The sequence below is a fragment of the Thunnus maccoyii genome, chromosome 9, assembly GCF_910596095.1.
Source record: "Thunnus maccoyii chromosome 9, fThuMac1.1, whole genome shotgun sequence".
Lineage (NCBI taxonomy): Eukaryota > Metazoa > Chordata > Actinopteri > Scombriformes > Scombridae > Thunnus > Thunnus maccoyii.
In genome coordinates, this window is record NC_056541.1 from 2,052,492 (window position 1) to 2,124,580 (window position 72,089).

A 72,089-nucleotide genomic window follows, 5' to 3' on the forward strand; every position below is an offset into this window, starting at 1 on the left:
TAAACTCAACTGGAGATGTCCCCCTCTTTAAGACTGAAGCTTTCAAAGTGACTCTGAAACAATCACAGATTGACTGTCATTTGGATCTCAACTCTCACAGAAATTTGTCAAAGGTCCATACAGTGCAAGGCTGTCCGTCCCAGTCCAATGACATACTAGGTAATGATCAGAGCAATGCTCTGATTGGTGGCTGGAAGGATGACGCCTTGGATGGAGGTGAAGGAGATGACACACTGATTGGAGGGAATGGAGCTGACATCCTGATTGGTGGCTTGGGAGATGACACTCTTTATGGTGAGGATGGAAATGACACTATGATGGGAAACTCTGGCTGGGACGTCTTCATTCCTGGACCAGGGGCAGATCTAGTGGATGGAGGTCCTGGCAGAGACACCGTTCTGTACCGGGGTGATCATGAGAAGGGTAAAGGGGTTTATGTCAACCTGTTGACTGGACAGGGCCGCTATGCTGATGCTGAGGGGGACGTGTTGAAGGACGTAGAGACTGTGATCGGCACCATCTACTCTGATATCTTGGTGTCTGGTTATGAAAGTTCCCTTCTCAGAGGTTCGGACGGCAACGACATCTTGGTGTCGACTGGTGGAGATTACCTGGTTGGGGGTGATGGAAGTGACATTTATATGTTGGCTTTCCACAATGGCTCAGTCACCATTGACAACTGTGCTAAGGACAATGCTACAGATGTCTTGTATTTAAACTCATACTCAACACCAATATTTGACTGCCAACATTTATCTGGCAGAGTTCTCCTGACTTTCTTTGGACTAAACCAAACTACTGTAAAGATTGCACTGCAAGGCTGGATCAGTGATGAAACTGAATGTGGCCATTTGATGGTGGTTTTCAGAGAGGTGGAGGTGTCAGTGGACCGGCTGCTACAAGAGTGTCAGTTAAGAGAGAAGGAACGGGTTTGGTCATTAGTCATAATTTGTGTTATCTGCATCAGTCTTGCCCTCTTCCACTGTGTTTTCATTATACAAATGTTTAGAAAATCAACTAAAGGGGCACAACAACAAAAGACACAGGAACAAACAGAAACAAATGTTGATGCCGAGTCAGTTTCCATGATGGCTGATTGAATGTAGATTTCTGTGGATGAAATTGTATCTTTGACTCTGGTCTGGGTACACTGCCAAACTGAATTGCCCTTTCGGGATAAATAAAGTTGTCTGAGTCTGAGTCTGAGAATCTCTGAAATTTCATTCCTCACTGGTCATTTAATTTTCATTAATCAATTGCAGTTTTTAATTGTCATTGTTTATGTTACTTTGATCATATGCTAACATAGGATGGAGGAATGGTAAAAGCTCACAGCAGGTCAGAACATTTGATGAATCAAATTGACAAACCTGAGCATGGTGGCTGAACTGGATCACAGAAAATAATAAATCATTTGGATGTTGAAGAATATTTAATTTAACTGTCATAGTTTGGGCACATAAAGATAAGCATAACATTGGACTCATCACTGTTGTTGTAGAAATAAAAGACACAATCTGTGTCTCTGAAGCAACTTTAAAGTGAAGTCTGATGAGGCCAAAGAAATACTTCTGACACCACTAAATGTACTTGGGAAAATTGGTCTTTGATATTTAGGTAAATTTCACCCAAGGTAAACATATCATTATTACCCCAATTATCCATTATCACTGTTGTTTGGGTGACATAACATCTAGGACCCTACTCATGTATTGGGCCATGTGCCTATTCATCTTAGCCGCTATGATGCCTGACAGGAGCTTCCATGTTGTACAAAGGCAGGTTATTGGCAAGTAGTTGGATGGGATCGTACCCTTCTGGGGGTCCTTCATGATCAGGACTGTCTGCCCTTGGGTCAAGTCCTGATGGGTGGGTCCTATCCATCAGCAGTTGGTTCATTTGTGCTGCCAGGCATTCATGGAGTGTAGTTAGTTTCTTTAGCCAGTAGGTGTGGATCATGTCCGGGCCCGGCACTGTCCAGCTCTTCATACCTGACACTCATTCTTGGATGTCTGCCATTGTAATGGTTACTGGATCTTGTTCTGGGAGATTGCTGTGGTCTGCTCTTAGATCCACTAGCCACTGGGCATTGGTGTTATGTGATGCCTCCTTCTCCCATATGCTCTTCCAGTATTGTACAGTCTCAGCCCTGGGTGGATCTGTTCTCATGTTATTACCTTGCCACTGAGAGTACACTTTGGATGGTTCGGTGGAGAATATCCTATTTATTCTCCTGGCTTCTGCTTCTCCTGTGTATCTCTTTAGGTGGGTAGCCTTGGCAGTCTCCAGTGCCTCAGGTATAGACAGTTTGTTGTACTTCCTAGGTATCCCTTTCGTCCCTGCACCTCTGTAGCTCTGAGAGTTGACTAACTTCTCTCTGTGTTGCCTTGATCTTGGCCTCCAGCCTCCTTCTCCATGGAGGGTAATGCTCTTTTTGGCTTATGGTGTTCATCTTGTAGCCAAGCATCTCTAGGATCACTGTTGCTGTGGCATATATCAGCTGATTGGTCTCAGTTATGGTCCTAGTAGGGATAGCACATAGTGCTGCATTCATATCCTCTAGCAGACTTTCAGAGGGTACTTTGTCACTTAGCCTTGGTAATCAGCTACGGGGGTGCCGGGTGTCCAGCTTAGTCATGATAGTCATTCTTAGGTCAGTCGCCCTTGTGTTAAGGTTGTAAGGGCTTGTTGGGGCTTGGTACCCAATGTTGGAGTGTGGGGAGGATGATGATGTCTCTCCTCTGACCTGTCGTCCTGGCTCTCCCTTGCCATAGCATGTTCATTGTATCTCATCAATCTCTAGTTGTGATAGCAGTTGTTGTTTGTGGATGTTGGAACACTGAGCTAGTAGTTGTTTCTTTGTCAGCTTAGATGTTGGGTTTCGAAGCATCCATATATCCCACAACCTCTGCATGTAGCCCCTCTCATCGGGGTTACTTGTATAGTAGCATTCCAACAGATCCCTATTCTCTGCCCTACTCCATCTATGTCTTGTTCCAGTAGCCCATTTCTCATCATGGTGTCCTGGTTCCCCAACACCTGACGTGGACCTTGTTGACCCGGGTGTCGTTCAAGCCGGTATGACTCTCGAATTTACGGTTTCACTCGTACTGATGTAGGCCAGCAGCATCAAGGACCTTGCCTAAGGGTCCACACTGGATATGTGTTACCCCGCCCTGGTCGGGTTTTGACTTTGGCACAGGAGGTCGGGATTTGAACCCCCGACACCCCCAATATATATATATATATATATATATATATATATATATATATATATATATATATTAGGGATGTGCCCGAATACAAATACATTATTCGGCAAAGCACAAATAGTGGGTTTTATACGAATATTTGTTTCATACAAATGTTTTAAAAATTATTTGTTGGGAGTGTTCCCGAGAGATAAAGCTGAGCTACTGACACATGCAAAGTGATTCAAAGGGACTCTCCATAACCTGTTGTTCCCCTTCTCCTTTCCACAAAGTTAGGTTGTAAAAAATAGACAATAAATGAAAAGTGCAAAGCAATAATTGCCTTTGAAGTTCCTCCCTACATGTTACATGGTATGCTGTGTCTGTGTTATGGGTGTATAAATAGGTAGAGGTCTGTCTACAAAGAGGCGATGAGTTTTGTAGACTCCAGTTTAGTTTTTGGACTTTTTCTCTAATCTTTGATTTTTGCTGAAATATTGGATCATTTGAACATTTATTGAAATGAAAGCATGTGAGAAGTTTAGAGGGAAAAATCACTATTTGGTGGAGCTGTTAACAACTCATAGACATGTGAAATGTGACCCCGACTACACACTGCTTTTTGTAAGACGTCAAAAGCCAAAAAGGTTGGAAACCACTGGTTTCATCTTTAACAATGTGTTGTATTTTAAAAGCTTGTTCCTCAAAAGTACCTCAAAATTGTACTTAAGTACAGTACTTGAGTAAATGTACTTAGTTACTTTGCATCACTGCCTGTTTCAAAGTCTGGAAATATGTGATTGTGCTGCCCAAGTGGGCAAAAAGTAGATTGAGTTGTTGAAGGAGGAGGACTGAACACAGACTTGTTTGTTTAATCAATTTCTTCTTTATTTAAACAGCATTGTGCTGAACCAAAGTTTTGACTTATGCCTTCATGAAGGACCAAACAGGTTGAGTTGAAAACTACTGTTTATACATTTCCAAACATCACACAAGGCATCTTATAGGACAATCACATCATTTGGTAATCAAGCCATCTTCTGTGTCACCTGCATTGCCACCTGTGTTTGCTTTACTCATTATAATGGCACCATCTTAAGTTAATATACATCAATCCAGCCAAAAGAACGAACCAAAACTCAAATTCCAGTATAATTTCCAAAAGTCAAACTCTTCATACTGTCCATATGGAGAGTGTGTTTAATTTATGTATCCAGAATGCTTCACATTTCAAAAGCAATAGATCCAGATTGCCACCTCGCTTATTGTAAAGCACTAATACACTAGAAATTGTGTTTGACAAAAAAGTAAATTGAATCAATTATCTTTTTAGTCTTAGAGATATTTTGGTTCGTCTCATATGGAATTTTCCAGTTTATAAAATATCTTTATCAAAGGATATAAAAATAGCTTTGTTTAGGTAGATTACAATGAAAACATTAATTAAATTGTTTGAACCACAGAAATCACATGCATATTCAGTTTAAACATTTCCAAAACATAATTTACCAGATATATTTTAGAAAATATTTAAGAGGCCCTTTCAACATATTCATATGATGTACTATTATAATATTTGTCAGATTTTTTCTTTTTTAAACTGGGTGAACTTTAATGTTGAAATTCATTTCTAATTGTTATGTATTGATCTCTAAGTAATTCACTTTTAAACCACAAAGAAAAAGCACTTGTAAGTAAAATTGTGCAAGAAACAGAATTTACAGACTTTTTTTCTACTTTTTTCTTACTTTATTGTATTTTTTGCATGTATACTTTTAACTGAGAGTTTTACATTTCTTTAAATTATTAATAGATATTTCCATCAGTGTTTTCAACCATATAAGTCTGAACTGTAGACATGGTGGACCCTACAACTTGTTCTTTTTACTTTTATTGTTTTAGGCAAGAAAACTGTTGAAATCCTTTTAGCACAAATGTTTTAAAGCGGATTTTTGTTCTGATCATTTTAAAGCATACTTGACTAAAACACAGAGCAGATACAGTATGTTTGTCATATCTGTCATCAGGTCAAAAATCTCAGTTGAGTAAAATATGTATAATGTATATAATTGTAATAAAAGGGTAAGATTTGATATTTTCGGTTTGGTGTTAAACGTCAAGAGTTGTTGTATTTTTATCAGTCACACAGTCAGGTAGTTGAAACAGTATTTATTGACTGCTATTCACTGGATGTAAAAATACTTAATTACAAGTAAAAATCCTGTGTTTAAAATCCCATAAATGTATAGAAGTATTACTACCAAAATTTACTTAAAGCAGTAAAGTAAAAGAGTACTAATTTTGCAGAAAATCGGTCTGTGAGTGATATATTAAAATGCTGCTTATACACTGAATCGCCAGCATTAATAGTGTACTTTGTTAAATTTATTTAATATATCAGTCACAGCCCAATTTTCTGTAAAATTTGTACTTTTAGCTTACTCTAGTACTTTAAGTAAATGTAGCTGGTAATACTTGTATATTTTTACCTACTGTAAGTAGGATTAATGCAGGATTTTACCTGTAATTCAGTATTTTTACATTGTAGTACTGATACTTTTACTAAAGGGTCTGAGTACTTCTTCCACCACTGCAGGTCACAGAATCTGAAGGGTCACCAGATGCGGTGTAACACTTGTTGACAGTGAATATTATCATCGTGCTTCAGTTTCCTTGAACTTGTAGTTTCAGGTTTTGGTGAAATGAAAGTGAAAGCGGCCTCCTGCAGTCAGACTCTCCGCTGCTTTCAGTCGGTCGGTATTTGGACCGGACGGCGGAATGATGGAGGAGTATCTGTGTCCTCCGGTGACCGTGGAGGGCGACTGGACTCCGGCTCAGACCAGAACCCTGAAGAACAAACTGCAGCTTTACTTCGGGAGCAAGAAGAAGTCAAACGGAGGAGACTGCCGGGTGGAGCTGGATGACGGAGCTCCGACAGCCGCAGTTTACTTCAGATCAGAGGAGGGTGAGTCTCTGCGGAAACCTGCAGCTTTAGAAGCTGCCAGTTTCTCACTGAAATCTCATTTTAATACTTTATAAAGTCGTAAAGATTCAAATAGTCCAAAAAAAGAAAGTGACACCGAGTTTGGTCCGTCCGAAACTGTGTTCAACTTATTTGATAAAAGCATAAACAAATATACAATTCAGCCCGGAAGTATTTATACAATATGATAAGTTAATGTTAAGGCCATCAGTTTTAATTGTTTCTCCTTCTATTCTGAGCCTCATCGACCGTTACTATGGAGACGAAGAAAGTCCACTTTGTGTTACGCTACAAAACTTTTATTTACTAATATATATGCTGTTTACTTTTAATTACTGAATTTTTGTGTGCAGCTGGTTCATTGAGTACCCCCACCCCATTCACACACACACACACACACACACACACACTTGATATATTCAGTAGATATATCTTTTTATGACCCTATTTTACAACCCTACTTTGCACACTGGAAGAACTGCAACTGTTGTGCTGATTTGTATCAAGCTGCAAAAAATATTAGTTTTTTTCCTAGAATTTGAAGCTGTAAATACTGAATTGAGTGTACACTGAGGAGTTTAAGGGGATGGTTAACACATTTGTCTAATCAGATATTAAATATCTAATTGTAAAAATGGGTGAAATTTTTTCCTTTCTGCTGTCACCAAGTGCTTCTCATGGAGGAATGTTGGGTCTTTGTAAATTAAAGAGTACGGTTCAGACCTGCTCTATGTGAAAAGTGCCCTGAGATAACTTTTGTTTTGATTTGGCGTTTTTATAAAAATTGAAATTGAAATGAATTGAATTGAATTTTTTTCCCCATATCTGACAGCGTCCCCTGTTGTTGACTATATTCACATGATAGCTGAGGTCAGGAGCTCTCTATAACAGTTGGTCCCATGTCTGAAGCCCCTTTTGTTGCTAAATTATAAGCCTTCAAACATGCACCGAGGTCAAGGTTCAAAGGTCAGTATTTCAAAGTAGAATCTTCATACTGACATATATTACTCTCCAGGTTAAGACCTTTTAATTTTCTCATTTCATTGACGCAAGCCATCCCAGGCACAGTTTCACAGAGCACTTTGAAGGCCCAATATATAAAACAGAGCTTACTGTTAGTTGCTTTTTCTTTTTAGCGGAAATAGTGACCAAAATCACCTTCAGATATTACAATACTGCTGACAATCTACTACATGACTACAGGCTTGGGTAGTACAGGGCTGAAAAGGCCAAACGGTTCTCATTTCCAGGTCATCAAATCCCAACGCATGCATAGATAACTATTCACACAACCCTGGTAAGGGTTCAACATCTGTTGGGATATTTGTTCTGACACAACTGTTTAATGTGATTTCAGTGAGACAACGAGTCCTCGCAAAGGAAAACCATGAAATCATCCTGGAGAATAAAACTATCAAGTTACGGCTGGTTTCTGCATCAGTAAGTAGAGTTTAGATTAACAGGAAGGTTTGAAGAAGTTTGTGTATCATTTTAACTTTCAACATGTTGGAGTCAGATTAAAGGACACGTTAAAACATCAGTCAGGTGTCCATAGTAACAGTGAAAGAGGTTTTCCTCACTGTAATCATTCCTCCTGTTCATTCTGACTGTGAAGGCAGCAGGAAGTTGGACTTTAGCACTCTGTTCTTCTTCTGCTGTTGCTGTTTGTGTGTTTTGGAGGCTACAGGCTGACAGGGTGTTGCTCCTCTGTGCTACAGTCATAACCTGACTGACTGGCACAGCAGCCTGCTGCACAGATTAATGATTAACTAATGATGACGATAATATTTCATTCTGAGGTTTACGAGACCATAAAAACATCCAGGTGATAACATGCAGGATGTCACAGGAAAAGTATCATCTTAAAACTCTGTTGAAACAGCACCAACAGTCAGGAAACAGAATATTCACCACTGAAACTAACTGCAGGAGCCTGAAGTTAAACATTAATGTAGTGAGCAGCAGTAAAGATGTCATGTGCAGGTTGACTCTTTATATATCAGATAATTTATGAGTTCAGATATCAAACACTTTGCTGAACACAGAAACTACCTGATGTTCCTTTTGTTTCTTTGCACATTTTATTTGTGCAAATGTGATTTAATTCTCAAGGGTGTAAAACCTTCAGCAACAGATTTTGCTTTTTTATGTTGAATAAATTCAAATGAGTGGATGGCAAAATGTGTAAAATTTAAAGGACCATTCCTGTGTTTTGGCTCTTTTAGCCCATTACAGATGAAGGGTTGAGGGTTTAATTCCCTCAAGTTCTTCATCGGGTTCATTATAAATGTTTTGATAATCGATTCATCATCATGAAGTCATTTTTAAAACAAACATTCCAGAAACTTTCTGGTTCCAGCTTCTCCAATGTGAAGATTTGCTGCTTTTCTTTCTTTTACATCATTGTAAACTGAATATTTTTGGGTTTTCATGACATTTTGTGGACAAAACAATGAAACAATCAAAAAATAATCTGCAGATGAATCAATCATGAAAATAATATTAGACATATTTTGGGATTTGCCTGAAGCTTGATCATATACCTTGATCATTGAATGGTGAAGACACCATTCAATGATGAGATATTGTTGTATATGTATTCTTTAACTTTTTGAAATGTTTTTATTTCATCTTCTTCTTTATAATGTGTTGTATGCTGACTGTGAAATTACTTCTCTGACACTTTTCTCTTCTTCATGTCTGTAAGTACTGAAGGTGAAACTGCGGCAGAAGTTGCTGCTTTGTTTGAATTCACACTGAGACATCCGAGCTAAACTCTTTACATCTTGAATAGTTTACAGTCTGCATGTAAAATAGATTTTTAGACTTTTTTCTCTGCCATCGTTTCATTCTGTGCGATTAAAACTTTGTTTTTGTTTTTCCTCCTCAGAGTCCGAAGAACAGTGACGACGTCTCAGGTAAAACTCTGCTGCTTTGGTTTTATGGTCACAGTTTCCTTTTTTAATGTCATATTAATTTACTCTCATCAAATATTGATATGTGTAATCCTGCTTTCATTTAATATGGTTGACAAGCTCTTTGAAAGGGATTAAAAGGAGAAACTTAACATTTTTCCCATATTACAGCAGAAAAAATAGGTTTTAAACAATGAAATAAAATGTTTTCTATTGACTTTGGTTTGAAATGAGATATTTTATGAGCACGTTGATGTTTTATTTCTGCTGTGGACGTTCTTGTGTTTCATCATGTTCATGTGTGCAGATAAACAATGAAAACTGGACAAACCTGATTCTCTCGACTCTTAGATTCATCGACAGATTCAAAGACTCAGAAGTCAGAAGTTGAACCTGGAAATGGAGCTTCTGCCGAGAACAAAGAGGGTAAAAACAGACTGTGTTTATATAAAAAATACACAGTAAAACTACAGGAAGTTTACACTGAAAATGTCATATTTTTAAAATTCAGTTATTATTTTATGTGTTGGTAAAGTCCTGCTAATTTCTGAGGAATTTAACCAAAAAATTCTTATCACATGATCCATGTTCTTGGTTTTTGTGGAGCTTTCAGCCACATCTCATGGCCTTCATCAGCAGATGCAGTTTGCTCAGTGGAAGTTATAAAGTAATCTGTAACCATGAACAGTGTCAAGCTCAGTTTCCTATAAATTTCTTGAAAGAACTTCATGTATTTTATTTAATGTTTTATTGTCTTGTTCAAATATCAAATTTTATTTATTAATTTTAATTAATTTATTATGTATTCATTTTTGTTTTGGCTTAATTTTGTTTTTAATCCTGTTTTGTATAAAACTGTGGGCTGCAATTCTATAGATATAAAGTTAATATTATTAATAATTTGGCACAATTATATGTAAGGCAGAGCTCAATTGGTCCACTTCCAATTAACTAATTAGTCAGTGTAACCTACAAGTCCTTTAGTCAGTGTACTGCAGGTCAGCTGAAAATGTGAAAATGTGCAATTGAGTTTCAATAAATTGTAATAAATTCAAAATATATACATATTTACTTGGTTTTAAGTAGAGAAGTTTTTTCAAGTAAATCAACAACTGCTTTTAAACTCAACACAACTAAACTCAAATAACTTTCTCAGAACTTTCGCCATTATTAATATCAAATTATGTAGATTGTATTGTTCTTTGGAGGAAATTATTAGGAAATAACCAGGTAAATATACTGTTAACAAGTTTTTAAATATGATGGTAGAGAAGGCAGATGATGCAGGTTTTTATTTTTCTCCTCTCAGGTTCAGAGTCCGTTCAGAGCGTTGCGGTGGTGTTGGACAACGTCTCAGACAAAATGTCCAGAGATCTGCTGTCGATGCTGGTGGAGAACATCTCAGGGTTGGACGAGAGCAGCTACAGTCTGGAGATCATCTGGGAGACCAACCAAGCCGTGGTCACCTTCAGCAGCCCTGCAGGTAGGAAACAGTCACCAAGACCAGGTTTTCATCAGGTTTCTTTTGAGTCTTTAACACCCTCTCCTGTAGACTTGAAATGTGGCTGTAAAATCTTTATAGTTTTGTCCTTTATTGTCAACAACTCTCAAAACTTCGAAATATAATGAACTTTATTTACAAAGTGACTTTTTGTACAATTTTGAAAAACTTAAAACAACAGTTAATCCAGACTGGATACTCTGGACTGGATTTGATACATTTATGAACCATTTATAGACTATTTCCTGTCAAATACTCCCAGTATTCTTCTCTCAGTAGAGGAACATGCCAGGGTTGTCCATTATCACCACGTCTGTTCGCTACCACCATTAGAAATCACTTTCAAAGCATAGAACTGCATTCCTGTTGAAGTGGATACAAACATTTTAATAACTTTTAGTATCTTGGGGTTGAAATAGCACTAAATGTTACAGCTGTGTTTGAAAATGTTTGTATTTTTGGATGACAATATCGATCTGTCGGTCCATCACATCCACCTTCATCTGGGAAGAAAAACCACAGAATTAGAAACAGCCAAATCCATCGAAATATTCAATGTAATTTCCATCAGCCAGCAATGATTGGTCTGCCAGAGAGGGTAGACAGAGCTAACACAACAGACTCACTCTTCAACTCACTTGTGTGTGAGGCAGCACCAGGTGCCAACTGACGACACTGTTTGGGTCTCTGTGAAGTGAGGTTCCAAAACACACCTGCATTTACCACTTATCACCATAGGTGCCGCCAAAGAGAACAAAACAGAGATCTTTGAGATTGTTAATTTAACATGTGTGTCTGTCATTTTGCAGTAAAACTCTTTTAACCTTTCACCTGTTGAGCCTGTTCTAGTCTTAAATGAGTAATCTGGAGTTTTTTGCAGATGTGGAGAAGTTCCTCACTGTGAGTCAGAACAGCCAGAAGCTGGAGAAACACGAACTGACTGCTCGGCCGCTGGAGGCAGCAAAGAGTGTCCGAGTGGAGAGTCTTCCGCCGACTGTGGTTAAAGGTACACAAACTGTTAAAATCAGTGTTTCACCAAAAACTAGCCTTGGATGTGGAGCAGTGGAAGACAAATAGTGGCCACTGGACCAAATCTGGCCCTCCAGAAAATATATTTGGCCCCCTGATGAAAGCTTAAGTTTTCACTTTAATAATTTGCATCAAAACTTTTACATTTATTTTTACAAATCTCCTGTAGGTAACAAAATAAACACAAGGCTCATGTAAATCCCAATCAATATGTTACTTCTATACTGTCCCCACAGCAGGGTTAGTAAAGTACATCTAATAAACCTACCAGGAGTAAAATTCCCATACTGTTTTAATTCCACAACTTTAACCTATTGAACCATACAAAAACAAACAGATGGCAGTTGACCAGAAATGGGGTATTCATGCCAATTTTTTCTAAGGCAACAAAAACAATAAAATGCAATACAGAACATATATTTGTGTATGAGAACATCATGGAGCGACCAGGTACCTGATAAGATGATCAATCACATTGTGTTGCCTCATAAATTTGTCACATTATTCCCTCAGTGCCGCCTTTGGTTTCAGTAATCCAGGTTTTGGAAAGAGTTACAAGTTTTCTACTTGCAGCATTTTTGCTATTGTGGTTAAAAATTCTTTATTTTTAATTCCTTTCCAGACTTGTTGGAGCTGTATTTTGAGAAGAATTGGAGTTTGCCGGATCATATCATCATGATCCCGGATGAACAGGCTGCCATTGTCACGTTCAATGATCCTAAAGGTTTTATATTTAGCTTTACTACTGATATACTGATGACTCACTGTTATTTGTTAAAGTGTATTCTAACTTATAAATGTTTAGAAGTAATAAGTCTAATGAAACTGGACTTATTTGGACTTGAAGATGCTGGCAAGCTCCGAGACGTCTTTAAGACCAAACAAAGAGACATATACTATTTGGCCAAAAGTATGTGGACACCCAAACATTCCATTGTGCAGGCCAGTCAACTTCTTCCACACCAAACTGGGAAAAGCAATTCTTTATGGAGCTTGCTTTGTGTACGGGGACATTGTATTTATTTCTTTCCTGTTTCAACATGACAAACTGTTGACACAAAGTTGGAAGAACACTTCTGTCTGAAATATCAGATTTTGTAGAATTAAGGTTTTCTTTCATTGGAACCAAACCAGGAAAAAATCCCCAGATATTAAGTTGACAAACATTAGGGCAAGGATGTCCACATAGTTTTGGCCTTTTAGTACATCCTATGACCTGGATGAATCTTAAACTTAAAACAAAATCAATATTATTTAAATACCTTGTAGCTACAACCACTTACCTGAGTTTTTTTTTTTCTCTATTCCCTGTATTGCTGCAGTTGTTGAAAGCATTTGCATAAAAGAAGACTATGTGATGCGATCCATCCCTGTGAAGGTGTATCCTTACTATGAGTCCCTGGGCACCGCCTTGTACGGCAAAGAACGACCAACATGGAAAATGCCCGAGCCCTTCACAGAGTGTGTTCACCACGCTGTCTGGAAATTCCTCCTAATGAAGAATCTTATAAAAAGCATCAATGAACAGATGCGTCCGTACTTCTGCAGTGTGGACTTGGATAACCCTGAGGTGAAACTCAGCCCTCTCCCGAGTTTTTTGAGGCAGAAAGATCTGACTGCCGAACACGTGGATAACTGGATGAGTACTGCCCAAAAAGCCTTCCGTCAGCAAATGGCTCAGTACACGGCCTTCGAATGTCCAATGAACGCACCTGCGTGGGAAACTGCAGAGAATGATGTACGCTCCTTTGTCAGGGAAGATGCCATCCTGGTGCTGGATGCATCCAGGGAGATTTTGACTGTGGCTGGCCAGGCTGACAATATAAAACAAATCAGGGCTCCTGTGGAGAGCATCGTTCTCAAAGCCATGAATCAGATTGAACAGTGCACAAATGGTGTTTCTGAGGTAATGAATTTGTCCCCTGCAATGTTCTACATCCTTTTTCTTCCAGTAGAGGTAGTTTACAGTCTGCATGTAAAACACGTTTAGACTTTTTTTCTCTGCCATCGTTTTATTCTGTGTGAATAAAACTTTGTTTTTGTTTTTCCTCCTCAGAGCCCGACAAACAGTGATGATGTCTCAGGTAAAAATCTGTCTGCTGCTCTGGTTTTTATGGTCACAGTGTCCTTTTTTAACAACGTTATATTGATTTACTCTCATCAAATACTGATGTGTGCGATCCTGCTATCATTGAATATGGTTGACAAGCTCTTCAAAAGGGATTAAAACATGAATAAAGTTATAAAGTAATCTGTAACCATGTACTGTGTCAAGCTCAGTTTCTTGCAAATTTCTGGAAAGAACTTCATGTATTTCATTCAATTGAATTTATTGCATTGTTCAAGTGTCAAATTTTATTTATTAATTATTTTTGTTTTGGCTGAATTTTGTTTTTAATCCTGTTGTGTATATAACTTTGGGCTGCATCTTTGCATGAACAGTGCTATGGATATAAATTTAATATTATTAATAATTTGGCACCATTATATATAAGGCACAGCTCGATTGGTCCACTCCCAATCAACTAATTACACAGTGTAACCTACAAGTCCTTAAGTCAGTGTACAGCAAGTGAACTGAAAATGCAAAAATGTGCCATGGAGTTCTTTGATAATAAATTAATAAATACATATTTACTTGGGTTTAAGTAGAGAAGTTTTTTCAAGTAAATCAACAACTGCTTTAAAACTCAACACAACTAAACTCGAACAACTGTTTAAGAATTTTCTCCATAATAGATAACAAATTATATGGATTATATTGTTCTTTGTGGGAAAGTCTTAGGAAATAACCTGTGAAATATACTGTTACCATAGACTGTAAGAAATATGGACGTAGCCATCCATTGGTTTTGAGGCAGTTTTGAAGCTCAAAGTGGGCGGCTCCATCTGTCACCATCTTGGCAGTTCCTGACTCTGCCTCAATCCCAGCTAATCCAAAATGGGCAAAGAGGTGAAGCTGAGGCGGGCCGAATGAATTATGCAAAACTTTATAGCTTAATCAAATTTAAATGTGTGAGTTATAAAAAATTCACCCCTGTACAGTTGTTTTAAAAGGGGAAACTGGCTATAGAACTAATTTCTGCAGAAAAATTGGGCAGTTTAAAATGGGGATCTATGGGGATTGACTTGCTTTTGGAGCCAGCCTCAAGTGGCCATTCGAGGAACTGCAGTTTTTTGCACTTTGCATTGGCTTCATTATTTAGCCCCAGAGGTTTCTGCTTGACTCTGACCCAATTTTTCTTGGTAATTTTGCATTGACTTGTTCATCCAAATTTTCCTTTTTTAATGTTCAAACAAATGCAGATGAATTCCTTTAATGAAAATAATGGTAGAGAAGGCAGATGATGCAGGTTTTTATTTTTCTCCTCTCAGGTTCAGAGTCCGTTCAGAGCGTTGCGGTGGTGTTGAACAACGTCTCAGACAAAATGTCCAGAGATCTGCTGTCGATGCTGGTGGAGAACATCTCAGGGTTGGACGAGAGCAGCTACAGTCTGGAGATCATCTGGGAGACCAACCAAGCCGTGGTCACCTTCAGCAGCCCTGCAGGTAGGAAACAGTCACCAAGACCAGGTTTTCATCAGGTTTCTTTTGAGTCTTTAACACCCTCTCCTGTAGATTTGAAATGTGGCTGTAAAATCTTTATAGTTTTGTCCTTTATTGTCAACCACTCTCCAAACTTCGAAACATAATGAACTTTATTTACAAAGTGACTTTTTGTACAATTTTGAAAAACTTAAAACAACAGTTAATCCAGACTGGATACTCTGGACTGGATTTGATACATTTATGAACCATTTATAGACTATTTCCTGTCAAATACTCCCAGTATTCTTCTCTCAGTAGAGGAACACGCCAGGGTTGTCCATTATCACCACGTCTGTTCGCTACCACCATTAGAAATCACTTTCAAAGCATAGAACTGCATTCCTGTTGAAGTGGATACAAACATTTTAATAACTTTTAGTATCTTGGGGTTGAAATAGCACTAAATGTTACAGCTGTGTTTGAAAATGTTTGTTTTTTTGGATGGCAATAACGATCTGTCGGTCCATCACATCCACCTTCATCTGGGAAGAAAAACCACAGAATTAGAAACAGCCAAATCCATCGAAATATTCAATGTAATTTCCATCAGCCAGCAATGATTGGTCTGCCAGAGAGGGTAGACAGAGCTAACACAACAGACTCACTCTTCAACTCACTTGTGTGTGAGGCAGCACCAGGTGCCAACTGCCAACTGACGACACTGTTTGGGTCTCTGTGAAGTGAGGTTCCAAAACACACCTGCATTTACCACTTATCACCATAGGTGCCGCTAAAGAGAACAAAACAGAGATCTTTGAGATTGTTAATTTAACATGTGTGTCTGTCATTTTGCAGTAAAACTCTTTTAACCTTTCACCCGTTGAGCCTGTTCCAGTCTTAAATGAGTAATCTGGAGTTTTTTGCAGATGTGGAGAAGTTCCTCACTGTGAGTCAGAACAGCCAGAAGCTGGAGAAACACGAACTGACCGCTCGGCCGCTGGAGGCAGCAAAGAGTGTCCGAGTGGAGAGTCTTCCGCCGACTGTGGTTAAAGGTACACAAACTGTTAAAATCAGTGTTTCACCAAAAACTAGCCTTGGATGTGGAGCAGTGGAAGACAAATAGTGGCCACTGGACCAAATCTGGCCCTCCAGAAAATATATTTGGCCTCCTGATGAAAGTTTAAGTATTCACTTTAATAATTTACATTTATTTTTACAAATCTACTGTAGGTAACAAAATAAACACAACGCTCATGTAAATCCCAATCAATATGTTACTTCTATACTGTCCCCACAGCAGGGTTAGTAAAGTACATCTAATAAACCTACCAGGAATAAAATTCCCATACTGTTTTAATTCCACAACTTTAACCTATTCAACCATAACAGATTTATATTTCACACAAACAAACAGATGGCAGTTGACCAGAAATGGGGTATTCATGCCAATTTTTTCTAAGGCAACAAAAACAATAAAATGCAATACAGAACATATATTTGTGTATGAGAACATCATGGAGCGACCAGGTACCTGATAAGATAATCAATCACATTGTGTTGCTTCATAAATTTGTCACATTATTCCCTCAGTGCAGCCTTTGGTTTCAGGTATCCAGGTTTTGGAAAGAGTTACAAGTTTTCTACTTGCAGCATTTTTGCTATTGTGGTTATTGTGGCTCTCAACCCAACCAGTCAAAGCAGATGGCCGCCCACCAAGAGCCGGGTTCTGCTTGAGGTTTCTACCCGTTAAAGGGGGGTTTTTCCTTACCGCTGTCGCCAAGTGCTGCTCATGGGGGAATCGTTTGGTCTCTGTAAATTAAAGAGTACGGTCTTGACCTGCTCTATGTGAAAAGTGCCTTGAGATGACTTTTGTTGTGATATGGCGCTATATAAATAAAAATTGATTGATTGAATTGATAAATTTGTCACATTATTCCCTCAGTGCAGCCTTTATTTTCAGTAATCCAGGTTTTGGAAACAGTTACAGGTTTTCTACTTGCAGCATTTTTGCTATTGTGGTTAAAAATTCTTTATTTCTAATTCCTTTCCAGACTTGTTGGAGCTGTATTTTGAGAAGAATTGGAGATTGCCGGATCATATCACCATGATCCCAGATGAACAGGCTGCCATTGTCACGTTCAATGATCCTAAAGGTTTTATATTTAGCTTTACTACTGATATACTGATGACTCACTGTTATTTGTTAAAGTGTATTTTAACTTTTAAATATTTAGAAGTAATAAGTCTAATGAAACTGGACTTATTTGGACTTGAAGATGCTGGCAAGCTCCGAGATGTCTTTAAGACCAAACAACAAGACATATACTATTTTGCCAAAAGTATGTGGACACCCAAACATTCCATTGTGCAGGCCAGTCAACTTCTTCCACACCAAACTGGGAAAAGCAATTCTTTATGGAGCTGGCTTTGTGTACGAGGACATTGTATTTATTTCTTTCCTCTTTCAACATGACAAACTGTTGACACAAAGTTGGAAGAACACTTTTGTCTGAAATATCAGATTTTGTAGAATTAAGGTTTTCTTTCATTGGAACCAAACCAGGAAAAAAATCCCCAGATATTAAGTTGACAAACATTAGGGCAAGGATGTCCACATAGTTTTGGCCTTTTAGTACATCCTATGACCTGGATGAATCTTAAACTTAAAACAAAATCAATATTATTTAAATACCTTGTAGCTACAACCACTTACCTGAGTTTTTTTTTTCTCTATTCCCTGTATTGCTGCAGTTGTTGAAAGCATTTGCATAAAAGAAGACTATGTGATGCGATCCATCCCTGTGAAGGTGTATCCTTACTATGAGTCCCTGGGCACCGCCTTGTACGGCAAAGAACGACCAACATGGAAAATGCCCGAGCCCTTCACAGAGTGTGTTCACCACGCTGTCTGGAAATTCCTCCTAATGAAGAATCTTATAAAAAGCATCAATGAACAGATGCGTCCGTACTTCTGCAGTGTGGACTTGGATAACCCTGAGGTGAAACTCAGCCCTCTCCCAAGTTTTTTGAGGCAGAAAGATCTGACTGCCGAACACGTGGATAACTGGATGAGTACTGCCCAAAAAGCCTTCCGTCAGCAAATGGCTCACTACACAGCCTTTGAATGTCCAGCGAACACACCTGCGTGGAAAGCTGTGGAGAAAGAAGTACGCTCAGTTGTCAGGGAAGATGCTGCCTTGGTGCTGGATACATCCAGGGGGACTTTGACTGTGGCTGGCCAGGCTGACAATATAAAACAAATCAGGGCTCCTGTGGAGAGCATCGTTCTTAAAGCCATGAATCAGATTGAACAGCGCACAAATTCTGTTTCTGAGGTAATGAATTTGTCCCCTGCAGTGTTCTACATCCTGAAGCAGGACGGGTTGCAGAAAGCAGCACTGGACATTTCCCCTGAGATGAGCCTCTCTTACACTGATGACACCCACAAGTTAACCATTTCAGGACTCCCTGCAGAAGTTTTCAAGACAAAATCATGGATCTTAGAGAGGAATGTGCGTATGAGTAAAAAGCAGCTCGATATCCCCCCACGTCTTCTAGACTTTCTCAGGACAGTTGATCCCATGGACATGTCCCAGGATATGTTCACATCCCAAGGCATCAGTGCCATCTACAGCGTTGAGAGCAAAGGGGTTTTCCTGTTGGGGAGTTCTGACCGTGCCCTTGATGACGCAGAGAGTAAGATAAAGATGGCTTTGTCTTTTGACACTCTAGATGTGGAAGACCACGGAGTTCTGAAACTCCACAACTGGGTGGACCTGAACCAAAAGTTGTTAGACATCTACAACTCCTCAAAGAAAAGAACAGTGGACATTCAGCTCCACCCAGAGAGAAGAGATAAAGTAACAGTGGCAGGCTTCCGGAATCCAGTGAAAGAAGTCAGCCGCAGTCTGAAAGAATTCATCGTGAACTACTCACAAGTTCAAGAAACCTTTCGTGTCGAGTCCTTTGCTGTTGTTCTTTTTATGGAAAAGAAAAAATCACAAGATTGCTCCAATATTGCCAAAGATAATGATGTAACATTCCATTATGATTCAGAGAGGCCACGAATTATCATTGCTGGGGCTCGTCTTCACGTCCAGAAAGCCAAATCCTGCTTTAAGGAACTGACCAGTGCTCTCTTCACTGACAACTTCATCGTGGACAAGCCTGGAGCTAAGAAATATTTCCAGTCTCAAGGAAGCCTGTTCCTGTCTACATTAATGACGGAGTTCAGCTGTATGGTGGTGCTGCGTTCAGAGAATCAAGAGGAAGAGGAAGAAGAGAACTATGATACCGTGAGTGTCCTGGCCACAGCTGTGAACAAAGAGTTCATTGACCTTGAACCTACAATGACAATACCACAGCAGGCAGGCAGAAGAGGCAGAAGGAGTTTGAGGTAAATTAAAGAAGCATTTCTTATTGTAATGAACTTTTACTGTTGATTAGAATTTACTGCAAGAATTTAGAGATGGGTGAATATTTAAGGGAGCAGTGTTAGTTGTTGACGCAGATGAAAAGATGGATATTAGATTCTTCTCTGTGTGTCCAGTTCAGACACAAGTCCAGGGCATGTTTGCCTAGCTTAGCACAAAGAATGACAGCAGGAGGAAACTGCTAGCCCAACAAAGGATGTTGCAGTATCAAATTTTCAAGCTGCAATTATTGTGGGTCAAAATATTACGATACAAACGGTATTATCACAATAATCATTTAAGTTTTCTCAAATCCTACTATTAATCCTGAAATATGATTAAATTACATCATTTATTTTACTCTCTGAATATGATCAATATATTTCAGCTTTGTTGGACTCATAAGAAATAACATCAATAAAAAACAAACAAACTTAAAGTAGATTGTTGTTGTTTTGTGAATCTTTCTTGATTGATTGAGTGCAAGACCTTTGTTGTAAGTTTTATCTGCTGGGTGTTAAACAGTTAAATTAATTTTTAAAAGGCAAAGAATTTTCTTGGCTCAGGCCACTAGTGCTGACTGCTGCTCTACACACCTTCTCCACATCAGAGCCCGGTTCTCTGCTGTGGTTATTCTGTGTCTTTCTGACCAGTAGAAAGCTGCTTCTTTTTGGGTAAACAAAATAAAACTGCTGATAAAGGCAGGAGAGCTGCTCTGTCTTCTGAAAACAACAATAAGTACAACAGTAATGGAATGGTTGGCAGTATTGATACCATCCATTTTTACCTCTGTATATCATAAAAAGGTATACCAGCACACCTCTACCCCCAACGATTCCAACACTGTCTGATTTACATGTTGTATCTTGTTAGTTAACAAGTCTGTTAGGTAGCCACCACTCCATCCAATAGGAATAATTTACTCTGTGTGTTGTGTGTATGTATTGGACCAACAGAAAAAACAACTAACATGCCATTCCTAGTTCCACACTAGCTAGTAAGATAGTTACTCACAATGCTGGCTGGGTTTAGATGACAGTAGAGCTCAAACCTACTGTAGCAACCCACTATTGTAGTCAACAAATAACACCAATACTAACCACTGCTAAAACCTCAATGTCTCCTTTTTACACTTTTATTTCTACACGTGTTCAGAGACAACATGGAAATCAAACAGACTCGTAGTTTACTACGAGTAGACCGTCTGTTTGGTGAGAGAGGAGAAGGAGGAGAAGGAGTTGGATACAGGGGAGGCCTACTGGGTAACAGGGGAGGTCAGAGCCCCAGGGGACATGCTAAGCTTAGAGGGTATGAAAGGTAAGACTCTTCCTCTTCCCCCTTCTTCTTCCTCTTAGTTTTCTTTTGTTTCTCCTTGGATATTTTTCTCTCTTCGGAAGGGTATTCAAGACCAGGTCCAACTTAAATCCTGGTAACAGAGTTGTCTACTAATAGATCATATTTTGTTACAGAATACATGATACTTTATGATCATTAAGGAGGAATTTCATGTTATTCTTAGTCACTGTATATGCTGTATTCAGTTGTACAACTACCATTTTTGAGCTGCATCAAATGCTTTTACTGACTATTTATGTCCCTTTAATAGAATATAAGTAGTACATATATACTACAATATATAGTTATTGTTGGTGGTTCATTAGTTTTTTTGTTTTGTTTGTTTGTTTTGTTCCCCTTTGCCTTGGATTTTATCACTAATGTTTTGTATTATGATGTAATGTTGACTTGTGTGGACCCTAGGAAGAGTAGTTGCTGCCTTGGAAGTGGCTGATGGGGATCCAAATAAATATATAAAATAATGCAAAAGCATTACAAAAATTGTAGCCTGGGGAGTCTGTACTACTTTTTATGAGATTTTTATCTTTTTGAGTAGCATTAAAAAATGAACTTTGCATGCATTACTGATGATAATGTTTGCTGTGATGACATCAGTCCTGTTCTTTGATTGGCTGTAGGCTGATGAGGATTGAGCAGACTAAAGCTCAGGAACGGAAGACTGTTCTCAGGAAGGGAAACATTCAGGACCAGACTGTGAGTACTGACTGACTCTGTGTTGCCTTTTAAAGCATCATCTGAATGCTAAAGGTTTGTATAAACTGTCTGTCACAGTGTATGAATGTGTGCAGCTCATCTGTTAGAGCTCAGTAAACAAGCCATCTTCAGTTGTACAGTTCAGCTGATCCACCAAAGCTGGTACCATAACACGTCCAAGAGGATGCAGACTTTGCTGTGGTTGTTTTACCATCCATCTCTACATTCTCACTCAAAATCTGCTCAAAATCCATGTCATACATTTTTTTTATTTCTATTAATTAACTTAAAAATATAATTGACAGATGATTAAACTGTTTCTTTTAGGGCTGTATCTAACAACAAATGTCATTTTTCCCACTAGTAGGTGAGGAGCAACAGAATTATAGAAATTTATATTAATACAAATTTGGCAAAAATGACACACACTACCAGACTAGAAATGTAATGGTAGATTTGCTAGATTTTCTACTGATAGTTGTTTTGTGAAAAATAACAAAAGTTTTGATAACCGTGAGTCAAAGGACTGTTTGATGTAAATTGGTCACACACATACAATTCTTAACAATTCCACAGCTCTACAGAGCTTTTTAGCTTGTTTTAGCTCCCTGTTTTGGTTGATAAATTGCCTCCAGTGATGTCACTTGAATCACCACAACACCACAATCTTTGACCAAAGTTTTCTACATTTTGAACAGCAAAAGTGTTTTTTGTACACAATATCTGTATTGTTGGAAAAATCACCTGTATTGACATATTTTGGCAATATATTGTTTGTCAGTGTTTCACCAGAGAGTTCAGAGGTGAGACTGGTCCGAGGAACATTCAACATGAAGCACAGGATTTTAACGAGCCACCAGTTTGGCAATCACTGAGAAAATCACAACAGTCCTCAGGTAAAAAGGCTCCATCACCTTTATTTAAACCTTTATCATTATGTGGAATTTTCTGAACAAAAGATAACACAAAACAAACTGTAAATGGAGGTTTGAGAATGTGAAGAGACGAAGTAAGAGACATAACAGAGACCTTAATCTTTGATCGAAGATTTTAGGGACAGAACTGTGAGTTTAAGGGTATAATGTGAAAGATTTGGCCAGAATTTTAGTTTAAAACATTACAAAATTAAAGAAAATTATCAACAGAATGTGAAGAAATAATTTTAGATGTTATGTCAAAGACTTATATGTATTGTATCTAGCTTCAGCCTGTATTGTCTCGTAATACCACTTTGTAACTCAGGGGTAACAGTGAGTCACTGTAATGTCCAGTCTGCCCTCAGTCAAACATGAGAGGAAGAAGTAGTAGCACCGGTAGTAATGGCGGAGCCAGGCTGAAAGCTATTAAAAAAATTCTGTAGGACTATAGATATGTCACTTTATGAAGTTTTAATATTTTTTCAGGCAGGAAAGTAACCATGTAGACTCCCAATATGTGGTCAGCTTATCCATATAACACCTATTTGGAAAGTTGCACCAATGTTGTCGGAGCATCTGGCTGCTGCTGCAGATGGGCAGACATCAGCTGGTCATATCAGCTGATCCGACTTACCAGCTATTTTTAAGCTGGCATGAGCTGTTTGGCATCATAGCACATTGTAGCTGGATCGATACTGAAATATCATCTAAATAAATTAGGTCTCTACTGGATTACTGTGTGGAAAAATGGCAGCAATTAAAGAAAAAAATGATGCTGTGTGGCAGAAAAACTGCAGTTTTACCATTAGTTAGTTCTGTGACATTTTATGATTTATACCTACCCTAGGGGCATGTGTGTAACTATTTAGTTGTTACTCAGAATTATGTTGTAACTTACCTCCATGGTTCAACTGCTTTCTGATCTGTGCGGCTTGTTTGCAATGTACCACTGTCTCTAATGTCTCCGTAGCATTATAATGTCTTGACAACACAATAGCACAGATTCACTGTAAACAGTAAGCTTTACACTATATTCAGTGAGTGACAATGGTGGTGGGGTGGCATGTGTGTATGTGTGTGTGTGTGGGGGGGGGGGGGGGGGGGTGATATGTTTGGATGTTCGGATCAGGTGGCCAATTCTAACACATTACACAATGGTGACTTTAAACTATGAGTTTTTATAGACAGAATGGTGACTTTAATCAATGTTTTGAGCTTTTAGATCACCCATCTCATACTGTGTGCCATTGAGAGCAAAAAAATCAAAAATCTTTCAGTCCAAGCAAACACTACAAAGGATAATTGATTACTCTTGTTTACCCTTGAACCTGCAGAATGAGCTAACCAGTGAATTCACATGGTGTTTTGCTGAAAACCTACAGATACTTCATGTAATACAGTTTGAGATTTTGCTTTTTACTCTCTGTCCTCAAAACTTCTTAAGTTCAGTTTTCAACACTAACATGAGCTGTGTGTGTGTGTGTCAGCATCCTTCGGTCAGGTATCATCACCCTCCCTCGGTGTGTACCGGATGCAGATGGGTCAGCTCACTCTCGAGGTTTCGTCCGGAGACATCACCAAGGAGACCAGTGATGTCATCATCAACTCCTCCAATACGGACTTTACCCTCAAATCAGGTGACTATATAACAAGCTTTTAAAATACAACACATTGTTAAAGACGAAACCAGTGGTTTCCAACCTTTTTGTCTTTTGACGTCTTACAAAAAGCAGTGTGTAGTCGGGGTCACATTTCACATGTCTGTGAGTTGTTAACAGCTCCACCAAATAGTGATTTTTCCCTCTAAACTTCTCACATGCTTTCATTTCAATAAATGTTCAAATGATCCAATATTTCAGCATTTTGTTTTTTCTTCTTTCCTCTATTGGAGGTATTTAACAGTTAACTTTTAGGACATTTTTATGGAAAGGGTGGTACAATTTTGTCCAAATTATAGGAAGAAGTGTAAAAAAGTGTTAAGTGAAGAGTGTTAAGCTGGTTTACCCACTCACAGAAAATACTTAATTTTCACTGTGTAGCCTGTGTGTCAAACGATATATAAGCATATTAGACTCTTTCTTAAAACTTTATAATGACTGCATTTCCCACTACTGCATTACATAACCCTTTCAAAGAAATGGCCTAAGAATTAACAGTAATACACCAGCTACTTTTAGGAAATTATTGAAAAAAAAATCACATTTTCAAGAATCTAATTTATAAGGAAGTTTTGCAACAATTACATATGAAACCACATATAACGAGAGGCACTTACTGTACCAACTAAGTGAAAAGTAGCAGCGCACAGCTCCAAATCTTGAACACTGTATCAGGTGAACGGTTGTGGCAAGGATTAAAACAAACAGAATACCGGCACTCACAGATCACTAGTCTTCTATTTATTGTGGGCAAACACCTTTCAGATAAATGATGATGGCTTTTAGCTGAAACTCGTTCATTTTTGCCCACAATAAATAGAAGACTAGTGATCTGTGAGTTCCATTGATCTTATAATTTGTACCAAATTCAGTAAAATATTTTAAGAATTAACCATTAAATACCAGAAATGGTGAACATGGCCCAAATATGGTTGAGCACTAATGGTAAAGACGCAATTGCTACTGGCTAATCTGGAAGTGAGCCTAAAATGGTCTGGATATGATATGGCGCATATCAATCAATCAATCAATTTTTATTTATATAGCGCCAAACCGCAACAAAAGTCATCTCAGGGCACTTTTCACATAGAGCAGGTCTAGACTGTACTCTTAGATTTAGAGAGACCTAACAATTTCCCCATGAGCAGCACTTGGTGACAGCAGCAAGGAAAAACTCCCCTTTAATGGGTAGAAACCTCAAGCAGAACCCGGCTCTTGGTGGACGCCATCTGCTTTGACCACTAAAAACATATTGAATAAAAAACAATACTTGATTGTTGTTGTTTTTTCAAACATTACTCAACACAACATACTGTTGAGTAACGTTCTGTCACACAGGGAAGTAGTTTACACCTTGTGAATTTAATTCCATCCTATTGTTTTAGACTTGTAACTTTACATTACTGATGACATTTTTTTCCAAATAATACAATCGTTTCTTTCCAGGCAGCCATTGTCCTGTAATATCTGTGAAAATGTACTTGTGGACACTTGAAACTTACAGTAGAGATCCATCAAACTCCACATCACGTCCACATTCACGCTACCTTGAGCTTTTCTCATTCATCTACCCATCTACTGAGGAACACCTTACATTTCAGTGTCGATAAAACTCAAAAGCATCTTTCATTATATATTCCAATAATAATAATATAATATAATATAATAATGCAATATCTTTGTGTTTCTTTTTTCTTTTCTTCATATTTAACTCAGTGACGAGTAATTTTCATTTGAAATTTCCCTTCTGACTTACAGCAGCATCATTTCATGAATCTGTTTCTCTCTTTTTATTTTGTTTAGGAGTGTCCAAGGCGATCTTAGACAGCGCTGGATTACAGGTTGAGCTGGAGTGCTCACAGATCGGTACATACCTGGAAGTTTATCTGTTTATTCACACACTGTTTGCTAGTTTTTCAGCTTCACTCTGTTTCGCATTCACACAATTCAGCCCAGTCTAAACTGGGAGTGTCCCAGTTACTGCAGCGTATTGCTGCCACCATTACAGTTTATATTTTTTTGCTCAGTTTCTTGTTATATCGATAACTTTAACGATATTTTTCATGTTATATGATATGTCATATCAAATTATTCTGTTTTTACAAGAAACTTTCCTAGAACTTTTTGATGTAGTTTGCAGGAATTTAACAGTTAATTTCTGGGACGTTTACAGAAAGGGTGGTGCAATTTGGTACAAATGATTAGAAAGATTAGAAAGAAGTAAGTTGGTTTAGCTGGCCACTCATTTTATTTGGGTTCCTCGTTGTTAATTTGCAAAAATTCTTAATAAATTAAGACTCTTAACAATTCTTTAACTCACAGAAAATTCTTAGTTTGTATTAGTATTGGCATATTAGATTATGTCTTAAAAACAATGAGCGATGAGTATATGGGAAATGAGCACATTTCACATATACTACTAAATTACATAACCCTTTCAAAGAAATGACCAGTTACACAGCAGCTACTTTTAGGAAATTGTTGGAAAAATATTGAAAAAAACTACATATGAAACTACAACTCAACCAACTTAACCTTACCCCTCATTTTTATCACTTGTACAAAACTGCACAACCCTTTCTGTAAAATGTCCTGAAAATGAAGCATTAAATATCTTCAAATTACACTAAATTAAAAGACCTGTAAAATAAAGTGCTAGCAAAATGTCTTGTAGCACGAGAAAGTTTTGTGCATAAGATAAAGTCACATGTTGGTGTAAGAAAAGTTTCTTGTAAAAACTATTGATTTCTTACCCCTTTAAGAACTTTAAGAAGAAGGAAAGGCTCTGTGGTTCATATAAAAAAAACAGATACCAAAACAAATGGTGTCTAGTTATAACAAGAAAATAACATGAAAAATATGATGATACAGCATGAAAAGGATCTCGTTAAAACAAAAAAAGTTTTCTCTTTATAACAACAAACTGAGCAATTATGGTTCTTTTGCCATGGTGGCAACAATACGCTGCTCTGTCCAAATGATACTGCTCTTTAAAGATTTTATTTCAGTGTGACTTTAAGTATCCCTCTGATAGCTTTTTCCTCCCTTAAAGCCTAAAGTTCATCACAAAACTTGAACTTTGAATAGACTAGACCTAGAACCTAGACTAGACCTTCAACTGTTTGTTTCCTCTCTGTAGTGAATTCTCCGGGTTATCAGCCTCGTCCGATGATTGTGACGTCAGCCGGGTTGTTGCCCAGCAAAAACATCATTCACATCGTCGGCCAGACTGATCCTGCAAACATCAAGGAAGTGGTTTACTCAGTGCTGAAGGTCTGCGAGGACAACAAGTTCAGCTCCGTCTCCTTTCCCGCTCTGGGAACAGGTCTGTTCAAACACATTCTACAAATACATAACTTTTATTATTTGAATCTGACATTGAAGCTTTGTTTCACTTTTACTGTGTGTTTTTAAAGAAAACTCTGAAAGGGGCTGAAATAAGACTCAAAGTTTGTGATGTCGTTCAAACATTTCCCTTTTCCTCTTGCTTGTTTCCTCTGTTATTCGTTAATTTTGTTATTTTTATAATTTCACTGGTTCCTTGAGTCTAAAGGCCTTTACACACTGGATGCGATTTTTTAGTGCGATTAATTCGCACATCAATGTATTTTTTCAAACTGTTGTTTGTGTCATTAGTACTTTTACACAGAACGCGAATATTACGAGGCAAAAAAACGACGTGATTTTTTTTCGGACCCAGGTGGATATTTCTGACTTTTCAAACAGCGAATAAAAGCATCAACCAATCACAAAGCGTAATCTGCACAGACAGCTGTTTCTTGCGAAGGCCCATGTGGGGTGTTGAGTATCCTGCTGTGTGTGTTTGAACTTATTTACCGTATCTACATTGATTGATCAGCTCCCAGTCTGTCTGTAAGCACTGAAGGCAGACGGGTAGGTTCACTCACTACGTTGTAAATAAAATAAAGCCAATGAATCAATACATTGATGTATCATGTATCATATGCATCATCACCATGTATTTATAAATACAAACACTGTGGATTTCTTCCCGTGGAGCCGACATGCAAACTGTTTTGGTTCAGTAACTCCCTGCTGTCAGTCAGCCTGGTGAAGGCAGTTTGTCCTCTCAGCTTCTCAGGAGCTGCAGCTGACAGGCGGCTGCTTCTGTGGACGTGAGACGCTGAACACAGGTCAGATATCATCATCATCACTGGAGGATGATGTCAACATCCTCCAGTGATGATGATCTTGTCCTTCTCCTCACTCGACAAGAGAAGAGGAGAGCGTGATATCTGCTCAATCCACAACGGCTCTGACCTGCGTTCAGCGTCTCAGGCCACAGAGGCAGCCGCTGGACAAACTGACCTCACCAGGCTGACGGACAGCAGAACGAGCTGTCACAAATTCCTTCTCAAATTCGTTTTTTCTGTGCTTCTGTCGCAAATTCATATTGCTGCCAGTGTGAATAGTTTTGATGCGAACTATTCACAGGCGATTATTTCGCAATTTCGTGTCATTTATTCATGTCGCTGTGTATGTGTAAAGGCCTTAACTGAGATTTTTTGAGTGTTATTGACAAATTTCTCTGCATTAGAATAGATGGAAGACAAATATGATCTGATGTGCAGGTACAGTAGATTGTGAAGTAGATTCTGTCAGAAAAATCTGAAAAACTCTGAGAAACCTGCTCAAAGTTTGTGTCACAACCACCAACCATTAAAATTCATCAGCCATTAACACTAGCTTCAAAGGACAGAACAGGAACACACTGACTAAATATAACCTTTTCAAATATGTATTAATGTTTTAATACAAAGTAAATTATCATAAAAGGTTTTATGAATAAGCCTTCATATCTGTACATATATTTTCTCTGAAAAAGTCTACTGGACAAGTTTTACTGTGGATATTCATGATTCCCAGAGGATGACTCCTAATGATTTGGTAATTTTGTTGACCCAAAAACTGAACATAAATTCCACTCCAGATTTCCTTTTAAAACATCTGAGCACATTCATGCTCCTTTTTGATTAGGGCTGCGACTAACGATTATTTTCCATCATTGAATAATCTTGAAAATGTTCAGGAAAAAATAAAAAATACCTGTCACAGTTGCAAATGTCGGTAGAGATATTCAGTTTACAATAATTTAAAAGAGAAAAGAAGCAAATACTTTTATACCACATTTCAGAGGCTTCAACCAGCAAATGTTTGCCACTAGAGCTGCAACGATTAGTTGATTAATCGATTAGTCAATTGACGGAAAATTGATGATTGTAGCCATTATTTAAATAAAAAATGCTAAAATTCTCTGGTTTGAGCTTCTTAAATGTGAATATTTTCAAGTTTCTTTAGCTCTGTTTGATAGTTAACTGAATATCTTTGGTTTGTGGACTGTTGGTCGGGACAAAACAAAACGTTTTAGGTTGCATGCTGTGCTTTGCATAATGGTGATGGATATTTTTCTGACATTTTACAGACCAAAGGACAAAACAGTTAATTGAGAAAATAGACAGATTAATCTGTAGTGAAAATAATCATTAGTTCATACATGTCAACATTTAGGTTTCAAAATATGGGAGTTTTTCTCTGCAGGAGCGGGCTGGTGGATGAATTTAAAGACAGTGTTTTACAACGTTTTACCCGAGTTGACAACAACTACACTCGTTACTGTAAATGCAACAAATCTGTCACATGTAAAAAGCCAGTAAGTACTGCTTTGCTTGTAGTGTCCCATCCACCGCCAGTATGTTTTACACAACCACAGTTAAGCCAATAACACGAAAGCTTTCTGTATGGAGCCTAACTGTTTATCTGAGTTTGCCACATATCTTAAAATTTGGCCAATTCTTGTAAACTTAGCTGCTGGCTGAGACAAACCAGCCCTTCCTCACATTTTCAGCAGGAAAACTGAGTGGAGCAGAAGGCTTGAGAGAGCGCAGTGACGAGTGACGCATATCAGACAGGGTCATTTGTGCATACTTACCTCTCCCTCTGGGTTGTGTCGCCAGGTACCACGACACATATCCCACACAGAAACTGAGAAACACCCATTTGATGTGCATCACTGTGAAGTCGGAGATTAATGGGAGAAATTAGCAATTGGGAGCACAGCAGGAGAAAGGGTTAAAAATTGGGAATGTTGGCAGGTATGTTAGTTGCAGCCCTGAATTTTTGTTTGACAAATGACTATCAAAAGTTAACGAAACAATTAGTTTTGTATTGATTGATTATTTGACTAATAGTTTTTAGCACTAGTTTAGCTCTAGCACCACCCTCAGGAGAAACACGTTTCTAGCTCCACTTTTAGTAGAAGAAGAATTAAACCATCAGGATGTTGTTGGTTCATATTGTGGTTAAAAGTTATATAATGTACATGTAGGTATATAATGGACACTGCAGCCTGTAGAGGACACCAACAGAACTTTAAAGACACCACCACCTATACTATACTCTATACTTTTACTGCCAATCTCCTTGTCCAACCTCACATCTTCATCTTCATCAACATCATCATCATTACCCATCCATGTCTACTTGTTAGGTCAGGGAGGGGCCAACCCGTCGGCGGTGGCGGATGCCATGGTCGGCGCAGTGGTGGAGTTTGTGAGGAAGACGTACCCGAGGTTTGTTCAGAGCGTGAAGATCTTGATCTTCCAGACGGCCATGGTGATGGAGTTCCACAAGAGCATGAAGAAGAGACAGGGAGAGGATGTGGAGAAGAAGAGTGTCTTGACCAAGTTAAAAGGTATTTAAATGTTTTTTTACTAATGCATAATGCACAGATACAGGTTCTCACTCACTATATGTCTGCATTTCTTTCCTTTTTACCTGTTCCTTTTGATCAAGATTCATAAAATGTTTTGAAGAATTATTTTGTGATTTCTTAGACATTCAAGGACATTGTGGGGTTTCTTTCTCTCATGTGCAGACGGAAACCAACAATGTGTTAGTTTGTCTCTCACTACTTTCCTCATTCCCAACTCTGTCTGTGGCTCTCAGCCACAAAGCCCATTTGTTCCTACTGAACACGTAAATCTATAAAACTGGCCCACAAATATATAATTTCTAATTTTTTTAAAGTTTTTTAATTTCTAGAAAAGTCTCAATAATTTCCTAATTCAGCTGGCGACTGTAGTTTTCAGTTAACAAACAGGAGGAAATGGTGTGATGTTGATCAGGTGATTTGTTGGGGAATGTACTATCTTGTTCATCTGTGGCTTATGAATGTATTTTTAATAGTTTTTTGGACACAGTGGAGATGTACGGCACCAAGGAATAAGATATAACAGGCTTTGATCCTACAAGCAAATATTGTCCATGTATCTAATTAATTGTTGGTGTTTGTCTTTTCATTGGATTTGTTGATTAAAAGAACAAAACAGAATATAACCAGACCTATCCTTTAAATGTCTTGATAAAGCAGAAACACTCTTTGAGAGATTGCATCTTACAAACATTTGCTGGTGAATCTGTTAGTGTTGGCCCTTTATAATATCATTAATTCATTCAGTTTCATCATTTTTCCAATGCTGAGGTATGAGGAAAATGTAAGACAACAAACTACATTGTTTTATGTTGTTTCAGAAACTGTCACTGCGTTTTTAACAGTATCTTCAGAGGAACGACTCGGCACTGATCGCTTGGTTCTGGAGAAGGAGTTTGAGCCCACAGTGTTTCAGCTGTGTGCTGATAACGCCAAGGTTAACATACATTTATTCAATTTATTTCTTAGCTCTTTGCTTTGAAAGGACTAAAGCTCAGCGATTAACACCTTGTTTAATCCAAGTTCAAACAGAAATGTAAAAACTAGTTATGTGCTTGAACTATTTCTTGTTTGAACATTCTGCGCAGCAGTTTCCTGAAGTCTTGTTGTCACAGTAAGGTTGTCAGGCTTGGTATCATCGTACTGGTGCAAAGATCAAAACCAACCCTGTCTTCACTGACTATACCTGACAAGCAGATGCTGCAGAGAAGTACTGGGCGGATGGATACACTGTTGTTTGTAAAGAAATAGTTTCAGCAACTGTCTATAAAACCACAAATAATACTTTTTACATTTCTGTTTCTGTATGGATTAAACAAAGGAGACCATACATTGCATTCACCAATGAGAAAAAAAATCAGAGGCCTTATCTCATAATTATGACTTCTGTATCTCATAATTATGACTTACTATCTCATAATTACGAGAAAAGATCTTAAAATTATGAGATAAGATTGCATAATTATGACCTTTTATCTGAAAATTACATTGACATTTTTGTCCTTGGTGAATGCAATGCACTTCCATATAGTACATCTGTTGTGCTTCCGTTGTACTGCCTTCATTGAGATTATCAGGATGTATTGATGACTGTTTGAATCGGACACTTCAACCATTTCCCCAACACTGCAGGCTGTGAGTCAGGTTAAGAAAAGAATTGAGGAGCTGATTTTGGCCGAGCAGGCGAAGCGCACCATCATCGACCCGTACATCAGTCAGCTGTCGCAGGCTGACATGGAGGAGCTGAAGGCCCTACAGAGGAATCTGACAGTCAGCATCCGACTGGACAGGAGCCTGGAGGACCAGGAGCCCACCATCCACCTGGAGGGCCTGACCAGGGACGTCATGATCGCTGAGTCTTCAGTGAGGTCAGTCACCAACCAAATGAATTAATGACACACAAAGGACCAAAAACATAAAGTAAAGCTTCAATCCAGAGCACCAAATGCTATTTGTTTAAATGTTGTTTTTTTTTTGCTGAACATCAGAGACATCATCCGGAGGGTGGAGAGGACGGAGAACGAGAGACACAAGGCCTTGCTAGTGAGTGGACTGGTAGAATGGCAGTTTCAGCATCGCAATGGGAAGATGGTGCCATTCGACATTTACACCAACCTCAACCTCGAGAAGGCTCTGGAGAAAAAACAAAAAAATGTTAAAATCAAGATTAACAACCAAATTTACACAGCTGATGTAATGTTTAAAAGAGCTGTTTCAACGAATGGACGTGAACAGTTGGAACTACTTAGAAAAGACCTGAAAGGTGAGTCTTTACATAGTCCTTATTTAACCTGTTTAAATACAAACATGTTCTCATGCACAGAGGTTCATTTTGTAGAAAAAAAATGAAAAATTTATAAGAAAAGTTTCATGAAATCTTAAAGAAGTCAAAAGAAACACCAAAGTACAGTTTACATTTTCTATTACCCTGTCATTTACAAGTGGCTTTTCAAGTGTTAAATGTAAAAAAAAAAAAAAAAAGAAATCATAGTCCATGAAAAAGTAAGAGGAGACACCTATTCTCTAGTTTTAAAAATTTGGACCATTTCATTGGCCAAATTGTTCTTTTGGGATTATTTTTTAGTAAATGTACGTTCTATGGAGGTACATATAATCTGACAGATTAAATTCAACCTCAAAGTAAACACATACAGTAAAAGTTGGACCTGTACTCACTGTCAGTGTCCCAATACAGTGGACATTTGAGTTATGAAGAGTGAGGAGTTGTTTTTGTTCGCCACTTGTTCTGGAAATAAAGTAATTTTTCTCATAGACTATGGGCCTCATACAAGAACATTTTTTTTCTAATGAATATCTGATTTTGCTCTAAGTCAGATTCAACAAACTCTCTATTAACGGCCTGATCTTGTAGTAAATCTGGTTTCAGCCTGATGTCATCTGTTCGTGAGGAAGTGAACGTTCCTGAGATTTCATCATCAGCATCATTGATGCCCCTAAAATTGCCAAATTGCTTAATTGGCAAAAATTTTCCCAAAGAATTTCACACTGCAGAACTTCACATCCTGTTTTCAGAAATCAGCAGACAGAAGCAGAAACACAGAACACATTTAGGAGTATCAGTAGAAGGGGCCCGAAACAATTAGAGAATGTAAATACAGCTGACCTTTGAGGAACTAGGAAATAAATGTAGTTACTATGTTGTTACATTCTAAAACAGTAATAAATAACCATCAAACACTCAAAGATTGTTTATGATGGAAAGAGTTGCTCTTGATTTTCAGCCTCCTTTTCCTCATCTGTATATATTTCTTTTCAATCATTCATTACATCCAACTTAAACATCAGAGTCAGTAAATACAGAGAACAACAAGGACGTGTTAATACTGTGTTTCAAATGCAGACATTTTTTAATCACCATGGGTCTAATTTGCCTAAACTACACGGTTCTTCAGATGTGGTGGAAACACAAACTTTTAGTTCCAAGTTCAGTTCCTCTGGTTCCATATTTGCTGGAACTTTTTGGTCAAAGAGGAGCTTTAGAGTTTCTTTGCTTTTTACAAAGGCTTCCTGCTGGAGTATAAGGCACAGCCTGTTACACTTGTACACTGGGAGTTTATCATTTGGCCAGTTCATTACAGATTGAATATTTGATTTTTCCCATCATTTGGACAACACAATTTAAAACAAATACTCTTCTTCTTATTTTAGCAGATGATGCTGCTCTGCCTTCACATTGGGACGACATGAAAGGCGACCTCATGAAGCTGTTTCCTCTGACTGTGGGATCTAAAGAATACGGCGATGTGGAGAAGGAATTTCAAAAGACCGGCCTTTATGCAAACATCATCAGTGTATGTTCACTCTCCAATAATCTTAACTACGTATTACTCAAGTACTGTACTGAAGTACAGTTTTGAGGTACTTTACTTGAGTATTTCCATGTGATGCTACTTTCTACATTTCAGAGGGAAATATTGTACTTTCTACTCCACTACATTTATTTGACAGCTTTAGTTACTTTTCAGATGAAGATTTGACATAACGGATAATATAACAAGCTTTTAAAATACAACACATTGTTAAAGATGAAACCAGTGGTTTCCAACCTTTTTGGCTTTTGACGTCTTACAAAAAGCAGTGTGTAGTTTGGGTCACATTTCACATGTCTATGAGTTGTTAACAGCTCCACCAAATAGTGATTTTTCCCTCTAAACTTCTCACATGCTTTCATTTCAATAAATGTTCAAATGATCCAATATTTCAGCAAGTAAATGTATATAATATATATATAATATCAGACAGAGGTACCAAACCACTACTTTTAATGCAATACTTTAACTACATCAAGCTCATAATACTTATGTACTTTTACTGTAGTAGGATTTTTCATGCAGGACTTTTGCTTGTAATGGAGTATTTTTACATTGTTGTACTTGTACTTTTACTCCAATAAAGTATCTGAGTACTTCTTCTTCCGCTCCCAGTCCCTCAAATCATCTGTATCTTTACTCCTTTGGCATCATTAGGTGATGTTGGCTTATATTACAGCAATATTATTAGTGTCATTTTAACCCTAAAAGTGATTTTTATACATTCAGACAATTAGAATTTATACTTTCTCTTAAACATTCAAATCACCAGTGTAAATATTTAACTCTAAACTAAAATCACTGGTATAACTCTGACCTTAAAATTGCTAAAATATACATTTTGTTTAGTTTAGATTTTGAATAACAGGAGAGATATTCTGTAACAGACCAGAGCTGGGCTGTTTTTCTATTTAATATTGTAACATCATATGAGATTATATGTTGGTGATGAAATTAATACTGTAATAATTACACACATACATAAAGCATATATATATATACATATTAAAGCATTGAAAATTTACATTGACCAAAATTGTTAAATAGTTTTAATAGACAGAAATGTGGTGAAACTGCAGATTCTCAAATATTTTCAACCTCAGACTTGAGAATATTTAATTGTTGCTCAGGCCTGTATATGGACCTTGAAAGTATTCTGCAACTTAAGAAAACACAAGCAAATAAAGAGAAAATCTTTCACATTTAGAAAACAAACTACAAATGAATAATAATAATAATAACACAAGCAAACTACAGGAAAACTTTCATGCCACCGCAGTGGTAAGAATAATTGTCATTGTGGCTTGAAAATGACTTACTTGTCATGTCTTCATTGTGTCGGCAGATTGAACGGGTACAAAACGAGACACTGTGGCAGAGCTACCAGCTGAAGAAGAAACAACTGGAGGCGAAGAATAATCACAAAAACAACGAGAAGATGCTTTTCCACGGCACCGGCCCCGACTCCATCGATCTCATCAACAAACAAGGCTTCAACCGCAGTTACGCAGGAGCACATGGTAACTAAAGCTGCACACACTCATAAAACAGTGGAATATTTACATCGAACAGTTTGAGATGAAATACTGCATGGTAACAAAATCACACTTACTATACTGCCTCACAAATTCAAAGTCTACTACAGTGAAGCATTAAAAAATCTTATTAAAAAAACACATACTTAGTATACTCTCTGTCAAATATATGCTTAAAAATGCATAAAAATCATATGAAACTACACTAAACTTTGTCAGCTACTTGTTTTGTTTGGTTGTCAGTTGACAAAACTTTGCCTACCATAGAACAGTATATTACATTTCCAAATCACTCTTTAGAGCAGTGGTTCCCAAAGCTGAAACTAGAGAATGTTTGGCCTTTTGAATTGATTAATCAACTAATTATTTATTATTATTCATGTCCTCCTAAAATTAACCTTAGTTTCTTTGTTTTGTTTGTTGTTCTGATTTTATTTGCTGTCTGGAGCTGTCACTGAACTTCTGGCCAATAGAAGAACAGAGTTAATATCTACAGAAGTATTTTTTAAACAGTGTATTCAAGTCTCATAGAGGACAGAAACATGGTGCAGCAGCGGCAGTCTTCTTACTGAACTTCTTTGACTGGGAATCATTCATGTATGTATTTAGTTAATAATGGAGCCTGTGTTTACTCTTATTTTGTTCTGTAGGAGCGATGTATGGCAATGGCTCATACTTTGCGGTGGACCCTGCCTACTCAGCGCGGGGTTACGCCAGGCCTGATGCCAGGGGGCAGAAGCGCATGTATCTGGCCAGGGTTCTGGTTGGAGACTTTGTCCAGGGTAGATCTAGAATGATCGCTCCACCTTCCAGAGTTTCTGGAAATGCCTCAGACCTGTATGACAGCGTCACCGATAACCCTGCTAGACCAACCATGTTCGTCATCTTCAATGACATTCAGGCATACCCAGAGTACCTGATCACATTTACATAAACTACCATGATCCCACTGTGCAACAGTTCTGATTACTGCCATCATATCTCTTCTAGTTTAAATTCACAGTCTATAAGTCTTGTCACAGTCTTGATTTAGTTTCCAAACACTCAAGAAATGTAGAAGAAACTATCACACCGTATCTGAATTTAAGGTTAAAGTTACCGGGAAGTAGTTTTAATGAAAAAAAAACATTGAATATAAATATTGAATATAAATATTTTAACACACTGTCATTATTTTCCTTCATCTGGAATCTGTCACATTTTTTTCTTTTGGCTGTAGAGAGTTATGGAGCTGTGTTGGACCGTTGACCTTCATCCAAACCTCCCTTGCCTTCATCGTTAGATTCTGTCTTTGGATATATGCAAAACCTTCCACCCAACTGAGATCACGTGTGGTTTTATGATAGGCATGGTTAGCTAGTCACATCAAATCACATTAGATTTGATATAATTATGTAATACGGACCTTAAGTGTCTTTTGTGGGACTTTGTAGCAGCCATGTTGCTGCCTACATCTGGTAAATGATGTTTCATATCTACAACATCGTATCTGGGCAGTTTCGCTGCAGCACTGTAGCTTTCTGGTATTATCAGCCATGCTAGTGTCATGGCTCTATGGATGGAAATGTTCTGTTGCTCCTCAACTTTGGTTGAAATATCTCAACAACTATTGGATGATTACAGTGACATTTTTATGTTTCTCACAGGATGAATCCCTGACCCAGTGCCATCATGATGTTCACATTATTGTCTCTTAGTGAAATAACTCAACATGTATAGGATGGATGGCCATCAAATTTGAGTCATGTCCCCTTCAGTATGAACAGTGAATCATTAGTTTGACAATCCTTTAATTCTCTATTGAAAACAGTAGAAACACAACCACAGACATCTGAAAACACCAGAACCAGTTCAAGGAAAGTTCACTATGTGTGTTTAAGGGAATAAGTGGAGATGCTGAATTGCTTGTAAGACCTCGCTGTGACTCTGGACCTGTAAAGTTGGAGTGCCTTCATTAAAGTTTAAATCCAAATTCTGCCTCACGTGTTTGTACTGACACACCAGTATGACCAGTTTGAAACACCAGAGTATTACCTTACCTACCTAACAGTCTATAAAATCCTCCACATCCACTGTGCGAGTCATGTTTTGCCTTAACAGCACCCCAAGGAATAATTTTATTACTGTTTTTATTTACCCAGTACAATACGTTGAAAATAAATATACTGAGGGAATTACATTTGAGGGACTGATTTAGTTCTTGTGACTCCTGCAGGGTTTTGTAGATTTGGTTTATTGTAAAATGTCAGACAATACCAAGTTCTATACCACCCACATCAGAGACTGAATATTTCCGAGGATTGTGCGGGGAATTATTTAGTGGGTTGCATATATTAGGGCTAAAGCATTGTGAGTGTTATTTTTTGTGTTATATTAATTATTAACTGGTGTGTTAGGTCTCAAGCTTTATCACACTCTGAACAGCCATTAATTATATTAAAAATGTATCTCATTATTATGTCATTTCACAACTGAGCTTTAGTACCAAAGAAGAGACAAAAAAGACACACAGCCAAAAGAACACACCAAAACACAAAGATTAGTGTTCCTTCCTCAGAGGTATCAGCCAAAGTGTCTGTTTTCAGTTTCAGGATTACAGTCCTAACATGAAAGCTCATAAAGTGGATGAAGAAAAAGGAAGAAAATTATAAAAGAGAGAGAATGAGGAAGTAACAGCTTTCTTATTATTTGGCACTGATTCCTACACACATACACATATCAAATGATAAAATTATATCAACAGGTATAACAGAAAACCATTTTTTACAGGAAACAACTCAGACTTCTGATACTAAAGAGAGAAAGTCTCCCCTTTGTTCAGAATATAATTTCACTTTTTAAATGTGTCTCAAACTGGCTCAAAGTCAGAGACAGAAAAGTGAATCACATTAATTTAGTTTCTTTAATTGACATTTATTGTCAACGTATGATAAAATAATGCAATAATAATGTTCGTCAGGTAGGTCGGTAAGGAATGCAGTGTGTGATGTGTGCAAACAAAACACAAAACCCTGACCAAGAAGGTGGAGAGGGAGGGACATCATAGATATATAAACTGGACTGTCCTCTCATTTTCTAAATGTCATCCAAGCTGCACAGGACCTGGATTATACTTGTGTCAAATAAGAACCAGTAAACTGAAATACTTTAGTGTGTGTATATGTGTTATTGGAACTGTAACATATTCCATCGTGGAAAAAGCAGTTAAACCCTGATCTCCACATTGTTCCATCATCATGTTTGAACTTGTTTAAATATGTTTGATAGAAGTGCCTGAATTTCATTGCATACTGATAGCATTCCTTGATATTTCAAGCTAACATACTGTGTCCCTGTGGTTTTCATATGGAATTTATAAATAGTCACCCATGTTGTACAAAAGGTGTTTTAAATCTGACATATAAACAAATAAATAACTCACTCAATTCTACCTTTACTCATGTATCTTTTACTGCTAATAATCATTTACTTTATCCTGTGAAAATGTAAATACAAGACTTAAACCAGTTATGGATTATTTTTACATTATAGTTTACCAACTTTTACACAATCTGAGTTTTGTGTCATTTCAAGCAGAACTCTGAAATTATTTTTACATAAGTGAGTTACCCTTCAGCAAGCATCAACACATCTGTTCAGACACCACTTTAAAGCCAAAGTTTGTATTAACTGTTTATGTTAAGTAACTTTGCACTATGTTGAGAAAAGAAGATTTGTCAAGCCCCTACTTTGATATAGTAGTAGTTTCCAAGTATTCTACCTGTCAGAAGAATACAGAAAATATCACAAAAATCAGAGAGTTCTGAAGATGCTTCAGTGATTTTCTCTACAGGCTGTTCAATAACAGATCTCCACTTCCTTGAGTAGAAAAATCTGGGAGCAACTGCCCCAGATTTTGAGTTTGGAGAGTCTTGAAAAACTGATAAATAACCATTAAAATTTTGCTGTAATTAATGAAATTAGAAATACATAAAACACACACATACACACTCACACACATACATTTGTATATAGGTACACTTAGCTTTTTGTTAAATAAATGCTTTTTGATATACCTGTTGTCTGTTTTAATGTTGCACAAGAGTGAGTTTTGCCAACCTCTGCTCTGCAAAGAACTCCAAATCCTTCAACCTTAACTAGCTATTGATATGGTGATTTAGTTTATAGTTATTAAGTTATTAGTAAGTTATTTATAGTTATTAAGTTAATTATTAATCAAAGTTCCCGATTGATAGATTAGTACACTTTGAGACTAAATTGGCTATCCTTTTCCCTGAGTCCAGGGTGGTGCCCCGTTATTATTAATTCTTATTAATTATTTTATTGATTTTAATAATTCATAATTATCTTGATAATCATTAATTATTGCTTATAGCCAAACTTGTAGCCAAGGCCCAAGAGCAGCCTCTGTGGTAATGTGCTGGGGGAAGTTTAGTTGCGCCACCAGGTCCACAGACATATTCCAGTCTTTTGCCAAGGCCAGGGTTCCTGCAGATTTTCTAGTAGCAGATGTTGTGTGCTTCCCAGCCCTGACAAAGTTGATGAGCTTGGAAGAGGAGGTGTACCTCTTTGTTTCCAGTCCTTCGTTGATGGTTTGAGCAACCTTCAGAACCTGATCGTGGTGCTAGTGATATCTCCCATTTGCTAGGGCTTTTGGGAAGCAACTCAGTATGTGCTTGGGTGTTCTACATCTTGAGCATAGTGAGCATGTTATTGACCCTGCTTTTTGGCCATAAGTGGAGGTTAGTTGTGCTGGGTAGCACATCATACACTGCCTGGATGAGGAACTTTACTCTGTGAGGCTCAGACTTCCACAGCTCCGTCAGGGTCACTTCCCTTTCAAGAGCATTGTCCCATTTTGTCTAGGCTCCTTGCTTCTTCATACCAACCGTTTTGCACATTCTTACATCCATGGGAGCATTATTATGCTGATTATAGTGTGTATTGCTCTTTCTCCTTCAAGATTGTGGAAGCGATTTATTTATTCCATTTTCCTGAGTTATTAATACTATTATATTTTACTTTTTTCTTTTTTTTCTGGATGTAAAATGAAACTGTAAAGATGATCCTGATGTTGAATCTGTCACTTTTATTTAATTATTTTTGTCCTTTGTGCTTTCTAACTTTTAACACAAACACTGAAGACTAATATGTTTTTTTCTGCAGCAGCTTCAGGTTCACCAGTGTTAGACTGCCACCTGCTGGTGACATCACGGAGAGCAGCTGCACAAATAGCTCATCTGCTTCAGGAAACATTTTGAAAAAAAAATCAGCCTTCAAAGTCGGAACATGTACTACAGCAGGAAGGTGATTTAAACTTTATATTTGTTTCTGTCAGCAGTGGAAGAAGTACTCAGATACTTTACTGCAGTAAAAGTACCAATACACAATGTAAAAATACTCCATTACAAGTAATGAGCTTGATGTAGTTAAAGTATTGCAGTAAAAGTACATAAGTATTATGAGCTTGATGTAGTTAAAGTATTGCAGTAAAAGTACATAAGTATTATGAGCTTGATGAAGTTAAAGTATTGCAGTAAAAGTACATAAGTATTATGAACTTGATGTACTTAAAGTATTGCAGTAAAAGTAGTGGTTTGGTCCCTCTGACTGATATATTATTATATATGACATCATTAGATTATTAATAGTGAAGCATCAGTGTTAGAGCAGCATGTTACTGTTGTAGCTGCTGGAGGTGGAGCTAGTTTACACTACTTTATATACAGTTAGCTAGTTTAGTCCAGTGGTTCCCAACCTAGGGGTCGGGCCCCTCCAAAGGGTCAGCAGATAAATCTGAGGGGTCGTGAGATGATTAATGGGAGAGGAAAGAAGAAAAAACAAAGTTCTGATACACAAATCTGTTTTCAGTTTTTGGACTTTTTCTCTAATCTTTGATTTTTGCTGAAATATTGGATCATTTGAACATTTATTGAAATGAAAGCATGTGAGAAGTTTAGAGGGAAAAATCACTATTTGGTGGAGCTGTTAACAACTCATAGACATGTGAAATGTGACCCCGACTACACACTGCTTTTTGTAAGACGTCAAAAGCCAAAAAGGTTGGAAACCACTGGTTTCATCTTTAACAATGTGTTGTATTTTAAAAGCTTGTTATATTATCCATTGTGTCAAATCTTCATCTGAAAAGTAACTAAAGCTGTTAAATAAATGTAGTGGAGTAGAAAGTACAATATTTCCCTCTGAAATGTAGAAAGTAGTATCACATGGAAATACTCAAGTAAAGTACAAGTACCTCAAACTGTACTTAAGTAAATGTACTTAGTTACTTTCAACCACTTTACATGGTTTTACTTTACATTAGTTTAAATTTTGATGCTGATTCATACAGTCTACTGACTTTTAAAATTACATTTAAATAGCATTTTTATTGAAGTTCGAAATTTGGTCGCAGATTGAGAACATATTGATGAGTCCTGGACTAAAATGTTTGTATGCACAGTTTAATGACCTTGATAAAGACCCCACAGAGGTTAAATACCTGAGACTCCTCACCAGTCAGTTAGAACTGGAGAAGCCTCTTGGATGAGGCAAAATGACTTAAAGTATCTACAACATAGTCCAGTTGTCCTCGATTCAACTCTCCTTGGATAATCATGATCTGGATGACTGAGAATCTTCACAGACACCCAATATTAACATTAACTTTGGCTTTTTAATTTTTTTTTTTTTACTCAGTGCAGAAGATAAATCATTAAAAGCAAATGATTAAACTTTGTCCTCGATTCAACCTTCATTGGATAAATATTGTGTGACTTTAATGAGATGTAGCTGCTTGATGCTTCAGGCCTCAAACTGACTAAAATGAGCAATATTTCCATTCAGTCCTCATTTCTACACCGTAAAAACAGCTAAATTATAGATTTTTTTTAAGTAACCCAATATTTACATTAACTTCGGCTTTTTAAATATCAGTGCAGAAAATAAATCATTAAAAGCAAATGATTAAACTTTGCCAACACATTACAAACACATTCATCATTCCCGGTCAAAATCCAAAGGTGAGCGAGCTTTTTCCATCTCTGCTTCCAAACTGTGGAACAGTTTGCCTTCACTGTCAGATCTTCTATCATCACTTTTAAATCCCAACTAAAGACCTTCATAGAATCACTGTAAGTACCCTTAAATTTTAATAGTGTGATAAAATTGTTAACTTTGTCTGTTACAGTTCCTTATGTATCAGTTTGTTTTTGTTATTTAACTGTATTTTTCATTGTTCTATAAAGCACTTTGGTCTGTTTTAAATGTGCTCTATAAATAAATATGACTTGACTTGATGTTATCCCCAAAATGCACAAGAACCATTCTGTTCATACTGAAATCATGTTCAAACACTGAATATATTTTTCAGTAAATAGATCATGTTATTAAAAGAGACATTATCCACAGTCTAACCCTGAGTGTCTGAGGTTAATGTGGTTAAAGATAATTGGACTTATGATTCAGATTTTGTTCTGATATGATTAGTTTTTCCTATGAAAACTTTATATGGTTGTAATTCATGACATAAAATGGAGAAATGAAAATTAGCTAGTTTAATAGGTAATTCATCTACAAAATAGTTACATTTAAGACAAAATTAAATTCCACAACATTACTAAACAAATATTTGGGATATTTGTTCCACATGCTACTTTTGTTATTTAGAACATTGATAACCCAATTAATTTTAAACTATTGTTAAGTGTTTCATAATCTAAGACCTCCAGGCCTTTATTATATTTGCTGTCATACAAAATATCTCTTTTTAAGTAATGAGGTTTATTCTGTGAATTAAATATTCTATAAATTTCAGTTGGCATATCAAAAGAAAGTGATGCATACAGACCTGGAAAGACCTTCAGCCTTTGATAAACGAATTCTTCCTTGTAATGATAAATCTCTAGATAACCATGTATTAAATCTTCCTTTGGTTTGGTTAATAATTGACTCAAAATTCAATTTTGCATGTATTTTTTCATCTTCACAAGGTGTAATCCCCAAATATGAGACAATATCTTTTACCTCTATGTCATGTAAATGAGACAAATTACAAACTTTTAGAGGGAAAAGAAAACAGATTTTTTGGCATTAATCTTAAAACCAGATACAACAGAGAAATGTTCAAAACTCTGTATGTTTTGGGAATTTTATCTTTGTTCCTTAAAATAATGACTAATCATCTTACAACTTCTAAAGGACACCAGTAATTTTGTCCAGACTATTTTATAATGTCTTTGCAGAATAAGCATGAATTCACTTATTTTCACAACTTTCTTGTTTTTTCCACTGCAAACCAAACATGGACATGCATTGATAATAAAATTATTATTTTCATAAAATGCAAGTGTACCAATAATTTCGGTCACGTCAGTTTCTCTCTGACCTTTTATAACCAAACGTCCCATCAAGGTCACTTAGGTCCGCTGACCAGTTGCTGCTGGTTGTCCCAGTTGCAGCCATTTTTAATCTCTTCTTAAAATATATCTTTATTCCTGGGCTTTTAACTCAGCATGACAGTTGACTTTCTTTGTCTAAATGTGCGTCATCAATAAATTTGACTTGACTAACACGCCTGGTTATGGATCCAGGCATCATGTAATTGGTTTATGACATTTAAATACAGAATACAACAATCAGATGTAATTTTTTTTTTTTTTTTTTTTTTTGTTTTTTTTTTTTTGTACGTATTGAATCCGCAGTAGAGCAATTAAATTACGGGTCGCTTGTGTTTATTTCGCTCACAATTGATCGCGTCACTGTGCGTAAAAGAGCTGACTGGTCAATAGAGTGAGAGACATGATGCACACAGCTTTGTCCCTCTAACACATCAGGCCGCAACATCATCTGATCTCATTAATCTTTATTTTAAGGGTGTTTGTCCTGGAGTGAAAACATTATGGTGCTGAAGTCCTTCCGCAGCCTGTTGACGGCTCTTTATTTAAAATTAGAGAGTGGCTGTGTTTCCTTCTCTTTGTTAGGTTTGTTATAAATATATTGTTTTTGAGATGTTGGTGGCGGATATTACATTTGTTCCTGCTGCAATTAATTATACAGGAAATACATAAAGCAAACTAAAATCTAATGTACCGTCAGCGCAGCTGACTTTATCTTCTGTCAGTGATGCTGTAACAGGACATGTTCAGGGTGTTTTCATGTATCATGGTTCATGGGTTGCCTCTCTTTTATGTGATTATTGTGTGTGGATTCGGTATCATATCAACTATTCTCACCGGTCCGTGCAGTGTTGCCCACCGGAGCCTTTCTGTAACCGAAACCCACAATCCAATTCGTTCTCACCCACTTCAAGCCGTGATTGGTCAGCTGTGCTGCTTTAACTTCTCTCTCTATCTCTCTTTTTACATTCCTGACACAACCTTAGAAACAAAAAACTCTCTCCAATCCAACTCAACTTTCTCAGCTGCACGGATTTACATTTACAGGTGAGTCAAATAAGAGCAAAAATATAATAAAAATTAAAACTATTCTGATTGAATATGTTTACTTATGTTCCAGTAGTATCTTTGAATCTATTTTAAAACAATATTCAACTCAACTCAACTTTATTTATATTGTACTTTACACACAACACAGTTGATCCAAAGTACTTTACAGCACACAGAGGAAAACAAAACAAAATAAAGACAAAAACACAATAGAGGCAAAGAGAAAAGTAAAAATGAAAGAGTGAAGAAAAAAATTAATAATAATAATAATAATAATAATAATAATAATAATAATAATAATAATAACAACAACAACAATAATAATTAAAGCTGCAAGCAGCGTTGAACGGGCCTTCGCACCCTTGCACACGTCGGTGCAGTCCAAGGGCTTCTGTCACGGGCATGTAGATGTCTCCAGACCTGGGCTGACAGGTCTGATTTTACAAACATGTGAAATTTGGTGCAGACTGGAGCATGTACAATAAAGTTATAGCAACTTCCTCTGTCATGGCGAGACATGAAATCTCAACGGTGTGAGGATGAGAATTTTCTGCAGGGTGAGACATGTCTGTCTTGCTCACACCTGTGTCATCAAAATCATGCAAGTTTTGTGCCCATTCACTTTCATTTCAATTAGTAAATTGAAAACTTTTGACGAGTTTGTGTGTAAAAGAAATTCACTTCCTAATTTTCATCGTCTGTTTTTAGAAAAGGAAAGACTTTTAACCCACATGACCTGGTCAAAGTTTGATTGACATGTGTACTGTCAGGTGTGTTGAGACAATAAGTAACTGCAGCTGGACACAGAAAAATACTCATATTTGAATGGAGAGTGTGAGCGAACCCACACCTTTTTAACATTTACTGCTTCCACATAGTTTTAGATACAAACTTCATTTGAACTTTAAATGAGTCACGAGACTTTGACCTACAAATCTTGAATTTACATGTGTTTTCTATCCTTTACTGTTCAGGGCATAGCACAGTCCAAGGTCCAACCTTCTGTCGCAACCATGTAGATGTTGTCAGACCTGAGCTGACAGGTCTGACTTTACAAACATGTAAAGTTTGGTGCAGATTGGAGCATGTACAATAAACTTATTTACTTATTTACTTAAGTAAAGACTTTTGACCCACATGACCTGGTCAAAGTTTGATTGAAATGTGTACTGTCAGGTGTGTAGAGACAATAAGTAACTGCAGCTGGACACAGAAAAATACTCATATATTTGAATGGAGAGTGTGAGCGAACTACTAGGTGCTCAGGCCCCAATAAAACTGCAGTACAGAGCTACAAATTTTAGTTTGATTTTATTTTTCTGCAGCATTTTATCACTTAACTGTCACTCTCACTCCATTTTTTCCCTTCCCCTCATAGGTCATCCCTACTACTGAATTATACATTCAGTAGACTCATAATTATTGTAAAATAAATGATAACACCAAACTTCATACAAAGTTTGTATATAATGTACTGTATGTATATAGACCTTTCTGCTGTATCCTTCAAAAACGAGCTACATTTAACCGTGACACCCATCCCCCCACTTTCTTCCCTCCTTCTCCCTCTCAGCTGGAGAGAAGGATTTCAGAATACTACCATGACTATGGCCAAATCCTACATTAAAAATCACATTTTTTGTAGGAAATTTCGTCGCAAATCAATTGATACAGGTTTGAAAGTGGTCAAACATATAGTTTAGATATCAGAACCATTTGTTTGACACAAAGTCCATGCCTAGAGATTGCCTCCCCATAGGTTTACATTGTAAGGTGTGATGTGGCACTACAAATTTCAGGGCTTACAATATCTAAACCGTTCGAGTTATAACAAAGTTTTTAATAACTTTTGTTCAGCACAGTGTCATAAGTCATGTATTCAAGTTTGAAGCCGATACCATTAACGCCCTAGGAGGAGATAGCGTTTCTTGGGGGTCCAAAATTGGTGCAAAGTCGTACTTTGATGGGCATATTGCGGACTTCCAGTTGTATTTAGGTCAGGGGTATCGGCATATCATTTGTAGGTCTTGATGAGACGAATAATTGAGTTGGTTCGATCTCTCGACGACATTCCTACAGGCCGTGGTGGCCATTTTAGATACATAGGTGGCGCTATAGAGCACATTTTGGCACTTTGGGGTATAATTTTTACATTTTATCAAATTTTTCACCAGACCTGATATGCGTGCCAAATTTGGTGAGTTTTTGAACATGTTTAGGGGGTCAAATTTAGGTCTGAAGTGGCGAGATAAAGAAAGAAAGAAAGAAAGAAAGAAAGAAAGAAAGAAACAGAACAGATACAAGAGGGTCTTCTCCCCTTTGGGGCTCAGGCCCTAATAATGGTCACACAAAGCACACAAAGACAACACAGACATACAAAGACTTCAGCAGAAAACCCTGAGCTGGTTAAGTTAGTCACAGTTGAAGCTGTAACGAGTAACAGTGAATTTTAAATTATCTCTTGAAAATCTGAATCAACGGAGAGAATTCATAGTTTTGGGGCGGCGATGGAGAAAGCCCTGTCCCCAGAACACGTAGTCCTGGATCTGTGGACAGACTGAAGATCTCAGCTCTCTGACAGTGTGTTATGGGGACAGGAGTTCTTTGATGTCAGAACGGCAGAGACCATTTAACCCTTTAGGTTTAGAATTATAGCTGACAGGGAATCAGAGCAGGGAAGCAAGGATGGAGAGATGTGGTCTCTTTTTTGACCTTGTTAAATCTCTTGCTGTAGTGTTCTGAACTATCTGGAGACGCGATAGTTCAGAACACTACAGTGATTTTTCCCTCTAAACTTCTCACATGCTTTCATTTCAATAAATGTTCAAATGATCCAATATTTCAGCAAAAATCAAAGATTAGAGAAAAAGTCAAAAAACTGAAAACAGATTTGTGTATCAGAACTTTGTTTTTTCTTCTTTCCTCTCCCATTAATCATCTCACCACCCCTCAGATTTATCTGCTGACCCTTTGGAGGGGCCCGACCCCTAGGTTGGGAACCAGTGGACTAAACTAGCTAACTGTATATAAAGTAGTGTAAACTAGCTCCACCTCCAGCAGCTACAACAGTAACATGCTGCTCTAACACTGATGCTTCACTATTAATAATCTAATGATGTCATATATAATAATATATCAGTCAGAGGGACCAAACCACTACTTTTACTGCAATACTTTAACTACATCAAGCTCATAATACTTATGTACTTTTACTGCAATACTTTAACTACATCAAGCTCATAATACTTATGTACTTTTACTGCAATACTTTAACTACATCAAGCTCATAATACTTATGTACTTTTACTGCAATACTTTAACTACACTGTAAAAAAAAAAAAAATCATAAAAAAATGGTAAAAAGTCTGGCAGCAAAACTTGCCAAACACTTACCGTCAAATAACAGTAAAAAAAACTTTTAGTTATTCTACAGAGATTTATTTTAAAAATTCGGATACTACATTTTTACAGTCCAACCATTATCAAATAAAAAGAAAATCTCAATATAAAACATTGCTAGAATGTTAAACAAATGTATAAATCTGCACAAAAAATGAAAAAGATTGCAGAACTACCTTAAAATTACCTAATTTAAATGAAGACTCTTGTTTTCACACAGTAATCTTGAAAACAAGATGTCCTTGTTGGCATGTTGCTTCGGGTAGCAGTGAGATGATGAAATATGATACAAGAAGTCCAGTTTGAGGGATAGATCCATGCGTTTGGAGACTATTCAGATTCCAAAACACTGCATAGCACTTTATAATACTGCAAGTCAGTATTTTACAACCCTGGCAAGTTTGTAAAGTCTGGAAACATGACCGCAAACATTTATATATATATAATTCTCAAACACTGGCTTGGGCAACTGTGGTTGTTTAAAAAAAATAGAACCATCATAATTATATTATTTTTTGGAAATTACATTAGTCCAACCGTTATACTGTTTTGTGCTTGATGTTTGTGTGATGTATAGTTATTTGTGTAATGATAATTACTTTTTCATTTTCAGTCTAGGAACAAAATGTTGTGAACAAAAGAGTGTCAGATGGATATGTTGGATAGTTGCTTGTAATTACTGTCAAATACTATTTATATACAGTAAATCTCATACATTAATTGGAAAAGTCTGTAGATCTATTGGATAGTTGCTTGTAATTACTTTCAGATAATGTTTATATAAGGTAATTGTTATGGATATTCCATAACTGACCAGGACAACAGAATGTCAAGCTGTACTCTTCTGTTCTCTCAAACAGAAGATAACACGTGTTGTTTAATAAACCAGGAGCCTCACAGGCGAACCAAGGCCAGAATGCAGGTCATCATCAGACGCAACAAGACAAACCAAAGATACAGATTTAGGTCATAGGTTTATGATTCGGAACTGACGAACTAGTTTCTATGATTGGCTTAAAGGCTGGTTTTGGACTGTGAGGGTCAGACGAGTTTGGGGACACCGTACGAACAGGAGGTGTCCCTTGAGTCGCTCTCCCTTGCAAGGTTCTTCATTAAAGTTTTCCCAGAATCATCATACGAAGTTTGGTTTGGTCTTCTCTTCTTCAAACTGACAACTGCCAGTGCATCAGCTCCGAAAATCCACAACAATTTGGCGTCACGAACAGGATTTCAACACAACAAAGACGTGGTAAGTGCATAATTTTATTTTATTATTGTGCCTTACCATGTCTGCGTTTGACGAAATCACAAAGAAACTGTGCATCACTTTCACTTTAAAGGTGGTCACAAAGTGAACAAAAAAAAAAAAAGCAAAAAGCTGATGGTTAAAGAATCTAAACACATGAAAATGTGTTGAAACTGTGCAGTGATAAGCAGGTGCAAAGCATGTGGTTGTGAAGAGGTAAAAAAAGGCAGAGTTGAGTGAGTCTTAACTCCTGCAGTGCCACAAAAGTGGCTGGGATTTCTGGGCTAGCTTCGGGCTACGTCCGGCACAGGGGGACCCACCTGAGGTTTAAACTATAGAAAAGACGTTTTCGGGGTAGGATTTGGCCTATTTCGTTTAAGCCAAGATCGGGGATCATCCACTCTGTGTCCTGTGAGAAATGTTTTCAGACTTGGGATTCTAAGTCCTAGAGTCGGGCGCCGGTAAAAATTTTTTCAAACAATAAACAGTGTACACAAGACGAAGAGTTGCTTCGTCGGTTTGGCTTCAGATCACTGCTATTGCACCAGGAAGAGAGGTGTAAAAAAAAAAAAGAACTTCGGTGATGCTGGGAAAGTTTTGATGTGTCTGTTTTGTGTTTGATGTGTTTGTTTGTGTGATGTTTTTAATGTAAATGTGTTAAAATGGGCAACAACACGTCTAAAGCAGTGAGTAGAACACAATCTACTACAAAATTAATTCATTCACCAAAACACAAGAGAAAGAACAAATCTGTTTCAGTAGGAAACAAACGCACCAATTCAGAAGTAAAAGGTCAATCTGCCATTGATAAGCTTCCCGAAGCAAACCCCCACACACTCACAGATGCACAATATAGAGCGATGTTTTCTCCACAATCTCCGGCGGGAGTTGTTGGTAGATTGAAAGGATGGACTTTTGTGTTTCCATTTTCTTCCCTTATGAATCAGTGGACAGATGGCGAATGGCCATACGAAGGAGCGTTTGATAGAGATAAGCTTCAGATTGCTGAGTACAATGTTAACCCAGATTTTGGAAATCCATCTTGGGATAGTGCGTATATGAAAGATTGTGTAAATGTGTGGTTAACTGTTGCTCGTCAGAGGTGTGGAGTGAGTCTGGATGAAAAAAGAGTTGATCGTTTTTCTGATGAGTTCAGAGCAGCAGTGGAGAACTGTGTTAAATGTGTGACAGCATGTCACTTGCCTATGTTGGAAGCAGAGTTGCAAACCAGAGCTACAGAAATGATGAAAATTAAACAGAGGCATGGTGAGAATGTGAAGGCCATTTCCAAAGCTATCATATACGGTTGGGCAAAACGGCAAACTGATGCTCCCTCTCCACAAACTTTGTTGACCATTGTATCCAAAGCTGGAGTGCCTTTGCAAGAGTCACACACAAACAAAACAATGATTTCAATTTTTCCACAACTTTCACCTTCAAACCCCTTTTCAGCTGCTAACATGACTGATCAAACCATTTCACAACAAGCAAAGACTGACGATGAATTTCTCTTACTAGCCGCAGCTGTTGAGGGACAAAGACTACAGACTGAAGTAGAAAATAGAGAAGAGCAGATAGCAGCTAGAGAAAGGGAAAGAGACAGTCAGGCTGCTAGAGAAAGGGAAAGAGTTAAACAGGAAAAGAAAGATAGAGCCGACGAAGAAAAAGCTAGGAAAGCTGCAGAAAAAGAAAAGAAAGCTAATTTGTCATTCAAACAGGAAAAAAGCCAGAAAAGAAAGGAAAAGAAAAGACATTTAGCTGCCGTTGCTGAAGAAACAGAGATAGACACTCAGGACAGCTCAGGAGAAAGTGAGGTAGAACTTGAGTTACAAGGAGCCAGAGGTAAGGGGGAGGAGTCTGACACAGACCATAGTGACGACACAGAACCTGCAGTCAGGCCAAAGATGACACAGAGACGACCCCACACTGCAAGTAGCAAAACTCAGAGACGAGGTACAACTAGAATGACACATTCACATCTGGAAAGACATACAAGATCGAAAACTAACATTTTAGAGCCCCCTCTAAACATTACATCCACCTCAATAAATGCTCCAAAAATCATGGTTGGCAACACAGCTGTCTGCAAACCATGGACTCCTGCTGAGATAGTTGGAATGACACAAAATGCCCCCAATCCGACCACAAACCCAGATGAATACTGGGGATGGTTAAGATATGTATGCTCTGTGTATAACTGTCTGATACCTGATGTTGAACAATTACTTGCTGGCTCATACAGAACGGAGTGGGATTTGTGCAAAGGTGAATTTCTTTTCCCTGCTCGGACAGAGGATGGCCAGTGGCCTCCTCATAGAACCATGATTGACTGGTTAAATGAAGAAGCAAAAACAGCAATAAGAAAATGTGCACGACAGCGCACTGACTTTAATAAAGTAATTCACTGTGTCCAAGATGCATATGAAACTGTACCTGAGTTTGTTAACAGATTTACACGTACTTGGGATAGCAATGCAGGAATAGGACGAGAAGGAAATGAATATTTTGTTGTTACAACCTTTGTGCAAAATCTAAAACCAAATGTTGCAGCTGCATACAAATTGTCTGTCACCGATTGGCAAACCAAAGACTGGAAAGCAACGGTAAACAAAATGATGGCGCTAGATAGGTGTGAAGTTTTTGCTGAAGACAAATCTGCCTCCTTCCCAAAACAAATGTCACAGCATGCGCGACAGGGGGGTGGACAACAGCATTTCAAAAACAATAACAAGCGAAAACCGGGAAAGTGTCACAAATGTGGGAAAGCGGGACATTGGGCTAATGAGTGTAGAAGTGGTCGTCGTCAGAACAAGCAAAATTACCCATTCCAGGATCACCAAACAAGGAATTTCCAACAAACAGCCCCCCTTGCTTTACCACAACAACAACAACAACCACTACCACCTCCTCCACATGTTGATAATGTGAATCATGGACAATATTACAATCAAGCATAGGGAGGCCATAGAGGGGCAGGATCAGAAAAAACATTTCCCCTTCAAGCAGCTGTAATTCGACTTTCAAAAGATCCTTCAGAAGATCCAATAATGCCTGTTGAAGTAAATGGTAGTAGAGTTGACATTATGGTAGATAGTGGGGCCACAATTTCCACTGTTAAAGCTGATGAGCATGTATGTACACCAACACCTAATTTTGTCACCACCGTGGGTGTTTCCGGCGTTCCTGTTGTTGAGCCACTATCACAGAGAGCTAAAATAACTGTTGAAGGTTCAGATGTGCAACATTCTTTCCTGATTTCTGAGAAAAGTCCAATTAATCTCATGGGACGAGATTTACTTTGCAAGCTACATGCCACCATTCAATGCACACCTGATGGATTGTTTTTAAGCCTACCTGATGTGAAGGCTGCTCATGCATTTCAGTTTTTGAAAACTATTGCTGATTGTTTGTATTGTTGGTCATTGACTGATTTTAACATGGCTTCCAGTTTCACAGTATCTAGCATTCAAAAAATTGCTCAAATTTCACCAGCATGTGCAACACAGATGTCTGCCATGAGGCCTGTACTACAGTGTCACTGTACAGCAGCATTTAACCCCCCAGAGGTGTACAAACAATTAGCTGATGTGTTTTTGAATACACAAGAGGGGTTGGAGTGTGAACAATGTTTGTTTGTTGGTCCACAGGGATGTGCAATTCCAATTCGGTTATCTGACGCACAGCGCAAATTGGTTAATGATAAAGATTCATTTCCATACATCACTGTAGCTGTCTCTCCTGGCTGTGACCCACAACAGCTTGAAAGCATGGTGGCACAGTGCCAGGCATTGAGAGGAGCTGCGCAGACTCCTCAAACTCAAACAATAACACACTTGGGCCTTGAGCTGTACATGTTATCTTTAACTGAGCACATCCAGCTACCTCAGAGTAGGTTTGTTTTGCAACAACCACCCCTCCCCACACAGTATGGGCCTCCATCAGAGCTTTCAGAGGTTCCATCTATTTTATGGGCTAAACATAAAAACCATGTGGGTTTTGTGAATTCGGCTCCACCTCACGAAGTCACACTCAAACCTGGTGCTAAACTACCAATGGTCAGGCAATACAATTTGCCACACAAGTCAATTGCTGGTATTGAAGGTGTAATTCAGTCTTTACTGGATCAAGGTGTGTTGGTTCAAACAACAAGCCCATGTAACACACCCATTTTACCCATTCCAAAAGCAAACCGCCCAGATGAATGGCGTTTTGTACAAGATTTGCAAGCTATTAATAGCATTGTAGTGCCAACAGCTCCAATTGTGCCAGACACAAATTCGATTTTAGCTTCACTACCATCCAACTCAACACACTACACAGTCATTGATTTGAGTTCAGCTTTTTTCTCAATCCCGTTGCATCCAGATAGCCAGTATCTGTTTGCATTCACATTCAAAGGAAAACAGTACACCTGGCAGCGTTTGCCTCAGGGTTTTGTCGAGAGTCCTACAGTTTACGCAGCAGCAGTGAAACGGGACTTGGATGACCTCCACTTTCCAGGGGGCTCCACTCTCCTACAGTATGCAGATGACCTCCTGATAGCTTCACCATCACAGGAAGCTTGTCGAACGGACTCCATCTTGCTCCTACAGAGACTAGCTGAGTGTGGTCATAGAGCATCACTTGCCAAACTGCAATTTTGTCGGTCTGAGGTGACATACTTGGGTCATGTTTTGAAAAATGGACAGCGCCTGTTGTCACCGGAGAGGTTGAAGCTGCTGGTTAACATGCCTCCTCCCACAACCAAGAAACAAATGCTCTCGTTCTTGGGGATGGCGAATTATTGCAGACATTGGATCTTTGAGTATGCTGCTATGGACTCTGTTTTGCGAAACGCCACACTGCAATCAGCTCCTCCCAAGGTGCAGTGGACTGAGGACATGAACAAAGCTTTTCAGGACCTGAAACATGCTCTCACCTTGGCTCCGGCATTGGGGCTGCCGGACTATCATCAGCCGTTCCATCTGCATGTACATGAACGAGATGGCTTTGCTACAGGCATTCTCGTGCAAAAACATGGGTCTCATTACCGTCCAGTTGCGTACTACTCCTCTCGACTAACCCCTGTGGTTCTTGGCATGCCAGGTTGCTTAAGAGCGGTGGCCACCGTTGCCATCATGATTGAGAAATCTTCTCCAATTGTACTGGCTCATGACTGTGTTGTGCACGTTCCACATGCAGTACTTCACATCTTGAACACATCTGCTACCCAACACATGACAGCTGCACGTCGTTCAGGCTATGAAGCAATCATTCTTCATAGTCCACACATCACTTTAAAACGCTCACCTCCATTGAATCCAGCTACTCTCCTTCCATTGATTGACACAGATGATGAGCATGATTGCATCACAACTATTGACCTGTGTACATCCCCAAGGCCAGACTTGTTGCAGACACCAATACCCAATTCTGATTTGATTTTTTACACTGATGGTTCAGCTAGCAGACCATCTGATAGCACACATCTAGCTGGCTATGCAGTAGTTAACGATTGGGGGGTAGTAGAGGCAAAAGCACTGCCTCCAGGTACCTCTGCTCAAGCAGCAGAACTGTATGCTCTAACTAGAGCGTGTATTCTTGCTTCTGGTAAGGTGGCTACTATTTACACTGACTCAAGATATGCATTTGGCGCTGCTCATGATTTTGGCCAGTTATGGAAGATGAGAGGTTTTGTGTCATCTTCTGGAAAACCACTACAGCATCACACTTTGGTTAATGACCTGTTAGATGCTATTTTGCGCCCATCTCAGCTTGCAATCATCAAATGTGCTGCTCACACGAATGGAACTGATCCTGTTTCACGAGGAAATGCAATGGCTGACACTGCAGCCAAACAAGCGGCATTTTCCTCTCCCTCTTTGGTACTTCAATGTGCCTCCACACAACCTACCAATCCAATTCCAGTTCCTTCCGCTAATGATGTCGTGACAATGCAAAATCACGCTGATGACAGGGAGCGAAGTCTTTGGTTGCGTAAAGGTTGTAAAGTTGACGCGGAGTCTGGCTTGTGGCTCCACCCTGATGGTCGACCGGTTTGCCCTCGAGCTCTCCTTCATGTACTGGCACGTGTGACGCATGGTCCAGCGCATGTTGGAAGAGGGGTGATGAATGATGTTATTCGCTCACAGTGGTTTGCTCCAGGCATTACTCAAGTTTCACAAACACTTGTGGATAGTTGTATGATATGTCAACAGACCAGAAAAAAGAATAGCACAGTGAAACATGACCACTTAGAACCCCCATCAGGTCCTTTTGTAAATATGCAAATAGATTTTGTACATATGCCAAGCTCACAAGGCTTCAAATACTTGCTAGTCATAACCGACAGGTTCTCGAAGTGGGTAGAAGCTTTTGCAACGAAAAAAGAAGATGCAAGAACAGTTGTAAAGTGTCTGCTAAAAGAGGTAATCCCTAGGTACGGAGTGCCGCAGGGAATAGATAGCGACAGAGGTCCAGCTTTTGTGTCAAAAATCACTCAGGGACTGTCAGAAATCTTAGGATTTAAGTGGCAGTTACATGTTCCTTATCATCCACAGAGTTCAGGTCAAGTTGAGAGAATGAATGCAACTATCAAAGACAGATTGACCAAAACAGTCCTAGCCACAGGCCTGAAATGGCCTGATGCACTGCCGATTGTGCTGTACTCCATTCGGAGTGCACCAAGTGCAACTACAGGACTGAGTCCTCACGAGGTGCTGATGGGAAGACCAATGTCCACAGGGACAAGTCCCCCACTGACACCACACAAAGCTACTCTGCTTTGGACGGATGAGTTCATGACTGAGTATGTGAAAAGACTAACAGAGATTTTGAGAAAGTATCATTTACAGGTGGCTGACAGACTCCCCAAACCATCGGAAGAACCAATTCATTCCTTTCGAGAAGGTGACCTGGTATTAATCAAATCTCTGGAAAAAGTGTCTTTGTCTCCTAGGTGGAAAGGTCCATACCAGGTGCTGCTGACTACTAGGACGGCCCTGAAGGTCGAAGGCAGAGCAGAATGGATCCACTCCACAAGGTGCAGACTGGCCCCCCCAACCACTGGCGGAGGAGAGCAGAGCCCTGGCAGGTAACCGGATGGTTACTCCTTTTTTCTCTCCTGTTTAGTAGGTTCGGGCAGGGGACAGGTCAAGTCGGTCCAAATGAGAGAGAGACAGAAGTCTCTCTGATTCCAGGCGAAGGAGAGCGGAAAGGCTTTCCTTCTCATGACACAGTTGGTGCCATGAACCCAGTGCCCCATGGACAGGGGCGCCCTTTGCAGAATGATCCAGAAAATGCAGACCAAGAGCCAGATCTTGGACATACGGACAAATCAATGAGCCCATTGGGACTCTACAACACTATGGCGGTGGTCTACATATGATAAAACACTGTTTGAGACGAAGCAGAGTTCATCCACGTCGACGAAGGAGGATGGATTCCACATCACCATGCATCGTTTGTGCTAGTAACCTCTCCATGGTGATGGCCCTCTACTGTACGCAAAGTGCATGGGTTGAAGACTTCACTTTGTGATTGATTTGTTTTATTGTTATGATGTAATCGAATGTTTGTATGACTCCCCTTTAAGTTGCTAGGATTTCATCTAGTAAGAGGCAGGAAGTGTCTTGTCTTAGGTTGTTTGCGCATGTGACTGGTGACCTCTGTCAATGACCTCCTTTAACGCTTTGGTGTTCTAGGAGATCTTCTTTGAGGATTTGCCTCACTACTGCCCCTGGTGGTTGGAAGACAGAACTCATGGGTCACATGACAGTTGTTTTAAAGGGGTACATAAGAGGGGTTTTTTATCTAATTTACTGATTGTTTGCTTTTATTGTTATTGCATTATGTGTTTAAATGATTATGTGTTTTGATGATTTTACTTTTGATTTTGTTCAATGCAATTGTTGATTCTTGTATTACTTTTGTGTGAGAATTGTTATCTGTTGTGCGGATGTTGTTTCTACTCTGTTTGTGCCCTTACAGTCCACCAGTCCAGTCATAAATTGGTAATTTGTATTGATCTTTTGATCAATAAGAGGGGATTGTTATGGATATTCCATAACTGACCAGGACAACAGAATGTCAAGCTGTACTCTTCTGTTCTCTCAAACAGAAGATAACACGTGTTGTTTAATAAACCAGGAGCCTCACAGGCGAACCAAGGCCAGAATGCAGGTCATCATCAGACGCAACAAGACAAACCAAAGATACAGATTTAGGTCATAGGTTTATGATTCGGAACTGACGAACTAGTTTCTATGATTGGCTTAAAGGCTGGTTTTGGACTGTGAGGGTCAGACGAGTTTGGGGACACCGTACGAACAGGAGGTGTCCCTTGAGTCGCTCTCCCTTGCAAGGTTCTTCATTAAAGTTTTCCCAGAATCATCATACGAAGTTTGGTTTGGTCTTCTCTTCTTCAAACTGACAACTGCCAGTGCATCAGCTCCGAAAATCCACAACAGTAATGATTATTAAAATTATGTTTTTGTAAGCCATTTTTGCATGATCCCATTTTTTTGTACAATATCAAACCAATATTTTTACCAGGAACTATAAATAGATGAGTTAATCACATACAATTAAATCCTAAAGCTCTCAAGATACCATTAATGGGTATTAAAGGAGGATAATTTGAATATAATTCAATCATTTTTTTGTGTTTTACATTCAGAAATGTATGCTTTGATGGGGCAGTCTTAAGGATAAATTGGATAATTCTATGAATTTACAAAAGAATACTGTATAAAACAAGCCATTATTTAAATTAGGTAATTTTAAGGTATTTCTGCAATGTTTGTTTTTTTTTGTGCACATTTATACATTTATTCAGCATTTTAGCAATATTTTATATATATTTTTTTATTTTACAACAGTTGGACTGTTAAAATGCAGATAATATCTACAGTAAATATCTGTATTTTAAAAACAAATTCTTTGTAGAATAACTAAAGGTTATTTGATGGTATGTGTTTGTTTGTTTTGTTTTAACTTTTTTTACTTTTTTAAAACTTTTTTTTTACATTAAATTTAAAGTAAAAAAACAGTAAGTTGCCTTAATTTTACATTCAGTAATAGTAAAAATCCTGTTAAAAAACTATAATATTCCATTATATTCATTTACAGATTTACACTTAATGTAGAAAAAACAACAAAAACTGTAAAATGATACAGTAAATTTCTGTGAAATAACTTTTTTTTTTACAGTGTACATACAGCTCATAATTCTTATGTACTTTTACTGTAGTAGGATTTTTCATGCAGGACTTTTACTTGTAGTGGAGTATTTTTACATTGCTGTATTGGTACTTTTACTGCCGTAAATGATCTGAATACTTCTTGTCAGTCCTTGTTTAGTTACAGTCTTTTGATAGACATGATGTCATTATGAGTTATATTTGATGCCCTAACAGGATATTATCTTAATAAATGACACTAAAAAGCTCTTTCTATTGTAGTTTTAGAAGGGAGAGGTAAATAAAACGAACAGAAATACAGCAAGTAAGTAGATTGAGATCATTTAACAAAACAACTTGAGTGCAGACTATGCAGACTCGTCACCATCCCAGTGAACTTTATCTGAAAAAAGGTAAATAAGGATATTTGTTCAGCTTGTGTAAAGGGACCAGAAATACTATCAGAAACAATTTTCACTGTTCTATTTCTTTAAAATTACTCTAGTTGTACTTTTAAATCATGTGCATCATTTTTTTTATTGCGTATAGACTATAAATTCAAATTTACATCATACTGTAAAACACATTTCCTCCATAGTCAAACACCTGATAATTCAAGTCTCCTTACAGCGCACCGTTGCTGCTCAAACATGTAGTTTGTCTTACATGTCTGTTCTATTTCTCTTGGCGTGTTGCCTCAGGCGAGGAAATGGTTCACTGGTGACTCACCTGAATAATGCAGGTACAGGACTCAGACTGCTGAATTAGTTCACACATGAATCAACCTCTTTAGGGTTGATACTTATGATTGTGTTTCCTCAGTAAGTTTATACATATTCAAAGAATCTAGTGAAATATGTCGTCATAGTGAGCCTTAAATCTTTGAAACATTTGTGCAGGTTTAACTAAAGTTACCCTCCAGACAAGTTTTAACATGTATATAAAATACTCTACCTTGAATAATAATTTCTGTCTGAGATGGTTTTTCCACAAAAAAAGTTGTTTAAAAAGTTCATTACCTTCTCCCTCATTAAAAAATCCAATATCTACGAATATGTGAATATATCTCATCTTCAAAGTTTTCCTGCTGGACACCAGACATCTCCTCTTTCACTGTAAAGTTCATTCTCAGTGTTTGTGAACTGGAGGCTTCAAGTTTCCACATCACACTTGTGTGAATTGAATACTGGACCACGATTGGCTCCAAACTAGTTGTGATGTCACAGATCACGCTCGTAGGCCCGCCCCTTTAAAATTGGATTTTAAATAAGCTCAGAGAAACTTTCCAATTACAGCAGATGAATGTTAAAACAGCCTTCTGGTGTCAAACTCTGCACATACATCATTCTGCACAGTGGAGCTCAAACACTGAGCTGTAGGAACAAGAAGAAAAACACATTTTCGAGTGGAGGGAGATTTTAAACCTAAGATCCAGTGACTGCATTTGGGAGGATTTCTACAGGACACAGCAACAATTTTTTAAAAATGTTTTTCTGTGTTTTTTTTTAATTCTATAATTTTCTGCATTGTTATAATATATAAATAAATTACTAAAACATTATTTATTCATTCATTTTTTTAAGCAACACTGACATTGTTAAAGGTGTCAGATTAGAAATCTTTATTATTCAGTTTTGGAGCACCCCTTCATTTACAGCAATGGTTTAACCTGAGTGTTCAACAGCCAATGGTTCGGCCTGTTCAGAAAGGTAAACCAATTGTCAACATGTTGTTTGCGTGTAGTTGATGTGTGAAAAATTAGACATGTAAACTACATGCAAAGTGTAGCTTGAGATGTTAATTTTATGCATTTCTGGCAATTCTGGCTTTCCATACCACCGCAACGATGTGTTCAGACCTCCAAACAGCCAAAATACTGACGATATAGCTGTAAGCTAGCTAGCAACGGACGCACCACAGATGTATATTAAGAGCTGGATACGACGCTGCTGCTCAACCTTGCTTCCAATTTTGCCTAGTGGTCACTTGCAGTATTGCAGCAAAAAATCCTCCTGCATGCAGCTAAAAAAGCATTTTCCATGGATGTATAATAAGAGCTGGATCAGGCGCTGCCACTCAGCCTTGCAGCCAATCTTTCCCAGTGGCCACTCGCGGTATTGCAACGAAAAATTCCCCCTGCGGCCCAAAACAGCATTTTCCCCATAGACCACTGTTGTAAAAAAAACACCTGTAAAACTGTTGACAGGACACCTCGATCTGCAAACACCGTCAATTATGACTCTTTCTGTTATGAATTGTTAATCAAAAGGAGGTTTTATATTTGTAAAACTTTCCTCAAGCTGAGAAAAGCGATTTTAAAATCTGTGATGTCATCACAATGTAAAGTCTAAGGGCCAAGCAGGAAGTTGTAGGGTGGGGGGAGACATTACTGAGTATATTCAGTAGGCTGCAAACCCCCAAAACTAGAAACTTAAACTGAACAGGCGTCACTTTTGGTTTGATATCCAGCTCTTATAATACATCCATGAGATGCACCGACCGTGTCTGCTGGAGTGTTTGTGTGTTTGTGTTCAGTTCTGTTATTTCCCTCCATTCTCTCTCTTTCATGTTTTCACATCTACTCGCGTATGTCCATTGACTTTGTATGTAATCACCTCGCAATGTTTTATATTCTGTCTGAAGAGGCAGTAACACTCACCAGGACAATTCTCTTCTTAAGTTTTACATTATACATTTGAAGGGAGTTAAAATACCAAATCCAAATGAATAAAACTTCAAAATAAACTACATTTTACTGAAATATACCACAACAGGCTCCAGACGACAAATGTATTTGACTGCGTCTGAGGACGATTGATTTGCTTGAATTAAACCAACAAAAAAGGTGAGAAAATGAGCATTTTATTCGTCTTTTCCTCCAAACAGACAGTGAAGTTGACAAAATGTGAAACATAAAGACGTTCACCTTCCTCCATCACTTCACACGTTTTCCCCCCTTCCAACTCTGAATTGAACTGTTTCTGGGTTTAAACCTTGAGACTTTGAAATGAAACAGAGATGAGTTCCTTTCTCTTTAGTAAACTACATGATGAGTGTCCGAGGTCGCCTTAAATCTTCAACAATAAACCCACAAAACTAGCTTGAGTGTCAGTTCAGGGTTTGATCTAAACAATCAATCCACCCAAAACAAGAAGCTTTAAAAAAAAAAAAAAAGACATGAAAATAAAAACAGGTCATCTCTTCGTCCTCGTCTATTTCTTCTTCTTCTTGCTCTTCTTGCCTCCCTCTCCCTGCTGAGAGCTGGTGTCTCCTCCTCCGCTCTTCTGGGTCCGAGTCTTTAGTTTCGGGATCATCTCTGCGACGTAAAACATCACGTCTTTACCTGCAGGGAACAAAAAACAGATTCATGTTTAGTTCATGCATTTACAATGAACTTCAGTAACCTCGTTACAGTCGGCGGTCCGGTGAGATGATTTATTAAAACGTTGAACATGTAAACGTTTAACTGAGTTTCTGCTTTTTACAATCAATTAAAACATCAGCAGGACAAAAGATTTCAGACTAATCAGTAACCATAGAAACCGTACTGGTACTGATGATGTAAAGAAGAACATTTTGTGTTGAGTCGAAGAGAAGAGATGTGATTTTTTTCCCCACATCTTACTGGAGCTGAAACGATCAGTCGATCAAACTGTTTTTATAAAATCAATGAATTGTTCTTTTTTCAGGCAAAAATGCCAAAAACAACAGTTTCTGCAGCTTCACTGAGTTAAATTGAAGACATTTTAACACCACATAGATGGAAATTTAACACTTGTTTCATAGTCACAGTATGAAAGATATCAATAAAAACCATTAAAATCATTTGATAAGTAACATTTCTGCCTCTGGCATCAAAGAAAACTACATTTAAGACCTTTGTGAATCAAACTGAAGTCTTTTAAATACTTTCTTTTCCAGACCTGCAGCTTCCTGGTTTGAGTCTCCGGGTTTTATTAACGTCTGAACAGGAGATATTATTGGCTGCTGGAGGAGACTGTTTGACCAATCGGGAGCTAGATGCTGCCGCTCCTTTGACCTCGTTAAATCCTCCGAGACGCCGACGTTCAATCAGACCTCGTTAACATAAATAGCCTCCAAATGTCCTTTTTTGGAAATCCGCCTGAAACTTCTCTTTTGTTTTTTTTTCTACAATATTTTTAGGCAGACTGCGTTTTTAAATCTTTACTGTCTGCTCTTCTCTATCTATCTGGAACTTTATGCAGATAATCACGGAGGTTCAGGAGCTGCAGACGTTTTCATTTCAGTTTAAATAAAGTGAGGATGAGACGAAAAGGTTCAGCAGACGTTCACATCATCTCTTCTTCATAGTTCTTGTTTTCAAAAAGGTGAATTTTTATTGAGTTTTAGTCAAAATGTTCACACACACACACACACACACACACACACACACACACACACGCACACATGCACACACGCACGCACACGCACGCACGCACACACACACGCACACACCCACACGCACGCACACACGCGCACACACATGCACACACATGCGCACACACACAAACACACACACACGCACATACACGCACAAACACAAACATGCGCACACACGCGCACACACACAAACACAAACATGCGCACACACGCGCACACACACACACGCACATACACGCACACACACAAACACACACACACACACACGCAAAGGCGCACACACAAACACACACACACACACACACGCGCGCACACACACACACACACACACAGAGCAGAGTGTGTGTAGGACTTACGGGAGCTGAATTTCTCCAGACAGAAGCTGCCGTCAGCTTCCTTTATCTGAACTCTGACCCGACCTCTGAACTCCCTGTTCCACTCCCTGGGATGCATTTTGTTCTGTAAAAAAAACAAACAAACAAACAAACACACAGTATGATGTCATTATATGATGATATGAAGAGAGTGTGTGATATTTGCTGTGTCGTTCTGATCCTGCAGGAAGTTTTGTCCGACTTTATCCAGAGTTTGATCAAACTCGTCATCATGTGATCAAGCTCAGCTCATTTTAGGCACAAGTATCAAACTTTCTCCTACATGTGTAACGAGGTCACACACCCAGAATAAAGAACTATGATGACAATGTCTGTACTACAAGAAATATAACTTTAAGTATAAGGCTTTAGGCTGTGATCTATATTTTTCTTCTTGTAAACAAATCTCATGTTTGGATCCAAACCCAGAGAGAAGTTCTGTGTGAGGCGGACGCTACTGAGCATGTGCAGGAACACGCTTCTGTTGTGGTTGTTGTTTTTTTTTTTATTATTGTTATTTTATTCTACTTTTTTGTGTGTGTTTTAACAGATGTGAGTGTGTCTGTGTGTAATATAATAATAATAATAATAATAATAACAATAATAATAATAATAATAGATTTTGAATAAAGGTGCTGCAGGTTCAACCTCCACGTAGACGTTCATCCCTGCAGCCGTCAGGACGTCTCTCATCTCAGCGCAGGACGGATTCTCCACAGCCTGCAGAGACACACCGACACCGTTAACTCACAACACTGAAGACGTCACTGCTTTCTATTCATTTCTATTCAAAAAAAAACAACACATTTTTAAAAAAAGTCCACCTGCGGAGAGATAATCCATAAAGTTTTATATTGAACAGTTTCCTCCTGCAGCTCGTCAGAACGGCTGTGAGATAAAAAAAACTATTTCAGAAAACCTTTCAAAGACTGAATCATCAAACGTCAACAGCTTTCAAACTATTCAGGAGGAAAACTGTCAGCTGTGTGTCATTCTGTACGAACTACGTGTGATTTAAGAGATTCACTTTCAATGAAATGACTCAATAACAGCCTCAAATATTCTGGCGAACAGATGACTGACGGTTGGAAAACTTTGTCTGAAGAAGGCAACATGTAGCATTTATTATATAGTGAAACGTCTTCATGGTGTCTTGTACGCTGCTGCAGCTGGATCGTCGTTATCGATTATTTTCTCGACTCGTCGATTAAACGTTGCGTCTAGAAAAATGTCAGAAAATAGAATAAAAATACTTGTTGTCGTTTCTTAAAGCTCGCGGCGACGTTTTCAAACGTCTCAAAGTGTTTGATCAACAGCTGAAAACACAAAGATATTCAGTTTACTGTTAAATTCTCACATCTGAGAAGTTGCAACGACTGAATATTTGCTACTAAAACGATTACTCGACTATCAAAAAGTTGCCGATTCATTTTCTATCCATCTATTAATCGACTCATCGTTGCAGCATCAGACAATAAGAAAAACTTCATTATCGCAGAGCTGTGACAGTTCATCGATTATTTGATTGACAGAAAAGTCATCAGCGACTATTTTGATCATCGTTTAAATCAAACATGGCTGCAGGTTCCTTCTCTTGAACATCTCTTTGATTGTTGGTCACAGAAAACAAAACATGTGATGTCAGGAGCTTTATTTCATCAGACATTACTGCTGCTGCTGCTCTAGAGATCATATTTAGCTTATCTGTCGATCGCTTCTTTAATAGATCATATAAAACAACAGGAAAGTGACTCTGATTCATCTTAAATGATGATTCTTTTAACTTAAAGTGTCTTTGAGTGTCTTGAAAAGCACTCTATGAATAAAATGTATTATTATTAAATGTATTATTTGTCAGATTCATGATGATGGAGCATCAGTCAACAACAGGAAGCTGCTATGAAGGTAGAAAATAAATGCAGGTGGAATAAAGCTTCACCTTCTCTGAAGGGATCCTTCGTCCTTCAGCCAGCGTCTTCTTACTGTTGATGTAAACCGGATAGAGGCAGATGAACCTGAAACACATCACAGAGAGATGATCAGCGACCAGCAGCTCATAAACACACTTCACTATTCTGTGTGTGTAAAGCTGGAGTTTGATTTATTTATTTATTAGACCCCAAAGTCCTGCTCGTGCACACAAGACAGACAGACGATCTCACAGGATGTCGGCGGCTCAGAACGACGACGTTCTTGATCGATCGATCGATCGTTTAGTCTAATAAATATCCGTCAGTGTTAGTATGACTTTTATCTGACCCCATGTATTTCACTGATTTTGGATGTTGGACATGGGACCTAAATATCCCATAATTTGCATGTCATTTTAGGTAATATGATATAACCCTTCTTGGGGGGACCTTTAAATACAAATAATGGGTTTATGGTCAAGTTTGGAACTGTTCCAGATGTGGTATGTTGTGACATAATATGTGGTGAGGTAGCTGTCAATCACTTGATTGGAGGGCTCCCTACTGACCTAGTGCCCATGGAAAACCTATGTTATTCAAGTGATAAGATACAGATGTGTAACCCTATATAAGCTATGCACCGATAGTGGTACGTTGCCCAGACCATCTTTGTACATGGAATGGACCCGATGGTTCATCGTCTAATAAACGTCTTCAAAATAAGAACTTCGTCAGCTCTTCCTTTGAACGATATCATCACACATCCTTCCTTTCAATCAGTTTCCTTCGCGAACAGCAGATCGAAAGAACATTCAGGATTTGATCTGAAACGTTTAAAAACAGTTAAGATATGAAACTTTTGTTCGGCGGTGACGACGACTGGAACGTGTCATCGTATCAAAAACAATGATTCTCAGCAGGTTAAAGACAAAGAGGAGATTCTTCTTCTTCTGTTATCACCGCTTTTTAATATGGATTTGATTTATTTTACCATCAGAATCATTCTGCTGCATGAGTGCAGACTGTTTTAAAGTCTTCATGCTGGTTAACTGTTAGTTTTCATATTGATTTTAAAATGATTTTCTCCTCAAAGCAGAAAAAAAAACCTTCAGTGATGCTGCTGAAAATATGAATATGTAATGTTTTATAATCTTATGGTTTTATTCTTATTATTTACCTCATTTATTTATTTTATACTATTTTTAATAACATTTAACTGTTTTATTATATACATTTACTTTGTTTAGTACTTTATAATCTGTTTTGATTGTTATTTTATCTTTTCTCATCGTCTTATTCAATGAACTCTTTTAAAGCTGTTTGCTGTATTTATCATCCTGTATTTGTAAAGCACTTTGACTCGTATGAAAGCTGCCGTATAAATAAAGTTTGATTAATTTATTATGATCAGTGAACCTGCGACACAACATATGAAGAGACGAGTCCGTTAATCCACAAACGTTTCTTTTAAAAGTATTTGTGTCTCGACAGGAAACAGAGTTAAGACACTGAACTGAAAGAATTAAGAGATGGAAGGAAACGACCGATCCATCAGTTATATAATGATGATGATGATGATGATGATGATGATGATGAAATATGTTCTTGCATCACAGCAGCTCCATTTACAACATCACAGAAAAGACAAGAGAGAAACAAACATTTAAAAAGTCTGTAAATCAGATTTCTTTTGAAACACATTATACATGTTAGAAAATGCGGCGTTTGAGCTTTTTAAACTGTTTTCTGTGTTCAGGATGTTTTGGGGCGGAGCCTGAGATGACGTAGAGAGCTGTCAGTGGACACGCCCCCAGCGTCTCAGAGCAGAATAATGAGTAGTTTTCTACGACTTTGAAACTTCATTTTAATCATTAATCATTCAAATTTAACTGAGTGCTTAATAACATATTTGTGTGTGGTTTGACAAACTAAGAAAAAAAATATTTTTTGTAGCTTTACACAGACTTTAACGTGACATTACAATCACAGAAGATAATATTCGAGGCCCTACAGCGTACATTTGATCTGGGATTAAGCTCCATATTTCATTTTAGGATTAATTAGTGAACAGAAGAGCGTTTCAGTCTGACTTTATTGATCCGTGGAACCATGTACCTCCAGTTTGAAGGTTAAAATTCTCTGTATTCACTGTTCAGGACATGTTTGAGAGTCACAGACAAGGTTGTTATGATTATGTTTCCTGTATATTCATCTCATTCTCCTCTATTTAATATCTAAAATTGAATCTGTAGTTTTTATATGTAAGATTTCATTATTTCTGCTACGCAGCACAACACCAAGACAAATTCCTTGTATGTGATCCGATTATCTACCTAGCAATAAATCTGATTCTGACATATATACCATAAATATATAAATATATAAAGATTGAGAAGTTACTCTAACATTTATACTTTAACTAATCTATGTTCATAACACCGTGATTTTCAGTAGATTTAGTCTCTCGTCGCCTGTACCCTTAAAATACTAGATAACCCTTGACTGTATATAAATACCTATAAATATAACATAAATATTGATATGCAGTTAATCTGTGTAGCTCAGTGGAGACTTTTACACGTCATGCTACAGAGCTAATCTGCTGCTGCTGTCATACGGAGACACCATCGGGCCAAACTTCATGTAAAAACTCCGCCATTTAAAAAATTGCTTTGGTTACAGCAAAACTATTTCGTAAAATGTGACTTTATATATATATATATGACTGACACTGTACGTTACTTTTAAAGTGGGAAACTGATGAGCAGGTTTAACAGTTTTACTCGTTTCACCGATCAGGTCGCTTCTCCCGCAGTCAGACTTCACTGCACCGTCAACGGCTGTCGGAGCCATGAACACACAGAAATAGATTTTCTGTTTAATTGAGAGCTGAGAACCGAATAACACACCCGCCGAACTGAAGATTGGCCCTGAGAGATCAATACAATTGTTTTTGGAGCCGTTAATAAGCATGTTGTGTTTGCTAATACTCAAGTTATCCTTAAATTTACATTTATTCTAACGGAGTACATGAACGGCTCGTTAGCTTTAGCTTCCTCATGCTAGCCTTTACGGGAACTCACCTCTCTTTATCGGCGGGGTTTTGACTTAGATGCGCCATTGTCGGCTGGTCGTGTTGTGTTGTTCGTCTGACTCCAGCGGACCGAGTCCCGGCTGGATGCACCGAACTAACGACACGGTTTGATTTGTACCGTAAAACGCGCAGCCAATATGGCCGCTACATGCACGTTCACTGACTGTTGACAACCAGCCGGGGCGCTTGATTCTAGACACCGAGTGCGCCGGTGAGGACAAAACAAGGTTAGACGGAGGCGCACCGCCCAGCCGGGGCGATTGAAAATAATTATCAAACCAATCTTCTTCTTCTTCTTTGGGGTTTCACGGCAGTTAGCATCCTTTCAGTTGCTTTACTGCCTCCCTCTGGATTTAATCATCCACTGTTGTCCGATTCTAGACTTGAAGATAGTCCAGTTGCTCCAAAAAATCTAAAATATCACTTTTTTCATTTCAAAGATCTTTAACTCTCCTTATATCTCCTGCATGAAACCAAACCGTCCTCCACTGTTTCCTGACACTGATAACAATGGCCAGCTGGGTGTTTTCCTGTGATAAAAACTGTATTATTCAGGTTACTGTGACCAATTTTTAAATCTGCTTATAATTACTTGCTCTTTCCTGTTGATTCCATGATTCCTTACCGCTCCTACTTTATTTTGTATTTCATGTAAGTGTCTTCCTTTTGTTGCACTATCCCAACATTGTTGCCGTTGTTTGATCATTTCAAACTATGCTTTTCCCCCTCTGATTTTGAAAGTTTAATATTAATATCCACATATTCTCTCCTGACCGTTTCCTTTGCTAACTTGTCTGCTTTCTCGTTTCCCAGGATTCCTGAGTGTGTTGGTACCCACATGACCTTTATGGTTTTCCCCCTGAATTAGTAAACAACAGCTCATGTACTACATCTTACTGCCTGATGCTGTTTTAATGCTTGACAGTGCTGACAGAGAGTCACTACAGATGAGTATTTTACTTGCCGTCACTTCTTCTTCCTACTTTAATGCTGACAGAACTGCAAATCAAACCAACCACTGAAGAGTTTCATACTTATACATTTTTAAAATCGTGACACACAGACTGCACTTTTACCAAGTACTGTACTTAAGTACAATTTTGAGGTACTTGTACTTTACGCAACTACATTTTAGAGGGAAATATTGTACTTTCTTCCCCATTACATTTATTTGACAGTTTTAGTTACTTTTCAGATGAAGATTTTCCATAAAATAACATAACAGATGAGATTATAAATTACCCTGCATCGTTAAATATTAAACCAGTGGTTCACAAACTGTTTGGCTTGTGACCCTTTATAAAAAAAAATCAGTGTGTATTTGTGTTTCTTTGTCACGTTTCAGATGTCTATGAGTTGTTAGCAGTTCCACTAAAGAGACATTTCTCCTCACATGGTTTCAAATAAATAACTGTTTCAGGCCCAAAGAGGGAAAAACTCTCCAATATTTCACAAAAATGCAAAGATGAAAGAAAAGTTCCTGAATTAACCCATATTTATGTAGCAGTACTTTGTTTTTTCTTCTGTCCTACCTGATCTATCTCATGACCCCTCAGATTTATCTTGTGAGCCTCATAAAGCAGTTACAACATGCTGCTTATACATCAGTATTAATAATGTACTTTGTTAAATGTATTCAATAGTCACAGCCCTATTTTCTGCAAAAGAATACTGTTACTTTAGTACTTAAATTTAGCTGGTAATACTTATTTGGAGCCAGTCCAGTCCTGGTCTAGTATGCAACTTACACAAGTGTGTTGTGGAAACTTGAAGCCTCCGGTGCACAAACACTGAGAATGGACTTTAGTAATTAAATATATTTCACGTATATCACACACACACACACACACACACACACACACACACACACACACACACACACACACACACACACATATATATATATATATATATATATATATATATATATATATATATATACACACATATAAACTAAAAACTCATGTAACAGTTCTTGTTGCTCATCTTGCGACCTCGCAGATATATTTTGCGTCCCGTTAGTGGGCCCGGGACCTTATGTTGGCAGCCGCTTTAACAGGCTGCAGCTCACATTCTGTCCACGCGGTGTCGCTGCTGCGCAGTCGCGGCGCTGCTGAAATGCCCGGATGTTATTGTGGCTAACTCTTTTAGCATATCGGCTAGCCCCTGCGACGCCGCTGCTTTCTGCCGCTACGGTCTGTCGCATCGGGGACTTTCGACCCTTCTGACTCCCCCGGGCGATATACACTGATTTTTAACATCTGTAACTTAACATCGGTGATTTATCATGATAGAAGTTGACTGAGAGGCTCGTTAATTTTAGGTGTTATCATTGATTTTGCAGCCGGTTTGGCGGGACCGGAGCGGGTTAACAATACTTAGAGCTAAAGGCTAACTCAGCTAGCGTTGAAACAGGCCAGTTTTTTTTCAGGTAGCTAACACAGCTAGCACAGCGAGCTACCGCAGCTGTCATGGAAGACAAATCTTTCACTAAAGAATTAGACCAATGGATCGAACAGCTAAACGAGTGTAAGCAGCTATCGGAAAACCAAGTCAGGACACTCTGCGAGAAGGTAAGCGGGTTTTATTCTGACTCCATTGGCCTCGCTTTCAATGTGGCCTAGATTGCGAAAGCGGCTCCGACTAATTCCTGGAATTTAGTAACGGCTAGGTGGCTATTTTCACCCCGACTTCGACCAGTCATCCCGGGGCTGCTGACGCCCCACAGCTCTATAGAAATTAAATTTTTTATGAAAGAACCCGATATTTTCGACAGGGGGGTT

General features: G+C 38.1%; 4 protein-coding genes across 4 annotated transcripts in view; 3 read left to right on the plus strand and 1 right to left on the minus strand.

The window, feature by feature from the left end:
• Positions 1-5,656: 5,656 nt before the first annotated feature.
• Positions 5,657-38,223, plus strand: LOC121903765 (protein mono-ADP-ribosyltransferase PARP14-like). The gene is made up of 26 exons (XM_042421136.1): positions 5,657-6,156; positions 7,532-7,614; positions 9,065-9,092; positions 9,441-9,515; positions 10,399-10,572; positions 11,471-11,596; positions 12,242-12,343; positions 12,942-13,525; positions 13,676-13,703; positions 14,995-15,168; positions 16,074-16,199; positions 17,199-17,300; positions 17,899-19,543; positions 20,715-20,876; positions 21,533-21,612; positions 22,307-22,504; positions 24,013-24,162; positions 25,987-26,049; positions 27,323-27,508; positions 30,692-30,895; positions 31,735-31,850; positions 32,546-32,781; positions 32,902-33,176; positions 34,583-34,725; positions 36,089-36,263; positions 36,929-38,223. The coding sequence occupies exons 1-26, from the start codon at positions 5,970-5,972 to the stop codon at positions 37,210-37,212; spliced, it is 5,706 nt and encodes a 1,901-aa protein (XP_042277070.1). The 5' UTR covers positions 5,657-5,969; the 3' UTR covers positions 37,213-38,223.
• A 15,193-nt stretch (positions 38,224-53,416) lies between these two features.
• On the plus strand, positions 53,417-57,548 carry LOC121903369 (protein NYNRIN-like). The gene has a single exon (XM_042420315.1). The coding sequence runs from the start codon at positions 53,417-53,419 to the stop codon at positions 57,443-57,445; it is 4,029 nt and encodes a 1,342-aa protein (XP_042276249.1). The 3' UTR covers positions 57,446-57,548.
• A 4,825-nt stretch (positions 57,549-62,373) lies between these two features.
• srp19 (signal recognition particle 19) lies at positions 62,374-69,475 on the minus strand. Its single transcript, XM_042420420.1, has 5 exons — positions 69,296-69,475; positions 66,242-66,317; positions 64,951-65,022; positions 64,285-64,387; positions 62,374-62,870 (listed from the first exon to the last, which is right to left on the minus strand). The coding sequence occupies exons 1-5, from the start codon at positions 69,331-69,333 to the stop codon at positions 62,740-62,742; spliced, it is 420 nt and encodes a 139-aa protein (XP_042276354.1). The 5' UTR covers positions 69,334-69,475; the 3' UTR covers positions 62,374-62,739.
• A 1,969-nt stretch (positions 69,476-71,444) lies between these two features.
• The window catches only part of LOC121903406 (serine/threonine-protein phosphatase 2A catalytic subunit beta isoform), a 12,185-nt gene continuing 11,540 nt past the window's right edge, over positions 71,445-72,089 (plus strand). Inside the window, exon 1 of the mRNA XM_042420403.1 lies at positions 71,445-71,879. Within this exon, the coding sequence (XP_042276337.1) occupies positions 71,778-71,879 (102 nt within the window). The 5' untranslated portion in view covers positions 71,445-71,777. The remainder of the gene's footprint in view (positions 71,880-72,089) is intronic.

Excerpts from the sequence above, each read along its gene's own strand:
- srp19 (XM_042420420.1), bottom strand. The coding sequence starts at position 69,333 with ATGGCGCATCTAAGTCAAAACCCCGCCGATAAAGAGAG. Across the intron at positions 64,388-64,950 it reads GGATGAACGTCTACGTGGAG|AACAAAATGCATCCCAGGGA; the intron begins GTTGAACCTGCA and ends TTTTTTTTACAG. Across the intron at positions 62,871-64,284 it reads TCTGGAGAAATTCAGCTCCC|GTAAAGACGTGATGTTTTAC; the intron begins GTAAGTCCTACA and ends TGTTCCCTGCAG.
- LOC121903369 (XM_042420315.1), top strand. The coding sequence starts at position 53,417 with ATGCCTGTTGAAGTAAATGGTAGTAGAGTTGACATTATGGTAGATAGT.
- LOC121903765 (XM_042421136.1), top strand. The coding sequence starts at position 5,970 with ATGATGGAGGAGTATCTGTGTCCTCCGGTGACCGTGGAGGGCGACTGG. Across the intron at positions 19,544-20,714 it reads AGAGGCAGAAGGAGTTTGAG|AGACAACATGGAAATCAAAC; the intron begins GTAAATTAAAGA and ends ACACGTGTTCAG. Across the intron at positions 24,163-25,986 it reads GGACTTTACCCTCAAATCAG|GAGTGTCCAAGGCGATCTTA; the intron begins GTGACTATATAA and ends TATTTTGTTTAG.